Source organism: Salvelinus alpinus, chromosome 1, assembly GCF_045679555.1.
Source record: "Salvelinus alpinus chromosome 1, SLU_Salpinus.1, whole genome shotgun sequence".
Taxonomy (NCBI): domain Eukaryota; kingdom Metazoa; phylum Chordata; class Actinopteri; order Salmoniformes; family Salmonidae; genus Salvelinus; species Salvelinus alpinus.
In genome coordinates this window covers 68,144,333-68,216,421 of record NC_092086.1, presented here as the reverse complement: position 1 = coordinate 68,216,421, position 72,089 = coordinate 68,144,333, and positions in this window count along the sequence as shown.

Sequence of the window (72,089 nt, the reverse complement as noted above, 5' to 3'; positions counted from 1 at the left end):
CTTCTTTATGGTAGGGGGCAGCATTCAGAATTTTGGATGAAAAGCATGCCCAAATTAAACTGCCAGCTACACATCCCCAGAAGATAAGATATGCATATTATCAGTAGATTTGGATAGAAAACACTCTGACATTTCTAAAACTGTTTGAATCATGCCTGTGAGTATAACAGAACTTATTTAGCAGGCGAAACCCTGAGGACAAACCATTCAGATTACTTTTTTTTTGAGGTCACTCTCTTTTCAATGAGTTTTCATTGGGAAACCAAAAGACATGCTTGCAGTTCCTACCGCTTCCACTGGATGTCAACAGTCTTGAGAAATTGGTTGAGGTTATTCCTTTGTGTAATGAAGAAGTACGGCCATCTTGAACGAGAGTCACTCGACGTGTCCTGTTTGTTAGAGGCGCGAGACCAGAAAGCATGCTACAGTTGGTTTTAATCCTGTATTGAACACAGATCATCCCGTCTTCAATTGTAAATTGTTATTAACGTTAAAAAATACCTAAAGTTGTATTACAAAAGTAGTTTGACATTTTTTGGCAAAGTTTACAGGTAACCTTTGAGATATTTTCTAGTCACGTTTGAGCAAATTGGAACCGGTGTTTTTCTGGATCAAACGCGCCAAATAAATGGACATGTATCGACGGAATTAATCGAACAAAAGGACCATTTGTGATGTTTATGGGACATATTGGAGTCCCAACAACAGAAGCTCGTCAAAGGTAAGGCATGAATTATATTTTTATTTCTGCGTTTTGTGTCGCGCCTGCAGGGTTGAAATATGCTTATCTCTCTTTGTTTACAATGGTGCTCTCATCAGATAATATCATTGTTTGCTTTCCCCGAAAAGCCTATTTGAATTCTGACATTTTGGCTGGATTCACAACCAGTGTAGCTTTAATTTGGTATCGTTCATGTGTGATTTAATGAAAGTTAGATTTTTATAGTAATTTTTATAGTAATTAATTTGAATTTGGCGCTCTGCATTTTCTCAGGCTTTTTGCCAAGTGAGACAGTAGCATCCCGCCTAAACTCAGATTTTTGGATATAAATATGAACTTTACCGAACAAAACATACATGTATTGTGTAACATGAAGTCCTATGAGTGTCATCTGATGAAGATCATCAAAGGTTAGTGATTAATTTGATCTCTATTTCTGCTTTTTGTTACTCCTCTCTTTGGCTGGAAAAATGGCTGTCTTTTTCTGTGACTTGGCTCATACCTAACAATCGTTTGGTGTGCTTTCGTCGTAAAACCTTTTTGAAATCAGACACTTTGGCTGGATTTACAACAAGTGTATCTTTAAAATGCTGTAAAATACTTGTATGTTTGAGGAATTTAAATTATGGGATTTCTGTTGTTTTGAATTTGGCGCCATGCAGTTTCACTGGCTGTTGACGAGGTGGGACACTACCGTCCCACATATCCTAGAGAAGTTAAGCTACGGACAATGAACACAATTGCATTTTATCTATGGTAATTTGAATGCACAAAGATCCTGAGGCCCATTCTCATGCCATTCATCCGCCGCCATCACCTCATGTTTCAGCATGATAATGTCACAAGGATTTGTACACAATTTCTCAGAACTGAAAATGTTCCACTTCTTCCATGCTCTGAATACTCACCAGACATGTCACCCGTTGAGCATGTTTGGGATGCTCTGGATCGATGTGTACAACAATGTGTTCTAGTTCCCACCAATATCCAGCAACTTCGCACAGCATTGAAGGGGAGTGGGACAACCTTCCACAGGTCACAATCAACAGCCTGATCAACTCTATGCGAAGGAGATGTGTCGCGCTGCATGAGGCAAATGGTGGTCACACCAGTTACTGACTGATTTTCACATGCATGCCCCTACTTTTTTTTTTATAGGTATTTGTAATCAACAGATGCATATCTCTATTCCCAGTCATGTGATTGATTAGATTAGGGCCTCATTTATTTATTTCAATTAAGTGATTTCTTATACGAACTGTAAACCAGTAAAATCTTTGAAATTGTTGCATGTTTTATTTACTTTTGTAAATAAAATAAATGATTTATTATGAGACATGACGTAGTATTTTCATATTCATTTGAAATTCCCGTTTTTTTCCGAAGATGTCTAAACTAAATGTCAACAGAAAAACTGAACATTATTATTAACATTATTAACTTTTATTTTCAAAGGCTTTTTACATTTAATTCAGCTCATGTCATGTATATTTATATTATATTATTTTTGCGACCTGTGTGAACAACTTAGACGACTACCACAAAATGTAAAATCCTCAAAAGTTGTTACGAGAAACTTTTTGGCTATAATGTTAATGTTAGAAAGACCCCACTGAACGATTCAGAACGTGACAATCATATTTGTCTTGGTAAAATGTATTTTACAACACATGGAAGTGAAATTTCATCACTAAAGTGCATTTTCACCAACCCTGGACAGAGTGGGTGGACATCCTACATATTGATCATTTGTGGCAGCCGCTGAGGAGGACGTTTTGCCGCCGACCTACAGAAAGGCGAGATGACGTCAGAACATCTGAGCAACTTACTGTCAACACAAATGAGGAGTCATGCCCATAGGGGGACACAAGGGCATGTGCCCCCTCAGATTTGTCCTGTTTTTTTATTTTTCAGATGGTAAATGAATTACTAAACTTCATTTTTAAGCCCATGTTTTTTCAGAGTTATTAATTAACTTTGCAACCCTAGGAAGGACACTAGTTTCTCTAGTCTATTGCATGCAGACAGTATGGTCAGTGGAGGAGGAGAGTGTCAGGTGACACACACAGCGTTTGATTTGATTTAGCTGCCAGTGATGGGCTGGATTTGCAGGAGGTATATTTGTAAATTAAATTGATCAAGCTATAGAGCCTATTGATTCCTTCTTGATGAATAAATCAAATTAACATATTTTGTTGTTTCTGTAATACTAGCCACATAGCAATTTTATGAAGTTGGCTTTAGCTAGCCAGCTAGATAGGTTCCCAACCTCATAACTACCTCCAAACTATTTTAGGCAATCAATCAAGTTGGAGTAGCTTGGCTAGCTATCTTAGATTTTTTTTTAATTGCTGTAATTTTTGGGTTATGATATTATATACCAGTGTGGCAGTTGTACTTAAATCAAATCAATTTGATTGGTCACATGCAGATGTTAATGCGAGCGTAGCGAAATGCTTGTGCTTCTAGTTCTGACAGTGCAGTAATATTTAACAAGAAATCTAACAATTCCACAACAACTACCTAATACACACAAATCCAAAGGGATGGAATATGTACATATAAATATATGGATGAGCGATGGCCGAGCGGCATAGGCAAGATGTAATAAAATACAGTATATACATACTTAACACCTACAGGTAAAGAGAACTGCTTAGATAACATATGCAGAAAAATAAAAACATTTTACATGATGATTATGGCTCTAGATTGCAGGAGAAAGCTGTTTCATGTGTTTGAAAAATGCTAAATTCGAAGACTTTCAGGGGGAGGCCCCCTTCCGGAGCGACCCCACTTCATTCTCACGCACTTTGTGTCCCCTCTAAAATAATAGGTGCATGACACCACTGAACCAAATCAAACACTACATTACAAAGTTGATCTGCCACTACCATTTAACGGTGATGGGAAGGACAAGGAGACTGAGTTTTACTCTATAGAGGGGAAAAAATGTTTTGAATCAGGCTAGTTGCGAAAGCCTGTGCTGATACAACAGAGTGAATTGGACAAAATTCTTCTAAACGAACTCAGTGGTGATGAATTGACCACCCCTCTCTCTTATAGCAGGACTAACTAAATCTGCACACAATTCAAACAGCAAACATTGATCAAATGGGGTTTTCCATATATCTGATCCATGATCGTTTTGTACTTCTGAGATTTCGTCACTGCACATGCAGACAACATAAAATCCAGGCAATGTACTTGAGTGTTAATTTATTCATTTACAAGGGGATTACATTTTTTCTTTCACCTTGGCGACTGACAACTCCCTGAGAGCTGTGATCTTTTATAAGAGCGAGAGCTCCAGCAATAGAAAGAAGGCTGTAACGTCTGCTTCCAACTCACACTCTCAAACACATAGATCCCCTGAACGCAGCTCACTCTCCAGATCCCAATCAACGGAATTCTGATCACCTGTTCACACACCTGTATGTCATTTACACACACTATTTAGTTCAGTTCTTTGCACCCCAGCATTGTGAGGTATTGTTTGTTTTAAGACACATTTCTATTCGGAGCTCAGTTCCCCCCCTGAAACCAGCACTCTGTCTCCCATCGTATTCATTACAAAGGGCTATGGTAATCACACCCTGGGGCTAGAGCATGCAGCACTTACCTACTGGAGCCTACATAGCAAATGACAAAAAATATGGATTAATTTCTTCCTAACGTGGCTGGTGATATACATTCCATACAAGTCAACATCTAGATAGCAATTAGAGACTGAAAAAATAAACTGTTTCCACTGGTAAATGGGCATGAGGGACATGTCGTCACGTCATGTTTCTCTGCGCTCACATTTACTCAACATTTTCACCGTTTTATTATTATTATTATTTATTATTAGACATGAACATCGATTGGAGGAATGAATAGCAGGCGTGTTGGGGCGTGCGGAGGAGTGGGATTTTCACACTGTTATAATCATGCAAAGCAGCTTGTCCGGTTGCCTGTCAGAAAGACAATGCACGAGGCATGCAGGAGTTATTGTGGAAGAGAGAGATGACGCACACCCTGAAGAGGATATTTGTTCCAAACAGGGTCAATCATCCGGTAGGGGAGAAAGAGATGTGTTGAGGTCTGTCACATAGTTTGACATACACTACATGACCAAAAGTATGTTGACACCTGCTCGTCGAACATCTCATTCCAAAATCTTGGGCATTAATATGGAGTTGGTCCACCTTTTGCTGATACAACAGCCTCCACTCTTCTGGGAAGGGTTTCCACTAGATGTTCGAACATTGCTGCGGGTCTTGCTTCCATTCAGCCACAAGAGCATTAGTGAGGTTGGGCGATTAGGCCTGGCTCGCAGTGGGGATTCCAATTGATCCCAAAGGCATTCGATGGGGTTGAGGTCAGGGCTCTGTGCAGGCCAGTCAAGTTCTTCCACACTGATCTTGACAAACCATTTCTGTATGGACCTCGCTTTGTGCACAGGGCATTGTCATACTGATGCCACAAAGTTGGGAGCACAGTATAGTCTAGAATGTCATTGTAAACTGTATTCTGTAGCGTTAAGATTTCCGCAAACTGGAACTAAGAGGTCTGGCCCGAACAATGAAAAACAACCCCAGACCATTATTCCTCCTCCACCAAACTTTGCAGTTGGCACTATGCATTCGGGCTGGTGATGTTGTCCTGGCATCCTCCAAACACAGATTTGTTCGTCAGACTGCCAGATGGTGAAGCGTGATTCATCACTCCAGAGTCCAATGGCGGCGAGCTTTACACCACTCCAGCCGACGATTGGCATTACGCATGGTGATCTTAAGCTTGTGTGCGGCTGCTCTGCCTTGGAAACCCACTCCATGAAGCTCCCGACGAACAGTCATTGTGCTGACGTTGCTTCCAGAGGCAGTTTGAAACTCGGTAGTGAGTGTTGCAACTGAGGACAGACGATTTTTACGCGCTGCACGCTTCAGCACTCGGCTGTCCCATTCTGTGAGCTTGTGTGGCCTACCACTTCGCAGACTTAACACTTCACAATAACAGCACTTACAGTTGACCGAGGCAGCTCTAGCAGTGCAGAAATGTGATTAACTGTGTTGTTGGAAAGGTGGCATCCTATGACGGTGCCACGTTAAAAGTTACTGAGCTCTTCAGTAAGGCCATTCTACTGCCAATATTAGGCTATGGAGATTGCATGGCTGTGTGCTCTATTTTATGCATCTGTCAGCAACGGGTGCAGCTGAAATAGCCAAATCCACTAATTTGAAGGGGTGTCCAAATACTTTTGTATATGTAGTGTACATCTAGCTATTTCAGCAACGATTTCAGCTATACGATTCACTGACACAAGACCTCTCAATACATTTCCATTGGATCTGCAACCTGTCCATGAAATTTCAGCAATATGTTTCAAACGACACAAATTAACAGTTTGCAGATCCAATGAAAAGGTATTGAGAGCTCTTGTGACATCGAATTGTATCGCTGAAATCTGAAAAAGAAGGGTGGGACTTACTAACACATCAGAAATTAGATGATCTGCTCATGGAAAACCAAAAATAGCAACAGAAAAGAACATGGATAATAACGTTAGAAAGTTAGGAAGCAGTCAAACGAAACAATTGTTAACCAGAGGAAAATAGGGGATGGTCATGCTTTTTCAATTTCAGTCGGGGAGGGTTTTGTATTTCTTTATTTAGTCCAGGGGAGGGTCATGTAATTTGAAATCAAATGATAAATATCATATTGCTCTGTTTTAGAATTAGTTGCTTATTATATCTCGATGTGTGCCAGATTCTGCCCTTCATCCCTGATTTTCTGCTGGGTGCACAATATCAAGTGCACCTAGTGTGGTCTCAATCAAATGATCCATAGCCTATACTATAGGCCTAGGCTATAAAACGAGCATGCTCGGACAAGCACAGGGCAAAGTTATATTTCTAAGAAAATGTACTTCCTTCCCGAGATTTTGCGCTGCTTGCATAGGCTACACTGCATTATGCCACTGCAATGGATAGGTGTTCCCAATCATGAGCCCCAGCCTGCCCTGCTCTTGCTGATGTAAACCTTTTTGTGCTGCCAACCAATGGCTGCTCTGTGTACGGTGATACTTCAGGAGGCAAGTCAAAGGCTTCTTCCCAAAATATTTTTGTATTTGCCCCCCAAAAATTCAATATCTGTGCGTGCAGACTAGGCACGCACAGTGTCCTGTTCAGTTTGAGAGGGAGAGAGCGAAGATGGGGACCAGAGGGAAGTTTGCTACTACTATAATTGATCTGAATAAAAACAATGTTTCACTGCCCATAAAAGCTATTTATCAGAGTTATTGAACTCACAATAAGCCATATTCAAGCAATTTACATAACTATGAAATGACAGCCGCGGAGATGGACAGAGCATGGGTGCTGAAATTAGGCTAACTCAAGAAGGCCTATTTTATTTAAACTAGTCTTCATTTTAATTTGACTTCAGGCTACGAACAAGAGGGCTTTGTGTTGGAGCCTATTTCTTGCTATTCAAGAAATCAGAGGTAGGCCTACCTGTTTGGCAGACGAAATTATAGTCTACTATCCATGCCAGCCATTTCCTTCAGTCACCAGGCAATCCTTAAATATCTCAGTGTCAGTGAATGGGCTTAGTTTGTTGAATTAAAACCAGAGCTTGAATCTAGTTGCTATGTGAGGGTATGTGAAGATATTGTGTTAAAGAAAATATGTCTAAAGGTATAGGCCTACCCTTATTAGCTTAAGATTTTTTTTTAAAGACCCGATTTATATAAAGTGATCTATAATAACACTTTGGTCCGGAATGCTTTATGCTAGAAACGAGCTGTAAAATGCCGGGGAAAGTTTGTCTCTATGACATTCAGAGGTAGGGCTACAACATTCTATAACCAAGGAGACAAAAAATTTACTTTGCTTGGGAAGTAATTTGTGATTCTGTCACTTTCAATTGATGTTAAACAACATACTAGCAAGCAAGGTAGCCCAAGAAGGAACATAAATGATTTAGGCTGTTATTATTATTCCAAGGCTATAGCTTGCCATTTAAGAAATCATTTGGGAAGCAATTGTGACACACAGAATTTGAACAGCAGCACTTCAACAGCATGCCTATACATTTAGCATTAGGCTTTATAAAATGAAATGAATAAAAAAGAATTACATATTAATGAAACAAAAATCCTTATTAGGCTACAGTGCATTTTGAATTCACTTTTAGAAACATGAGTTTGGCCAGGCTTTGTTTTGAGCTATGGAAGCTCAGTTTGTTAATTTAGCCTAGCAGATTCTCTTATATTTCCATGCCATAATCACAGTAAAAATTGATATATTTGGTAACCACAATATCATGGAATGAAATACATTGGAAAATTATAGTTTCCCAAATGATAAAAAAGCTACAATTGCATATAGGCTTACCTGATTTGATTTGTTAAAAAACAATGGCTTTTTCTCAAATTCATTGATGATCAGATACTTCGGTTGTAACTGGTTCTGTTGCGACAACTTTTGGACTGTTCGAAACTTAGACTGTCCTCTCTTTGATCAGCCTGCAGGCGCCCGGTCCGCCACAAGGAGTCGCTAGAGCGCGATGAGCCAAGTAAAGCCCCCCCCAGCCCAACAATCCCCTTAACCCGGACGACGTTAGGCCAATTGTGCACCGCCTTATGGGACTCCAGGTCACGGCCGGTAATGACACAGCCTGGAATCGAACCCCAGGCTGTAGTGACACCACAACACTTCGATGCAGTGCCTTAGGAGGCCCTCATGCATTACTTTTATTAGAATAAAGATCTTTTCACCCCCACCCTTGTCTGTTGTGGTCTACTTTGCCATGTAATGTTTACAAAACAAAGAACAGTTTCTAAAACCGCACGTCTAAGGATCTGGTCTGTCCTAGGAGTGAGGATAAACAGTAGGCATGTTCTCTGCTATCCACTTATTTTTTTGTGTATTCAGGAAGGGTCGGGTAAAAAATATATTTTACTGAAGGGAGGGCCATCCATTTTCATTTCAGAGAGGTCAGATTTTTTCCAGGTGTCCCTCATTATAAATAATGTAAACAACGTGTATTAAGATTAAAAAGTAATTATGTTTAAAGTGTACGTGATCGAGAATGCATTGTGTGATGTGCTGCAAAGTAAGCTTTACAATTCGGAATTCCTCCTGTGGTTCTTCTTTCAAAAGTTGATTCATACTGCAGCACAGCTGGCGGGGTGCTGCAGAATGGTATGGCATGTTGGAGTGCATGATATAATAGTATTTCTGACCCGATTCAGGAAACTAGGAGTGTGTGGCAAGTCACCACTTCACAGGAGAGCTGTTCGAACCTACATTTAAAAAAAAAATCAAAACGCGTTTTTTGGCTTCCCGCTAGCCATGGATGGCTGAGATAATGAGTGGGCTGGACATGCCGAGAGATGAGTTTGGATTGGTCTGCCATATAGCACGCGTCTGTCTATTTGAGCTGGTCAGTATGTCTAGGTAGTCGTGTCAAACGTGGCTTTCTTTTTTTATTGCGTAGTAAAACTGCATAAACTTTGAAAGACTCTGAGCTCTTCAGTAAGGCCGTTCTACTGCCAATGTTTGTCGAGATTGCGTGGCTGTGTGCTCAATTGTATACACCTGTCAGCGACGGGTGTGGCTGAAATAGCCAAATCCACCAATTTGAAGGGGTGTCCACACCCTTTTGTTTATATAGTGTAGCTACTGTAATAAGTTAAAGCAGTGTGCTGGAAAACCTTGGTAGAGCATGGGCGGAATAGGCATTGTGGTGCTCATGCCAATTTCCTTGCTTTTTCGGCTTCAGACCAATGCCTTTTCTCACTTAAAACAACGTTTTTGTTTTTCATTCCCACGGTCTTTACACCAGAATGTGCTTATGCTACGTTATTATACATTATAATACAGCTTAACACATGCTCCCCTTGTGAACCCTCACAATGTCTTGCGTTTTATTTATTGATAAGATCCCAGCTCATAACCGAAATGATCATTGCTCAAAGCAAATTGTCGAGAGCAAGGAAACAAATGGAAAAAAGACTGAAGAAAATATTTACTGTGTGATTACACAATGTATGGATGAGCTGTTCAATGGAAGGGTTTGCCTAGGCGAGGTGTGAATATATCATAGTCATCCACCTCGGTGGTAACGACTTGGGACACACAAATGGGACAGCCCTGGTGCATCAAATGAGAGCTGATTTGAAGGTTGTCATCCGAATGTTCCCTAGGACAAAGGTGGTCTACTCTGACATCAAACAGTGGAGGAGGACATCAAGCGCATAGAGATAGCCCAGTGCTCTGTCAACCAGCTGGTGTTTGCATTTCTCCGTGACTACAATCAGCCTCTCTCCCATAAAGCACTGGGTCCCTGGGCGGTACCGTAGGGATGGCGTGCATCTCACGGATGAGGGCAACGACCTCTTCCTTCACAGCCTGAGAGCTGGGCCCTTATTCACAAAGCGTCTCAGAGTAGACAATTGGTCATAAGTGCTGAGCATAGAGACAATTTACTTGTACTCTTATGGGTAAAAATAAAAACATGACTCTTTAACCATAAGAGTCACACGTAGTCTACATACATTTGGGACACCTCATGAGCTGTCCTAACCAGTTAACTTCTTTGGGATAGGGGGCGGTATTTTGACGTCCAGATGAAAAGCGTGCCCAAAGTAAACTGCCTGCTACTCAGGCCCAGAAGCTAGGATATGCATATAATTAGTAGATTTGAATAGAAAACTCTAAAGTTTCTAAAACTGTTAAAATAATGTCTGTGAGTATAACAGAACTGAAATGGCAGGCGAAACCACGAGGACAAACCATCCCCCCACCCCAAAAATTCATCCTACCACTGATTTCAATGGCTGGCACTTTTATAATTGGGCAAAATCGTCCCCGATTGCAGTTCCTAGGGCTTCCACTAGATGTCAACAGTCCTTAGAAAGAGTTTCAGGCTGGTTTTTGGAAAAAATGAGCCAGAAATTGTAGTTTTTCTAGGTGGCTCCCATTTTGTCTGTAGTGTTTCCAAGCACGTGAATAAGAGTGTGTTCTTTGGTATTTTTCTCCGGTTAAGACAATAATGATTCTCCGTCTTAAATTTGATCGTTTATTTGCGTATTAGGGTACCTAAGGTTTGATTATAAATGTTGATTGACTTGTTTGGATAAGTTTATTGGTAACATTTGGGATTCATTTTGTATGCATTTATGGATAAAAGGACATTATCGAACAAAAGGACCATTTGTAATGTAACTGGCACCTTTTGGAGTGCCAACAGAAGAAGATCTTCAAAGGTAAGGCATATATTATATTGCTATTTCTGACTTTTGTGTCGCAACTCCCTGGTTGAAAATGGTTTGTTATGCATTTGTGTGCTGGGCGCTGTCAGATAATCGCATGGTTTGCTTTCGCCGTAAAGCGTCCCACTGATCCGCAAGAATTAAGACACCAGCAGGTAGAAGAAGGCAGCGAGTCAGTGGTTCCTCCACCATAGACAGGCAATTGCCTGTTTTTGAGTAACAAAAACTGCACAAGACAAGGTAGGCCTTAGTCAATAGACAATGACTGAGAGATGCTTTCAATTGAAAATAATGATCCTTCACCATTGCCTGAGCATGGCATTCCTTGGTCAGCTGTAACGTCGGATTGAACATCCAGTAGTACAATTGTGGCTATAGAGATATCTACAGTCTGTTGAATCAGTACCCAGACAGTGCAACAACACACTGGGGAATCTCAGTTCTGTTTAGGCGTGTCAGCCGAACAGCCTGGCATCCTTATTCCCATGTGCCTCAGCAGCTAATGCAGTGGTATCCAGCGCCAGTTGTTCTGTTCCCACTGAGGTCCATGGGGCCTCCTGTGGATTCTCCTAGGGATCATCAAGTACAAACTGACTTTTAAAGTAGAAACTTAGAGAACAGAGTGCTCCAGTACAGTCTGAATAACAGAAAGTCCTTTTTTTATTAAAAGAGGATGGGGAGAATAATTGTGTTTTTAGGCAGCTGAGAGCAAGAATACCTTCATAGAGTTGTTAATAACAGATGCAGCCCCCTGTCCACCGCCCGGCAGTCACACTGATGCATTAGGCACATGCACCTGGAGGATTGGACCATGCACCTGGAGGATTGGACCAACATTTACACATGCTGCACAAAGACCAATACAACAAAAACATTTTTTGTTTAAGCTTAGCAATAGTTATGTTCACCCACACAGTCTCTATTGCTAGGTCATCAATCCCCACAGGGCTTTGAATAACTGTTTATTTGATGTTTTTTTTATTTTTTACATAATACACCATTGTTAATACAACAACTGACGCAGATACACAGATAAACTCACTCACACAGCGACTGCTCGTGTATTGTCACTCATGCTTTATGTGAAAAGGCTGTGTTGGCTTATAATAAGAATTCCCAAGAGAAAGTATCCCTCAAATATTTTGGGGGTTTCTTAAAGGGCCATTCCCCCAAAATGGTACAATATAATATTTTGTTACTTTACCTAAGATTTTTTTTAGAGAAAGTTGAGTTGTTGGCAATCAGCATGTCAAATATACCTTCCTTGGATCGTTGGAGTGATGTAGACCAAGCCTACACGAAGTGGTCATGCAAACTGCAACGCCGTCTCTATGGGTCGTTTATATTGACCTGTCTTTAGTCAAAGAGGAGAGAGTGTTGCTGTGTCGCCTGGGGCCCAACCTTGAAGGTATTGGTCTGTTTTGTCACAACAGTAGAGGAAGAGGACAGAGCAATTCCTTCTGAGACAACACATTCCCTGTATTCAGAGAGCGATGCAGAGAGACCAAAAAAACATATAAGAGGTTGACCTACAACTCAGAGCAGTACCTTCACAAGCTGCATACTGGATGGACCCTAGTCCAACTAAAGCTGCTTCCTGTGCTTGGCCTTCCTATGTTGAACATAATAAACGTCTCTCTATCCACCGGATGTGTACCAAACTCTCTAAAAGTGGCAGTAATAAAGCGTCTCTTGAAAAAGCCAAACCTTGACGCAGGAAATATAAACTATCGGCCTATATCAAATCTCCCATTCCTCTCAACAATTTTTGAAAAAGCTGTTGCTAGGCAACTCACTGCCTTCCTGAAGACAAACAACGTATACGAAACGCTTCAGTCTTGCTTTAGACCCCATCATAGCACTGAGACTGCACTTGTGAAGGTGGGAAAATGATCTTTTAATGGCGTCAGACCGAGGCTCTGCATCTGTCCTCGTGCTCCTAGACCTTAGTGCTGCTTTATATACCATCGATCACCACATTCTTTTGGATAGATTGGAAACCCAAATTGGTCTACACGGACAAGTTCTGGCCTGGTTGAGATATCAGTTTTTCTCTGTGGATGGTTTGTCCTCTGACAAATCAACTGTAAATTTCGGTGTTCCTCAAGTCTCCGTTTTAGGACCACTATTGTTTTCACTATATATTTTACCTCTTGGTGATGTCATTCGGAAACATAATGTTAACTTTCACTGCTATGCGGATGACACACAGCTGTACATTTCGGTGAAACATGGTGAAGCCCCAAAATTGCCCTCGCTGGAATTCTGTGTTTCAGACATAAGGAAGTGGATGGCCTCAAATGTTCTACTTTTAAACTCAGACAAAACAGAAATGCTTGTTCTATGTCCAAAGAGATCTTCTGTTGAATCTGACAATTAATCTTGATGGTTGTACAGTCATCTCAAATAAAACTGAAGGACCTCGGCATTACTCTGGACGCTGATCTCTTTTGACAAACATATCAAGACTGTTTCAAGGACAGCTTTTTTCCATCTACGTAACATTGCAAAAATCTGAAACTTTCTGTCCAAAAATGATACAGAAAAATGTATCCATGCTTTTGTCACTTCTAGGTTAGATTACTGCAATTCTCTACTTTCCGCCTACCCGGATAAAGCACTAAATAAACTTCAGTTAGTGCTAAACATGGCTGCTAGAATCTTGACTAGAAACCCAAAAATCTATCATAATACTCCAGTGCTAGCCTCTCTACACTGGCTTCCTGTTAAGGCAAGGGCTGGTTTCAAGGTTTTACTGCTAACCTACAAAGCATTACATGGGCTTGCTCCTACCTATCTTTCCGATTTGGTCCTGCCATACATACCTACACATCATACGCTACGATCACAAGATGCAGGCCGCCTTACTGTCCCTAGAAATTCTAAGCAAACAGCTGGAGGCAGTGCTTTCTCCTATTGAGCTCCATTTTTATGGAATGGTCTGCCTACCCATGTGAGAGACGCAGACTCGGTCTCAACCTTTAAGTCTTTATTGAAGACTCATCTCTTCAGTAGGTCCTATGATTGAGTGTAGTCTGGCCCAGGAGTGTGAAGGTGAACGGAAAGGCACTGGAGCAACGAACCACCCTTGCTGTCTCTGCCTGGCCGGTTCCCCTCTCTCCACTGGGATTCTCTGCCTCTAACCCTATTACAGGGGCTGAGTCACTGGCTTACTGGTGCTTTTCCATGCCATCCCTAGGAGGGGTGCGTCACTTGAGTGGGTTGAGTCATTGACGTGATCTTCCTGTCCGGGTTGGCGCCCCCCCTTGGGTTGTGCCATGACGGAGATCTTTGTGGGCTATACTCGGCCTTGTCTCAGGATGGTAAGTTGGTGGTTGAAGATATCCCTCTAGTGGTGTGGGGGCTGTGCTTTGGCAAAGTGGGGTTATATCCTGCCTGTTTGGCCCTGTCCGGGGCCACAGTGTCTCCTGACCCCTCTTGTCTCAGCATCTAGTATTTATGCTGCAGTAGTTTGTGTCGGGGGGCTAGGGTAAGTCTGTTATATCTGGAGTATTTCTCCTGTCTTATCCAGTGTCCTGTGTGAATTTAAGTATGCTCTCTCTTTCTCTCTCGGAGGACCTGAGCCATAGGACCATGCCTCAGGACTACCTGGCCTAATGCCTCCTTGCTGTCCCCAGTCCACCTGGCCGTGCTGCTGCTCCAGTTTCAACTGTTCTGCCTGCGGCTATGGAACCCTGACCTGTTCACCGGACGTGCTACCTGTCCCAGACCTGCTGTTTTCAACTCTCTAGAGACAGCAGGAGCGGTAGAGATACTCGGTAGAGACATCAGCTGATGTAAGAAGAGCTTTATAAATACATTTGATTTATTGATTTCAGGTCATGAAGTCAGTCAGTGCGGTGTATATCAGCATAGTTGAAAGTCCTTATTGGTTATATTCCTACAGACAAATTAATATAGGCCGATTAAATCCATGAACGATAATACAAATCTATAAAACTCATGCCAATGTTGAACAATAAACAGTACTTAATTTTAATCAGACAAGGTTTAGCGAACATTAGGTAAATTAATACAAACCACTATCACTGTGTAACACCACCAGCCCTAGGTCGTAAGCTGAAAATAATGTTTTTCCCTTTCCATAGCTGATAACAGCACACATCAACAATTGATACTGCTGAGCATGAGACACCTGCCCATGTCTCACAACTGTCTCCTCACATCTCTCCGTATTCACTTGTGATTTTTTATCTTCTTCAGCACAAGATGGTCAGTGTGTGAGGAGGTCTCCCATCTGGACGTATGGAAGATAAACAAACCATCCTTAAATTTATTTAAACTTTAGATTTACCTCTATGTGATTTGACATGCTGTTCAAAAAGTGATGTTTGGAAGATAATGTCTGCAGTGTACTACTTAAAAGAACAGCTGCAGAAACTAGAGTATTCAAAGCAATGTTTTTTAGGCCACAGAATTCAATCAAATATCTGGACGAACAAGTCTTACTGTTTCTCTGTGTGTGCATGTGTGTAATATACTCATATACACTACCAAGGTTTTTCTTTATTTTTACTATTTTCTGAATTGTAGAATAATAGTGAAGACATCAAAACTATGAAATCATGTAGTATTTTTTTTTTTTTTTACAAATCAAATATACACTGCTCAAAAAAATAAAGGGAACACTTAAACAATGTAACTCCAAGTCAATCACACTTCTGTGAAATCAAACTGTCCACTTCGGAAGCAACACTGATTGACAATACATTTCACATGCTGTTGTGCAAATGGAATAGACACAAGGTGGAAATTATAGGCAATTAGCAAGACACCCCCAATAAAGGAGTGGTTCTGCAGGTGGTGACCACAGACCACTTCTCAGTTCCTATGCTTCCTGGCTGATGTTTTGGTCACTTTTGAATGCTGGCGGTGCTTTCACTCTAGTGGTAGCATGAGACGGAGTCTACAACCCACACAAGTGGCTCAGGTAGTGCAGCTCATCCAGGATGGCACATCAATGCGAGCTGTGCCAAGAAGGTTTGCTGTGTCTGTCAGCGTAGTGTCCAGAGCATGGCGGCGCTACCAGGAGACAGGCCAGTACATCAGGAGACGTGGAGGAGGCCGTAGGAGGGCAACAACCCAGCAGCAGGACCGCTACCTCCGCCTTTGTGCAAGGAGGAGCAGGAGAAGCACTGCCAGAGCCCTGGAAAATGACCTCCAGCAGGCCACAAATGTCTGCTCAAACGGTCAGAAACAGACTCCATGAGGGTGGTATGAGGGCCCGACGTCCACAGGTGGGGGTTGTGCTTACAGCCCAACACCATGCAGGACGTTTGGCATTTGCCAGAGAACACCAAGAGTGGCAAATTCGCCCCTGGCGCCCTGTGCTCTTCACAGATGAAAGCAGGTTCACATGTGACAGACGTGACAGAGTCTGGAGACGCCGTGGAGAACGTTCTGCTGCCTGCAACATCCTCCAGCATGACCGGTTTGGCGGTGGGTCAGTCATGGTGTGGGGTGGCATTTCTTTGGGGGGCCGCACAGCCCTCCATGTGCTCACCAGAGGTAGCCTGACTGCCATTAGGTACCGAGATGAGATCCTCAGACCCCTTGTGAGACCATATGCTGGTGCGGTTGGCCCTGGGTTCCTCCTAATGCAAGACAATGCTAGACCTCATGTGGCTGGAGTGTGTCAGCAGTTCCTGCAAGAGGAAGGCATTGATGCTATGGACTGGCCCGCCCGTTCCCCAGACCTGAATCCAATTGAGCACATCTGGGACATCATGTCTCGCTCCATCCACCAACGCCACGTTGCACCACAGACTCTCCAGGAGTTGGCGGATGCTTTAGTCCAGGTCTGGGAGGAGATCCCTCAGGAGACCATCCGCCACCTCAGCAGGAGCATGCCCAGGCATTGTAGGGAGGTCATACAGGCACGTGGAGGCCACACACACTACTGAGCCTCATTTTGACTTGTTTTAAGGACATTACATCAAAGTTGGATCAGCCTGTAGTGTGGTTTTCCACTTTAATTTTGAGTGTGACTCCAAATCCAGACCTCCATGGGTTGATAAATTTGATTTCCATTGATAATTTTTGTGTGATTTTGTTGACAGCACATTCAACTATGTAAAGAAAAAAGTATTTAATAAGAATATTTCATTCATTCAGATCTAGGATGTGTTATTTTAGTGTTCCCTTTATTTTTTTGAGCAGTGTATATAAAAAACTTTTCAACACAAGAATAGCAAGCACATTAGTCACTATGTTACATGCTAGCTAGCTGGTTTGCACCGCACACTCACCATGTTAAAATAGCAATTTGGTTAAATTAAGAAAGAAAATCTGATATTTGAATACGTTTGGCAAATAGTATTTTACTATATCGGATTACTTGTGTTATTCTGCTACGTGTACTGTAGTATAATTGGAGCTCAGCTTGCTGTTATCGTGCACCACTCTAGCTAGCAGCACACATGGCGCCAACTTACAGACATGCTGACTAACTTGTAATTTGTTTGATAACCTGTATAACAGTAGCTAGCTACAAAAGCCAACTGTTGCTACTGTAGCTATGCTTGTGGTTCATTGCTATTAGATTGGGTGGTAATGAGCTGTTATCAGTTTATTTTACTATTGTGGTTGTATTCGGTGACTTGCTAGCCAAACATCAGATATAGGCATGTGTAGCTAAGTACATTCTCCAGGGTATGTTGTGGCATTTAGCTAGCATCACGCTATCTAGCATGTTGTTAGTTTGGACCATTAGGACACGTGGTCGGAATTGCACATGTGCTAATAAAAGCTGCTTGTTGGAAATAGTTTGCTAGCCATGCTTCTAATTAGTATGGGTTTGAAACCCTTATTTTTCCCCAAAATATTTGATTTAAAAACCTAAGAATATTCTCATGATTAATTAGCCTAATCTTGCAAGTAGTAATGTTATTTTACAATTGTTAGTTTGGGTGTAATGAGATTGTTATACAAACCATGTTCTAAAAATGAACATTGCCGTTAATAAACAGATTTACCTAGACAGCACTTATATCTCAAATTTCTTTGGATCAATTTCAAAATAATTTGTTAATAAACTAAAGTGAATAAAAAAATGTTTATGTAAACATTCTTATTTAGCTTCTTGGAAATCCAAAAGCATTATTCTTTCAATGGATGACACATCAAATCAACTCATCCTTATTAGACATTACAAATTGAAGCATGGACATTATGCAAGAACCTGTCCATTACCTCTCCATGACCATGTATCCATCAAGACCGTCTGTGCACCGTTACAACAGAAATAGCTCTCAAGAAGCATTTGACTCAACACCGAAGAAATGTTCATGAAACAGGTACTGCATGTGTGACATGTCATTTTTTTTGCCCTGTAATGTTAAGCAATACTTTTTTCATTTGAGAAGTCATTTCAACAATAAGGATTATATGCAAGAAGAGATTCAGAAAAGAAGTCCTGACTGGGTAACTGTTGATACAGCGATGATGACTACTTTCTCATTAAGAAGAAAGGAAATTGTGGAAGATGAGCCCCGTGTGATGGACATCAAATCTAGATTGCCAGCGCTGTCCACAGACAGACAAGTGCTTATTTAAAATCTGCAAAAGGTCTAATAAGATTTTCTGTGATTGTTGAAATTGATACTATACACAGTTTCTCATACTTCAGGAGCTTGTCTCCCTTCAGACCTTTGTGCATTTTGAGATGAAGGTGATTAGAGGACACAAGGAACTACAAAGGTTATTAATGTAATACGCTTTCAAGAAATGTATTCCTTTTATCTGTAGTGCTCTTAGGCTGGGTGTAAAAACTCTGACTGTTTATACGTCACACAAATGCAGGGCTCTATACAGTGTAAGCGTTTCACTCACATTTATGGCTATAAACCATTGGCTATTAACCATTTGTTGTTTTCAAATTATTTCTGCCATTTAGTTTCATAGCTTGACTCTGAATCCATTAACTTTATTTAACAATGAGCGCAGTGGCAGTCACAGGCTGTCATAGATACATTTTAAATTATCCCAACTGAGACTTAGCTAGTTTCCTAGCTATGTATATTTGAATCACATGCTTCTGGGTGTTTCAGTATAAGTACTGTAGCTCCATTACCATGGTAACCATTTGGTCTGAAATTGGCAGCGGATCATTTTAATCACTATCCTACATTTAAATGCTTATAGGGTTTTTAACAAGTGTTTTTTGTTGTTGTTTTGTAGCAATGTAATTGGCTATTTTGCTTGATTGCCGATTGTTTTGGTCCTCTGGCAGATTAGACACCCCCTTTATTTAACTAGGCAAGTCCGTTAAGGCAAAGTGGCTTTGTCCCTAAAATTCCTTTCCTGGTATGTTATGCTCTTCAAACAGGTTGCTCTGGAGTTCATGAGACTTGAGTCTGTGGACCTCAAGAATAGATTTCATGAAGGCCTGGACAGTCGTCTTTCCAAGCTCCTTGAATTCTACCGGGCCAAGAGTGGTGGAGCTAAAACACCTCATGGACAGTCTTGACCAAGACGTATGTTCGATTATGTTGATATTAAAGTCTTCTCTACAGTTACCTACATTTTGCTGCTTTTTTAAAAATACACATCAATATTGGGGATGAGACCTTAACATTGACAACGTCGTCAAACAGTCAATTGTGCTTTTGTTGTTCAAGATCCAATCAAAGTAATAAAGACATTATTACTGAAGACGTGAGGTATTACAACCCTACAACAAAACCTGATGCTTTCTCCCAGGAGAGACATTTCCTATGAATCATGATGCACTGTAACATTCAATGGAGTCAAGTTGAATGTCTGTCGCTATCTGAAGTGAATATAACACAGGCCAAATCAAATGTGAACCGACTACAGTATATAAGGACATCTCTTTTAGCAATGTTTTACATTTTCTCAACCTTTCTCCCTTGCCAGACATTCAGTTGAATAGTGATTTAGCATGCTTTTTGTCCAGAAGAAACTACATCTTTATCTTGGACTGCAAAGCAATAATCAGGACCATACATTAAAAAACAATACGTATCACACATCCCTGGTGTATGGCAGCACACAAAACTGCAGTACCCTTAATGATACATTTGATGTCAGAAGTTTACATACTTAGGTTGGAGTCATTTAAAGCTAATTTTCAACCACTCCACAAATTTCTTGTTAGCAAACTATAGTTTTGCCAAGTCGGTTAGAACATCTACTTTGTGCATGACACAAGTAATTTATCCAACAATTGTTTACAGACAGATTAATTCACTGTATCACAATTCCAGTGGGTCATAAGTATGCATACATCAAGTTGACGGTGCCTTTAAACAGCTTGAAAAATTCCAGAAAATGATGTCATGGCTTTAAAAGCTTCTGATAGGCTAATTGGAGGTGTACCTGTGGATGTATTTCAAGGCCCTTCAAACTCAGAGCCTCTTTGCTTGACATCATGGGAAAATCAAGAGAAAAAAAATTGTAGACCTCCACAAGTTTGGTTCATCCTTGGGAGCAATTTCCAAACGCCTGAAGGTACCATGTTCATCTGTACAAACAATAACATGCAAGTATAAACACCATGGGACCACGCAGCCGTCATACCGCTCAGGAAGGAGACGCGTTCTGTCTCCTAGAGATGAACGTACTTTGGTGCGAAAAGTGCAAATCATTCCCAGAACAACAGCAAAGGACCTTGTGAAGATGCTTGAGGAAACAGGTACAAAAGTATCTATATCCACAGTAAAACGAGTCCTATATCGACATAACCTGAATGTCCGCTCAGCAAGGAAGAAGCCACTGCTCCAAAACCGCCATAAAAAAAGCGAGACTACGGTTTGCAACTGCACATGGGGACAAAGATCGTACTTTTTGGAGAAATATCCTCTGGTCTGATGAAACAAAAATAGAACTGTTTGGCCATAATGACCATCGTTATGTTTGGAGGAAAAAGGGGGAGGCTTGCAAGCCGAAGAACACCATCCCAACCGTGAAGCACGGGGGTGGCAGCATCATGTTGTGGGCGTGCTTTGCTGCAGGAGGGACTGGTGCACTTCACAAAATAGATAACTTCATGAGAAAGGAAAATGATGTGGATATATTGAAGCAACAGCTCAAGACATCAATCGGGAAGTTAAAGCTTGGTCGCAAATGCGTCTTCCAAGTGGACAATGACCCCAAGCATACTTCCAAAGTTGTGGCAAAATGGCTTAAGGACAACAAAGTCAAGGTATTGGAGTGGCCATCACAAAGCCCTGACCTCAATCCTATAGAACTATTATGGGCAGAACTGAAAAAGTGTGTGCGAGCAAGGAGGCCTACAAACCTGACTAAGTTACACCAGCTTTGTCAGGAGGAATGGGCCAAAATTCACACAACTTTTTGTGGGAAGCTTGTGGAAGGCTACTCTAAACATTTGACCCAAGTTAAACAATTTAAAGACAATGCTACCAAATACTAATTGAGTGTATGTTAACTTCTGACCCACTGGGAGTGTGATGAAAGAAATCATTCTCTATACTATTATTCTGACATTTTCACATTCTTAAAATTAAGTGGGGATCCTAACTGACCTAAGACAGGGAATTTTTACTAGTATTAAATGTCAGGAATTGTGAAAACCTGAGTATAAAATGTATTTGGCTAAGGTGTATGTAAACTTCCGACTTCAACTGTATGTAAACTTCCAACTTCAACTGTATGTCAAATTCCCTACTGTTAGACATTTAACAGAATTAAAGTGGCACTGTGAGGAATTCCAAATTATATACAAAAGCTGTAAAAACAATATTTCTTGTTATTTCAAAAGTATAAAAGGCGATTTTGATAGGACAGTTAATCCCTACACCACGGCAGTGCTGATTTTGCCATTTGAACAGGATTTGCGATCAGTTTTGCTTCAACATCGTTCGTCAGTGGGCTCACGCCGGTCCTTCTTCAATATTAACTTAGCATTTTAGGCTGTGATTTTGTGTAACAAATTAATTGCTTATTGTCGTGAATCATTGTCCTATCTAAAGTATTTATATATTTTTTTAATATATCGTTTTTTACGGCTTTTGTAAGCTGGTCATTTAAAAAGAAAGTAGAGGCGAAATTCTACACAGTGCACCTTTAACATAATGAATGTTTTAGAAAGAGCTGATTGCCAAAACAGCACTGAATGATAGATGAGGCTTTACAGGGTTTTCCCCCTCATTTCCAGTGTTGGATGACCATGGGCCTTTGCAGCGCTATAGCAGACAATCAATCGTTTTTTTGCAAATAGGAAAAGAACAGACATGTTTTACTTCAGCTAAGAACACATTCTATCTAGACCAGTTTTTTTGTTGTTCTGTTTTTCAGAAGACAACTGATTCAGAGGAAGTCACCCGCGGAGTGAAAATCGGTATCCTTGTCGTTGTGGATGGAGCTGCAGCAGATGATAAAATGCTAGCTGACAATGTGGACGTTGCCCTTGTGATAGAAGAGCAGGTGATCATACATGAGCTACACAATGTCCCAAATGCCTTTGCCACTTTGATTGGACTTCTTTATTGTCTGAACATGGATTACCCCAATTTTTGAGGTAGTTCAGAAAATATTCTTGAAGATTGGTGCAGAAAACTGTACAGCAAAGGTGCATGGGCTGAAGAACCATCTTCTTCGTTAAGAAAACTAATTGGTGTGTTTTTGTTTTACTCGCAGTAGTTTAGTTAATTCCTCGGACAACGATGCTGTTATCTGCCTAAATCTTACATCTCAGTTTTGGGAAGACTTAAGTTACCCTATTTTTACGTGTGACCTTCAGTCTACAAACGTATTTTGTTAGAGACCATTGATTTGCTATCATCTCTTCCCATTAACTACAGTGCATTCTGAAAATGTTTACAGCGTGTTAGAATTTTCTTTCACACTCAACACCAACTTGTCTTAACCATTCTGAAGGTTGTCTTTTCTCAGTGTTGGAATCTTTATTAACCGGGCCATAAAACAATGTTTGTGGTGCCATATACAAATCTGTATGGGTTTATTGAATAGTGGAATAAAAAAAAAATTGTTTGACAAAACATGTATCTTTAGAAATAAATGTCTTAGCTGATATTGGTTAAAAGGCCAATTAGTGACAGCAGAATTTAGCTGCCTGTTTAAATGCACCCAGAAGGCAGAGAAACTTAAATCAGTTATACCAAATTTACATCAACATGTTAAATGTGCAACCAGAGGGAAAAAAATTGTAGATCACCTGTACTCCACACACAGAGACACATACAAAGCTCTCCCTCGCCCTCTATTTGGTAAAGCCGACCACAACTCTATCCTCCTGATTCCTGCTTACAAGCAAAGATTAAAGCAGGAAGCACCAGTGACTCGGTCTATAAAAAAGTGGTCAGATGAAGCAGATGCTAAACTACAGGACACTTTTGCTATCACAGACTGGAACATGTTCCGGGATTCTTCCGATGGCAATGAGGAGTACACCACATCAGTCACTGGCTTTATCAATAAGTGCATCGAGGACGTCATCCCCACAGTGACCGTATGTACATACCCCAACCAGAAGCCATGGATTACAGACAACATTCGCACTGAGCTAAAGGGTAGAGCTGCCGCTTTCAAGGTGTGGGACTCTAACCTGGAAGCTTACAAGAAATCCTTCTATGCCTGCGACGAACCATCAAACAGGCAAAGCGTCAATACAGGGCTAAGATTGAATCACACTACACCGGCTCTGACGCTCGTCTTATGTGGCAGGGCTTGCAAACTATTACAGACTACAAAGGGAAGCACAGGCACAGCCACGAGCTGCCCAGTGACACGAGCCTACCAGACGAGCTAAATCACTTCTATGCTCGCTTCGAGGCAAGCAACACTGAGGCATGCATGAGAGCATCAGCTGTTCCGGACGACTGTGTGATCACGCTCTCCGTAGCCGACGTGAGTAAGACCTTTAAACAGGTCAACATACACAAGGCTGCGGGCCCAGACGGATTACCAGGACGTGTGCTCCGGGCATGTGCTGATCAACTGGCAGGTGTCTTCACTGACATTTTCAACATGTCCCTGATTGAGTCTGTAATACCAACATGTGTCAAGCAGACCACCATAGTCCCTGTGCCCAAGGAAACAAAGGCAACCTGCCTAAATGACTACAGCCCCGTAGCACTCACGTCCGTAGCCATGAAGTGCTTTGAAAGGTTGGTAATGGCTCACATCAACACCATTATCCCAGAAACCCTAGACCCACTCCAGTTTGCATACCGCCCATACAGATCCACAGATGATGCAATCTCTATTGCACTCCACACTGCCCTTTCCCACCACTTACGTGAGAATGCTATTCATTGTCTACAGCTCAGCGTTCAACACCATAGCACCCTCAAAGCTAATCACTAAGCTACGGATCCTGGGACTAAACACTAAACACTAAACTCCCTCTCCAAGTGGATCCTGGACTTCCTGACGGGCCGCCCCCAGGTAGTGAGGGTAGGTAGCAACACATCTGCCATGCTGATCCTCAACACTGGAGCTCCCCAGGGGTGCGTGCTCAGTCCCCTCCTGTATTCCTTGTTCACCCACGACTGCATGGCCAGGCACGACTCCAACACCATCATTAAGTTTGCAGACGACGCTTCAGTGGTAGGCCTGATCACCGACAACGACGAGACAGCCTATAGAGAGGAGGTCAGAGACCTGGCCGGGTGGTGCCAGAATAACAACCTATCCCTCAACGTAACCAAGACTAAGGAGATGATTGTGGACTACAGGAAAAGGAGGACCGAGCATGCCCCCATTCTCATCGACGGGGCTGTAGTGGAGCAGGTTGAGAGCTTCAAGTTCCTTGGTTTCCACATCAACAACAAACTAGAGTGGTCCAAACACACCAAGACAGTCGTGAAGAGGGCACGACAAAGCCTATTCCCCCTCAGGAAACTAAAAAGATTTGGCATGGGTCCTGAGATCCTCAAAAGGTTCTACAGCTGCAACATTGAGAGCATCCTGACTGGTTGCATCACTGCCTAGTACGGTAATTGCTCGGCCTCTGACCGCAAGGCATTACAGAGGGTAATGCGTACAGCCCAGTACATCACTGGGGCTAAGCTGCCTGCCATCCAGGACCTCTACACCAGGCGGTGTCAGAGGAAGGCCCCTAAAAATTGTCAAAGACCCCAGCCACCCCAGTCATAGACTGTTCTCTCTACTACCGCATGGCAAGTGGTACCGGATAGCCAAGTCTAGAACAAAAAGGCTTCTCAACAGTTTTTATCCCTAAGCCATAAGACTCCTGAACAGGTAATCAACTGGCTACCTGGACTATTTGCATTGTGTGCCCCCCCCCCCCAACCCCTCTTTTACGCTGCTGCTACTCTCTGTTTATTCTATATGCATAGTCACTTTAACTATACATTCATGTACATACTACCTCAATTGGGATGACCAACCAGTGCTCCCACACATTGGCTAACCGGGCTATCTGCATTGTGTCCCATCACCTGCCAACCCCTCTTTTACGCTACTGCTACTCTCTGTTCATCATATCTGCATGTACATACTACCTCAATCAACCTGACTAACCGGTGTCTGTATATAGCCTGTCTTTTTACTGTTGTTTTATTTCTTTACTTACCTATTGTTCACCTACTACCTTTTTTGTACTATTGGTTAGAGCATGTAAGTAAGCATTTCACTGTAAGGTCTACACCTGTTGTATTCGGCGCACGTGACAAACTTTGATTTGATTTGAAAGACATGCATCTAAAAAATATGCATTGTTAGATTTTTTTTAATGACAATCAAAATGCATTCTAGGGAACAATACATTGTTGCAAATATATTTGTTTGTCAATAAATGTCTTGAAATACACGAAAGGACTATTTTGTTGTCATTTACAAGATAGATGGAGTTAATTGATTTCAATGTAAGTTGAATCGATCAATGTACTCTTGATAATAAATCAATCATTGTAAATGTAAAGTCATTTTAAAATGGAGATAAGCTTTACTAAGTCTGCACTTTTTAACTGTACATACTGGGTTATATTACGTTTACATGGTTTATTAGTCAAAGTAATTTTGTTGAGAATAGAAAAGCAGCCTGTGGCAAGCTTGTCTGTTATGCTATTAATAGTATAGTTCTTTTTTTGTGTGGCCTGCTTGACTTGCTCGTAGCCACAGTGTAGCACCACCAGCCAAACAGGTTGAGAACTCTGTTACAATAACTCAATATGAAGTAGGCTTGACTTAAGTGCATGTTGATTGAACAAGGATTGTAAATGGTTAACTCTTTTAAATGTGCCTTTAGATCAGATAACTCACACTTTAATGTTGTTTCAACTTGTTATTTCCAGTCATCTAGTTGCGTGGCCTTTTAAGCTCAGAACACATAACATGTCATGTTATCCTTGCATAGACCATTTTGTTATGATAACTGTAATACTAATTCAAATAACTTAATTGAAAGTTGACTTAACAAAATGTGAAATTAATTCAACAAAAAATGGTTGGTTATACTGACATGATGATGTGGACTTAAAGGTTTTTTATTTGTCAACATAAATATTGCTTTAGCTATGATAACTCAAGTTGATTCAAATGAGGATAGTAAGTTACACTGAAAAATGAAGCAGTGGACTTAACTCTTTTATTTGTCAACAATAATGTAGCTTTAATTATTAGAACTTCACATTTATTGTAATAACAATTAACAAACATCAAATTAAACATTTATTGTTAGTCAAAATAAATGTAATAAAAGCTAGGATAATGTGAAGTATGAAGTACACTGAGCTTGAAAAAGACCATGCAACTAGATAACTGAAAATAATAAGTTGAAACAAATAATTTTTTACAGTGGTCAATACGGAAAGTTTCTAGAACTCATCTCTAGAAGTTTCTTCAAGTGCAGTCGCAAAAACCATCAATCGCTATGAGGAAACTGGCTCTCATGAGGACCGCCACAGGAACGGAAGAGCCAGAGTTACCTCTGCTGCAGAGGATAAGTTCATTAGAGTTACCAGCCTCAGAAATTACAGCCCAAATAAATGCTTCACAAGAGTTCAAGTAACAGACATCAACGTCAACTGTTTAGTGGACACTGAGTGAATCAGGCCTTCGTGGTCGAATTGCTGCAAAGAAACCACACCAATAGGATGAAGAGACTTGCTTGGGCCAAGAAACATGAGGCAATGGACATTAGACCGGTGGAAATTTGTCCTTTGGTCTGGAGTCCAAATTTGAGATACGCCATCCCATCTGGTTTGGGCTTAGTTTGTTTTTCAACAGGACAATGGCCCAACATACCTCCAGGCTGCGTAAGGGCTGTTTTACCAAGAAGGAGCGTGATGGAGTGCTGCATCAGATAACCTGGCCTCCACAATCCCCCGACCTCAACCCAATTGAGATGGTTTGGGATGAGTTTGACCTGAAGAGTGAAGGAAAGCAGCCAACAAGTGCTCAGCATATGTGGGAACTCCGTCAAGACAGTTGGGAAAGTATTCCAGGTGAAACTGGTTGAGAGAATTCCAAGAGTGTGCAAAGCTGTCATGAAGGCAAAGGGTGGCTACTTGAAGAATCTAAAATCTATTTTGATTTGTATAACACTTTTTTGGTTACTACATGATTCCATGTGTTATTTCATAGTTTTGATGTCTTCACTATTATTCCACAATGCAGAAAATAGCTACTCATTCAAGGGTTTTTCTTTATTTTTACTATGTCCAAACTTTTGACCAACGTGGGAATTGAACCCACAGCCCTGGCATTGCAAGCTCCATGCTCTACCAACCGAGCCACATTCTTCTTACAAATGGCACTGTCAGTCCGTAAAACTGTTCCATAACATTGATTATATTCTTCGTTCCTTGATTATATTCCTCACCCCTCATTCCACCTATACCTTGTAAAGATGTAAAACTCATGGCAATGTAAAAAATAGTTGGATTAATTTAGACCCCTTCAGACGTGAACCTGCCATGTGAGGTGAAGACCTGTGCTGCCTGCCGAGCTGGTAAACCTTGTGCTGCTCGTGTCCTCTGGTAGACAGACAAGTGAGATTCTGACACTGACAGCCATGTATTAGCTGGTAATGAGGGCCCTCTACAATAGAGGAGGCTCAACCTGCAGCACAGGAATGCAAAGGTCACAGAGATCTGTCACAAACTTGTTAAAAGGTCAATGGTGATGTGAGGCATTCTTCAGCTCTAAATGTCTCTGGATTGTTGGATTAAGAAATGGCTAAATATGTGATTGAAGAAAGAACACATTGTACAAGAACACTTGGTTAATCAGGACACTGTCAAAAGGGATAATAAAATTCAAGATTAAGTTTTTTTACACTTTTCTTAGGGAATACTTGATGAGTTTGCCTTCTCTATTTAATGTTCTCGAATGGCAACATATGCAGTATGCCTCCTTGCAGGGCAGGAAGAAAGGTTTTTGCAAAAAATATGTAAACACACCTTGCCAATTTGTGATGAATCATATCCCAGGTTTGTAAGGCACCTGTAATAATAGGATGTCAAACCTCAACACCTGTGGGATATGTCATATGGCAAATAATTTGCAAGAGCTGTCCTCCTCCCTGCATGTCAGTGTCAACTCTGAAGCACATGGTTCTTATTAGCAGTCTGGGAAGAACAGTTCATTTCCAAGAATGAGGCTGACACAATGCTCCCAATTCACCCCTTGTCAGACCCACTCAAACAGGTGGAAGCTGGCTGAGTAAAAACCATTGGTACCCCAGCCGGCAGGTCTTTCATGGATTTTCCAACCTTACTCACCAGCTTGATGAATTCAATATAATAAATAATAGTGCACCACTCTTATTTTGAGTTATGTGATGAAAAAGTAATATACAGTAGCTGGTGCTGAATTATTTTTGGGGGGGAATTGCAGAGAAGAGGGGACATGTACATTGTCACATAATGGTGCAATATCAATTACTGTTGAGTGTTTGACTGAGCTCACAGTTTTACAGAATGCCAACCACTTCATGGGAAGACATGTCTATTGTGGTTCCTTTACAGCCACCTGAGAGCTTTTATGTGCTGTTGTCAACATTTAAACAGCTACTTATTAATATGTAATGAATAGCTGCACTGGACAGAGGAGGCTGAAGAAAAGAGTCGGGAATAATGTTACTAAGCTAATGGCTTCCTAGGTTGAGTTTTTCCACTTACAAAACTCACTTAATCCAGACACACGGACCTGTCCTGGGGCTATAGATGGAACTCAATCCAAGCTGAAATAGCTATGTTTCTCTGTGTCATTTCAACTCCTTTAGCCAGACAGAGATGGTCGTCTCGCTTCACGTCCTTAGGAAACTATGCAGTAATTTGTTTATGTATTATTTCTTACATTGTTAGCCCACAAAATCTTAAGTGTTATTACATACAGCCAAGAAGAATTACTGGATATAAGAGCGACGCCAACTTACCAACATTACGACCAGGAATATGACTTTCCCGAAGCGGATCCTTTTTCGGACCTCCACCCTGGACATTGGTTCTAATACCAGAGGCCGACCCAAAACAACTCCGTCGCCGCAGGAGAGGCAGACGGAGCGGCCTCCTGGTGAGACTTAGAAGGCGAGCACACCGTCCAGTCTAGACAACAAGGTGGACGAAATTAGGGCACGAGTTGCCTTCCAGAGAGTCATCAGTGATTGTAACATTCTCTGATTCATGAAAACATTACTCACTCAAGAAATGTTGTCAGCCCTGAAAGAACTTCACTGGACTCTATGTAAACTGGAAAGCATATACACTGAGGCTGCATTTATTGTTGCTGGGGATTTTACCAGCACATTGTTGTTGCACCCGCTCGAGCAAAACATTGGACCACTGCTACTCTATCTTCCGCAATGCATACAAGGCCCTCCCCTGCTCTCCCTTCGGCAAATCTTACCATGACTCCATATTGTTGCTCCCCTCCTAAAGACAGAAACTAAAATAGGTTTCGCCCGTGCTTAGGTCTATCCAACGCTGGTCTGACCAATCGGATTCCACACTTCAAGATTTCTTCGATCACGCGGACTGGGATATGTTCCGGGTAGCCTCAGACAATAACATCGACTTATACGCTGACTGAGTGAGTGAGTTTATTAGGAAGTGCATTGGAGATGTTGTACCCACTGTGACTATTAATAACACCTTCCCTAACCAGAAACCGTGGATTGATGGCAGCATTCGCGCAAAACTGAAAGTGCGAACCACCGCATTTAATCATAGCAAGGCAACTGGAAAAATTGACCGAATACAAAACAGTGTAGCTATTCCTTCCGCAAGGCAATCAAACAAGCAAAGCGTCAGTATAGAGATAAAGTAGAGTCGCAATTAAAAAGCTCAAACACGAGACGCATGTGGCAGGTTCTACAGACTATCACAGATTACAAAAAGAAAACCAGCCCCATCGCGGACATTGACGTCTCGCTACCAGACAAATTAAACGTTCTTTGAGGACAATACAGTGCCACTGACACTGGCCGCTACCAAAGACTGTAGGCTCTCCTTCAACGTGGTCGACGTGAGTTAACCCTCGCAAGGCTGCCGGCCCAGAAGGCATCCCTAACCGTGTCTTCAGAGCATGCGCAGACCAGCTGGCTGGTGTGTTTACGGACATATTCAATCAATCCCTATCCCAGTCTGCTGTCCCCACATGCTTCAAGATGGCCACCTTTTTTCCTGTTCCCAAGAAAGCTAAGGTAACTGAACTAAATGACTATCGCCCTGTATCACTCACTTCTGTCATCATGAAGTGCTTTGAGAGACTAGTCAAGGAGCATATCACCTCCACCCTAACTGATAGCCTAGACCCGCCTCAATAAGTCCACAGACGATGCAATCGCCATCACACTGCACACTGCCCTATCCCATCTGGACAAGAGGAATTCCTATGTAAGAATGCTGTTCATTGACTACAGCTTAGCAGTCAACACCATAGTACCCTCCAAACTCGTCATCAAGGTCGAGAATCGAGAGCATCTTGTCGGGCTGTATCACTGCCTGGTACGGCAACTACACCACCCTCAACCGCAAGGCTCCTCAGAGGGTAGTCCCATCTGCACAACGCATCACCGGGGGCAAACTACCTGCCCTCCAGGGCACCTACAGTACCCAATGTCACAGGAAGGCCAAAAAGATCATCAAGGACAACAACCACCCGAGCCACGGCCTGTTCACCCCGCTATCATCCAGAAGGCGAGGTCAGTACAGGTTAGAGGTCGACCGATTATGATTTATCAATGCCGATACCGATACCGATTATTGGAGGACAAAAAAGCCGATACCGATTAATCGGCCGATTTATTATAAAAAATAAATAAATAAATATATATATATATATATATCATACCCACACACACACACATTTTTGTAATATTGACAATTGCAACAATACTGAATGAACAATGAGACTGTTGCATATACCCTGACTCTGCGTGCAATGAACGCAAGAGAAATGACACAATTTCACCTGGTTAATATTGCCTGCTAACCTGGATTTCTTTTAGCTAAATATGCAGGTTTAAAAATATATACTTGTGTATTGATTTTAAGAAAGGCATTGATGTTTATGGTTAAGTACACATTGGAGCAATGACAGTCATTGATTGATTGTTTTTTATAAGATAAGTTTAATGCTAGCTAGCAACTTACCTTAGCTTACTGCATTCGCTAACAGGCAGGCTCCTCGTGGAGTGCAATGTAATCAATGCAAGATTGGATCCCCCGAGCTGACAAGGTTAAAAATCTGTCGTTCTGCCTCGTTTAGGGGCTGAACGACAGATTTTCCTAGGCCGTCATTGAAAATAAGAATGTGTTCTTAATTGACTTGCCTAGTTAAATAAAGATTAAATAAAGGTGTAAAAAAAAAAAAATATAAAAAAAAAATAAAAAAAAAAATCGGCAAATCGGCGCCCAAAAATACCGATTTAATCGGTCAACCTCTAGTACAGGTGCATCAAAGCTGGGACCGAGAGACTGAAACACAGCTTCTATCTCAAGGCCATCAGAATGTTAAACAGCCATCACTAACATAGAGAGGCTGCTGCCAACACAGACTCAAATCACTGGCCTCTTTAATAAATTGATTTAACAATGGTATCACTAATAATGCCACTTTAATGTTTACATATCCTACATTACTCATCTCTTATGTATATACTGTATTTTATCTTATGGATAGGGGGCAGTGTTCGGAAGTTTGGTTGAATGAGGTGCCCAAAGTAAACTGCCTGTTACTCAGGCCCAGAAGCAAGGATATTCATATAATTTGTAGTATTGGATGGAAAACACTGAAGTGTTTGACTTGTTTGGATGAAGTTTATTGGTAACTTTCGGGATTCATTTGCATGCATTTTGAATGAGGGAAACTGGTGGATTAATGAGTCAAGCACCACAACTAAACTGACTTTTTTGGGATATAAAGAAGGACTAACGAACAAATGATCATTTGTTATGTATCTGGGACCCTTGTGATTGCCACCAGAGGAAGATCTTCAAAGGTAAGTTATTTACTTTATCACTATTTCTGACTTTCGTGACGCCTCTGCTTGTTTGGAATATGTATGTAATGCTTTTGTATGCAGGGCGCTATCCTCAGATAATCGCATGGTGTGCTTTCGCCGTAAAGACTTTTTGAAATCGGACAAAGCGGCTGGATTAACAAGAAGTTAACTTCTTATGGCTGCAGGGGCAGTATTGAGTAGCTTGGATGAAAGGTGCACATAGTAAACTGGCTGCTCCTCAGTCCCAGTTGCTAATATATGCATATTAATATTCATATTGGATAGAAAACACTCTGAAGTTTCTAAAACTGTTTGAATTATGTCTGTGAGTATAACAGAACTCATATGGCAGGCAAAAACCTGAGAAGTTCCACTTCCTGTTTGAATTGTTTCTGAGGTGGCAGATTTTCAACCAAGCTCTCATTGAAATTACAGCGAGATATTGATGAGTTTTCACTTCCTACGGCTTCCACCAGATGTCAACAGTCAATAGAACTTTGTCTGATGACTCTAATGTGAAGGGGGGCCGAAGGAGACAGGAATGAGTAATCACTGCCACGAGCTGACCATGCTTTCACATGAGGAGGACCTCCGTTCCACCGCTCTTCTGAAGTCAATCTAATTCTCCGGTTGGAACGTTATTCAAGATGTATGTTAACAACATTCTAAAGATTGATTCAGTACATCGTTTGACATGTTTCTACTGACTGTTATGGAACTTTTGGACATTGTCACGTTATAGTGGATGCGCTTTGTGACTTTGGAATTGTTTACCGCTAACGCGCTAACCAAAGTAGCTAATTGGACATAAATAACGGACATTATCGGACAAATCAAGCATTTATTGTGGACCTGGGATTCCTAGGACTGCATTCTGATGAAGTTCATCAAAGGTAAGGAAACATTTATCATGTATTTTCTGGTTTCTGTTGACCCCAACATGGCGGCTAATTTGGCTATTGTTCTGAGCTCCGTCTCAGATTATTGCATGATTTGCTTTTTCCGTAATTTTTTTTTTAAATCTGACACAGCGGTTGCATTAAGGAGAGGTGTATATATGTAATATCATCTACATTTATGAGTATTTCTGTTGAAACGATGTGGCTATGCAAAGTCACTTGATGTTTTTGCAACTAGTGAATCTAACGCCTCAATGTGAACTCAGATTTTTTGTTATAAATATGAACTTTATCAAACAAAACATGCATGTATTGTGTAACACTAAGTCCTATGAGTGTCATCTGATGAAGATAATCAAAGGTTAGTGATTAATTTTATCTCTATTTCTGCTTTTTGTGAAAGCTATCTTTCGCTGGAAAAATGGCTGTGCTTATTGTGGTTTGGTGGTGACCTAACATAATCGTTTGTAGTGCTTTCGCTGAAATCGGACACTTTGGTGGGATTAACAACAAGATTACCTTTAAAATGATATAAGACACATGTATGTTTGAGGAATTTTAATTATGAGATTTCTGTTGTTTGAATTTGGCGCCCTGCACTTTCACTGGCTGCTGTCATATCGATCCCGGTAGCGGGATGCAGCCTAAGAAGTTAAGCTTTTAAACGATGTAAGACACTTGTATTTTCATGAATGTTTAATATTACGAATTTTCTATTTTGAATTTCGCGCTCTGCAATTTCAACGGATGTTGGCGAGGTGGGGCGCTAGCGGCACGCCTATCCCATTAAACCATCAATTGCATCTTGCCTATGCCGCACGGCCATCCATATAATTATTTGTACATATTCTTATTCCATCCCCTTGCATTGTATGTATAAGGTAGTCATTGTGAATTTGTTAGATTACTTGTTAGATATATTACTGCACTGTCGGACTAGAAGCACAAGCGTTTGGCTAAACCCGCATTAAGTCTGCTAACCATGTGTATGTGACCAATAACATTTGATGATGATTTGAATCCTGGTTTACATGCTAAATACCATTCACCCCAAAAGTTCTCCAAATCTACAACCACAGCTATTTTCCTGCAGTGTTGAGATCACTGCCAGCACATGAGACAAGGGGAAGATGCGAAGAGGGGATTGGGATTCTGAAAAGTAGTGGATTCTTGATTTGAGGAGGCAAGATGATGCTTGAGAATTGACTGAACAAGAGGGTGGTCCCTTACACATGTAGTCACTGCTGTATCCCGCTGAGAATTAATTGAGAACATTCATCACAATGACTAGGTCAATTTACCTGTTGAGGAGGCTGCTCAACCCCCTCATACAGTAATAAGTGATTTCAGCCCACCTATCCTCCTATACCCTTTGAGAGTCCAGGAGAAGGTGAGGGAGGAAAAGACACCGGGAGAGTGATGAGAGCAGTCCCATTAGAAAGCGGGAAAATGTCGCTCTAATTTTAAATCCAATTATCAGATGATTAATGCTTTAGGTTATTTAAGTGGTCCTCAGTAACTTACCTTGTGTAATAATCAACGTCCTGCCAAAACAATCAAGAACAGATTCACTGTTCCAGAGAGCTCTTCTATGTGCTAATGTTCTCGGAATAGAGGGGGAATCAGGAGGATTATAATTACATTGTTATTCAGATTGCTGATGGGTGGGACTGAGTGTGTGGGTGCATGCTAAAACCTAGCACTTCCCCTTCTCATCCCATTCCATCACCACTAGTGGTTATTGAAAGACTCAATGTGGATGGCACTTAGAGATTACCCCTAGCTGCCACACAAAATATGTTCTCCATTTGATTGCACATGTTTATTATACAGGGACGTGTTTTCACAGAGATAATGGCACACTCTGAAGTAGGTACCTCACTCTTTGAATATTCAGTCCAAATTACAGGCTATGCGTAGCCCAATAAGACAATTAAGCTTTTGTACCATTTACAATGTTTTGTGAAGCATCTTATTAGTATTGTATTTCATTTGGCCAATCTGAGATAAAAAAAAAAAGTGTATTCATGCATTGATAGTACGTCATTGTCTTGTACACAACAACAAACACATCTAGAGATCATTTGTGAAAATAGATAAATGGTAAAACACAGTCCACTACTTACAAAGCAGTGATCGTTCCGTAAACACTTAGACCTTGTGTTCTATAGCTTTGTCCATTTTGTGTTTACTCACCTCTGATTTACCTCTTGATGCCACCCAGCCTAGGAAAGATGTAATTTGAATAGTTTTAATCTGATAAATGTTATTGTCTATAGGTGGTATAGAGAACTAAGGTTAGGTCTCTGTATTTCTCACTTTAATCCAAAGTTACATTTTAGATTTTTAAAAACATAGGCATAAATCAAGGTATATCCCTCCAAAGCGTCGTTCTAGTTACCCCAAGAGACCTGGATTCACAATGGTTGGTCTTCATTGTGGCTGTGGTTAGCAATTAGAAAAAAGGAACCAATATGTACTTCTCTTTACAGTTTCTCGGTGTCAGTATAGCTGATGAGTTGTAAATTAAAGTTAGTTGACAAGAGAGAAAAAGCAATACTTATCAAATGAAGCAGAAAAGATAAATCAAATGAAGGAGAAATAAATGGATTGGTGCTGTTCTTTATTACCAACAAAATAACTCCTGATGTTTAGGCTAATTCAAAACTATTTGCTAACTGAATTTTATCTCTGGTTTAAGTTTGATACATTGTATGGCTTTGCCAGTGACAAGCGTGTAGATTTAGCCATGAGAAAGGTTGTCTAGTAAAAGCGTGCTTTTGTCCAACCTTTTAGCCAGCTGCATACCATCCTGCATCCCACTGCTGTCTTGCCTTTGAAGTTAAGCAGGGTCGGTCCCTGGATGGGAGACCAGATGCTGCTGGAGGGCCAGTAAGAGGCACACTTTCCTTTGGTAAAAAAAACAACAAAATATCGCAATGCTCCTTGGCAGTGATTAGGGACATTGCCCTGTGTAGGTTGGCAACTTTCAGATGGGACGTTAATCGGGTGTCCTGACTCTCTGTGGTCACTAAAGATCCCATGGCACTTATCGTAAGAGTAGTGGTGTCCTGGCTAAATTCCCAATCTGGCTCTCATATCATTATAGCCACCAAATCATCCCCAGCTTCCAATTGGCTCATTCCTCCTCTCCCCTGTAACTATTCCCCAGGTCGTTGCTGTAAATGAGAATATGTTCTCAGTCAACTTACCTGGTAAGGGTAAAAAAACACACAATAAAAAACAATTCTTAGCCACAGTGCAAGAGAAGGCATCTGTCAGCATAAACCCACTTATCACCCAGGCAGGAAGTGGATGGACTGTAAGGACCTTTATTCTAATTCAATCTAGTTTCACTCTGAAGTGTGTACCTCTGAACATTCAGTCATAACTACAGGCTGTGTAGACCAAAATGGTTCCTATCACTCAAACCTCCTGAGGTACCATATACAGTTTTCAGCTGATCAGTTGATTAGTTGATCAAAATTGAGGTATAGTCCAAAATACAGCATGGCTACTGTGGAAAAGGAACCTTTCCCCCCTAGATTGGTCTTTCGAGCTGGATTAGGGTAAGTTAAAATTGGTACAAAGAATGGGTGAAAATGTAACACAGTACATCTTGTTTTTGGACAGAACCATCGAGCGCTCTAGTTTTTGACAACTCAGTTGAAGTGAGGCATCCCTTTAGGACCATGTTGTACCAGCACAGGTGTTGTTACAAAGAAGGTCCTCTGGGCTGCATTGCAGATATGAAATTCATTTTCTGTGGCTGAAGCTTGATCTTCCTCTCCACGCATAAGCCTGAACAGAATGTATTAATGATAAATGAAGACCCGTCTTTTGACTACCCAGTTAATCTCTCTCAAACGTACGACTACAAACTGCCATATCTGAGGTCATGATGTAATTCTGGGATCATACAAAAAAATAGCTCTTTGGATCTCTCATATCTAATTAGGGTCCAAGGACAGTTTAGCAGGATAATAACTGCCTGTTTTAACCGTTTGTTCTTGTTGTATAATGAACAACAATATTAATATACCACTATCTACCTAGGGAAAATGTATGAATTGTGTTATCATGTTTCAGCTGGTTTAACCTCTTATATCACAACAATATTTAGAATTCTAAGTAGACTTTGGCCTACAGGAACGGTGGACATTTTTTGCAACACTGCCACATTTATGCAAAGGTGAAAAAGTGGTGAGCCGGAGAGTGCTCTTTGAGTTATGGCTAGGTCTGAAGGCCGTGTGGAGTTCAACAAGCTGCTGCATTTGTGGATTTTCATTCTGAACGGAGCAGCAGACAGAGGCAGGGAAGCAAAGGGACCCGCATGAGGCTCCATTGGAGTGCACCTTCACGTTCGCCCAGATAAGGCAATATTGGAGAACAAAGCAGAAGTGGAATGCTAAGATTATTCTCTCTCTCTCTCCTCAGTCCTTTTATGAAGTCCTCTAGCTCTCCATGCCATTGAGTGGCTTAATGCATTTGCCCTATGATTACCCCTGCCCTAAAACCTGTAATGGTCTCGTAAAACTGTAATTGTGCTAATTATATCTATACTTCTCTATCGACACAGATTAAGTCACTCGCTGACAACATTTGTAATCAAATTCTCAGTTAGAAATATTGGCAATGATATCCTTCAGTTAGGAATATTGGCAAGGTATAGTAAAATCATCATAATTGAATCTCAGCCAGTCGGGTGTTGTCAGTCATGCAAGTGTACACGTTCCAATGAGTGTGCAGTACACAGCATAAGCGCCAACACAACAATGTTTAATTGTTCTCCAAAGACAACATCCCAAAGCGCTTTTTAATAATATACTTCACTGAGCTGTTATTGGCCATTTCATCAACGTTGATGTATAATTTCACTTAGACCTGTTCTTACACTCCCTCAGGATGAATGCGAGGCAGCTACTTGGGTGATACTTAAACTATCCATATCTGCAGATGTTAATCGTTGAGTGCGCAGGGATGTGGCAGGAAGTCCACCAAGCAGATTGGGAGGTGTGTCATCCATATCATTGATGATGATTAGCGAGAGTGAAATACCATGTGTATCGACAAAGTTCACGTTTTCCTCCAATCCGTTCTCTACCCATTAATAGCAGGGGATCGCATAGGTAGATGGCTCTAAACCACAGATTGGGCATGTGTGAAACCATATACTATATAGGATATAAAATTACCATTTGTGCTCCAATACCATCTTCCCTGTGAAGTGCAGTCATGTGAGTATGCCATTCCGTTGAGTCTGGTAGTCTTTCTCTACCACAGGGAATAAATGTTCTTTGAATTTCTTGGTAAGTAGTCTTCATTACTGCCAGGTTTAGAACAGATGGCCATTCCATAACCTTAGTGTAGGTGTTCCCTGTGAACAGAGTGGATGCAGCAGATCGTAGATGGATTTCTGGCATGTCGCATAACATGGGACTAGAGGACCATGTGCCAATGTGTCCACTGACACAGTCCCATTTTATGATCATCTGTGGGCCAACGTATCTCACGGACTTGTTTGCTATACCATTCCCACATGTCTGGCAGAGTCTGAAGAGCTGCAGCAACTTCCAGTCATACACTAAACACTTTGTTCCCTTCCAGACCACACTCACAAAATTGGACTATCATCATATTGACAGGTGATGTCCGAGGTAGACGTACTGGCTCTTCCTGGAAAGAGAGAGAGGTTAATAATAGTACAAGAGACAGTACAGGCTTTGACGTAGTCCCACGGTGTGTCACTACCCTGGCCCTGTTTCCTCTGCCCCAAATAGACCAGGAATAACACATTTGAGAGGTTTTTCTATTGGTTTGTAAGAATTTAAAAGTATTCTGCAGGTTGATATGGAGAATTCATGATACTTACAGGGCCTTTAGAAAGTATTCACACCCATTTACTTTTTCCACATTTTGTTGTGTTATAAAGTGGGATTTAAATAGATTTTTTTGTCAACGATCTACCCAAAATACTCTCATGTGAAAGTGAAAAGACATTGACATTTGTAAAAAATGATATAATACAAAAAATAAAACAAATATCTTCATTAGATAAATATTCAACCCCCTGAGTCAATACATGTTCGAAATCACCTTGGAAGCAATTATAGCTGAGTGTTTTTCTGGTTAAGCTTCTAAGAGCTTTGTACACCCGGATTGTACAATATTTGCACATTATTCTTTTTAAAATTCTTCATCTTTCAAGTTGGTTGTTGATCATTGCTAGACAGCCATTTTTAAGTTTTACCATGGATTTTCAAGCCAATTTTAAGTCAAAACTGTAACTAGGCCAGGAGCATTCAATGTCACCTTGGTTAGCAACTCCAGTATATTGTGTTTTAGGTTATTATTCTGCTGAAAGGTGAATTTGTCTCCAAGTGTCTGTTGGAAAGCAGACTGAATGAGGTTTACGCTGGCTCATTCCATCCACTGAAAGCTGCTACTGTCCTGATGGTGAGCGCACGCTCAGCAGCCATCTGATTCCCCTGCTGTAGCTCACCTCCCTCTGTGCCCTCCGTGGGAGGTTCGAAAATGCATTTAAAAACAGAGCCATGAGCCCCTCAAGAATCTAGCTCCTCCTCTGCTCTCTCCCAGACGGCGTAGCCCATTCCCACCACCTCTCGGTGGTGGGGGCTCCCAACTGGTGTGAAAAATAGAGGGAGCACTGAAGGAGGAAGTCACGACATTTGGATGGTGTACCATCGTATTTATCTGGGAGGAATAGACGGGCATCAATGGGTCATTGTGCTGGCTCGTTGGGTAGACTGGCTCTAGAGTATCCTCCGATGCTGGGCGTCTCTCGGGGGTGTTCGAGACGCTGCAGACTACTGAGAACCCCTTCCATGGCCGTCCCCAGTTGAGCCAGCTGGTCATGGTGTTGGCGTAGAAGGTACCCTTGTTCGCCGAACATCTGAGAGATTTCCTGCTGCTTCCATAGTTTGAATTGGTATTCTGTAATAACGGAGCTGTGAGTCCGGTGCAGGTGAAACATTTAATAAAACAACAAAACCAGTAACGAGACAATTCCATAAGGCTACACGCCGGTAAACAAGAACAATACCAAACTGGTGAGAAAACATAAGGGAGTGACATATAAAGGGGAGGAAATGATAAAGGTAATGAAGTCCAGGTGTGAATCATAATGATTAACAGGTGTGCGTAATGATGAATCCCAGCACCGATGGTTAGTATTTTGGTGACGTCGTACGTCGGAGGGGCGGAGCAGGAGAAGTGTCACGTTCGTCGTATGGAGGAAGAGAGGAGGACCAAGGCGCAGCGTGATATGAATACATCTTCTATTTATTATAACGAAGAACACCTAACCAAACTTTACAAAACAACAAAACGAACATGACGCTATATAGAAAATAGTGCTGAACACAAAACACTACACATAGACAATAACCCACGAAATACCCAACGGAATATGGCTGCCTAAATATGGTTCCCAATCAGAGACAACAATAAACAGCTGCCTCTAATTGAGAACCAATCTAGGCAACCATAAACATACAAACACCTAGACAAGTTAATAAACACCCCATAAACATACAAAACCACTTGACAAGGCAAAAACACATACATCCCCCATGTCACACCCTGACCTAACCAAAATAATAAAGAAAACAAAGATAACTAAGGTCAGGGCGTGACAAGAAGACGTGACAGCAGGCATGGTTCCCTTGTGCGCACAGAATACATTGAATTAAACCGCTGAAAACCATCCCACTTGTGGCCAACATTTCTTTGTGGCGTTGTCATTCAATAGGGTTTTCAGTACATTTATCTAAAGCCATCCCTTTAAACGTAGTGTACCTTTTAATTTGAATTCTTTCGACAGACTCAGTAGAATATATGGTGAGAACATTTCAGAATATTAGGGATTAATGTAAGAAAGCCATGTCAATACACACATAGGCCTATTCATCATAGGCCTAAACATACTCTGATCCTGTATTTTATTTAGGGTTAGGAAAATATTTATGAATAATAAAAAATAAAATAAAAGGTTTGGAGAGCCTTTACGAATCAAAATTGTACAACAAGGGTTGAACAGTAGTCTATAAATCCACTTTAATAATCCTCACTAATCATGGAATTGTGATGACAACGGTCCAATCCTCGTCAACTGTGTGCCAGGCTCCAGGTTTAAACTGCTCTGTGTGGTCTGCCTTCCATAACGATTCAAATAGGCTACATGTCCCAAATTATTGCACAACTTGTAATACGTCAGCCTAATATGATCCACTTTTGCTAGCGATCCTCAGGAACAACAACACAAACGTCAGTGAGGAAAGAAAGGTAAACTAACGATGTAATGGAATGATGCAAAATGTAAGGAAACTAACACTAAAGTCAGTGACAGTTATAAATGTGGGTATAGCTTAGGGTGGCTACCGATAGTGGCTAATATTTAACATGATACAAATTGTAAAAAATTGTGGAAAGTCTGGCCATATAATTAAAACATTCTAGAAATCATGAATCAACTCGGTAGGGTTGGCTCTATACTGTCATTTCCACATGGCTACAGAAGCCTATAGAGTATCCAAACTTCATCCCAAGTTATAAGGTCAGTATTTCATGAACTTCACTGTTGAGAAGCTGATACGGTACGTTGATGCAGTTTGCCGCCAAATGACTGGATTCACATTTGTCTCCAGCGATCAGAAGGTCAAAAATATCTAAAACAATTGCAATTTATCTTTACTTATCCAAATGGCTTACTTATTCACCGGGCTCTCATCAATAGCTTTGATCAATTTGTAAATTACAGTGCATGAAGAAACTAAATGTTGTTCCATAAGGAACTGACAGGTTGCTTGAACTTATTCATGCTTGAACTTATCATGTGTAAAGGTGTTGGAATTATGAGGGAATTCAGTCAAGGTCAGAATATGGCGTATCTGTAGACACACCTCGGCCACACCTTCATTTATTTGATCTCCACCCCCAATGAATAGCGGGTGAATAGCATGCTATTCTCATGCTTAAATTCAAGGTCAGAATACATGTAGATGTAAAAAGAGAATTAAGTTCCATTTACGCATGCTAAACTTGGGTCGGAATTCCCCCCATGTACAGTATGTAAATCATATACCGTAGAGATATATAACGCTACTTTGTGAAAAACCTGGGGGGAAATCATCACGCTACTAACTGAGTAATGCAATGGAATTCTGTCCTGAGCCATCAGAGTCAATACAACCGTTTACCATTGTCATTTAATTTCATGTTCTTTTTTCTTTTCAAACTAAACCCAGACCAACATCAATGCCTTGTCAGCCCAACACACCCAATCCTTCTACATTCCATATCCTGTTTAATTCTCTGCCAATGCTTCTATTGATCTAATGGATAAGGCAATAACGATTCATGCTAATGCCTTCCCATGGATTAACACAAACCGCTGCAGTGAGGGTTTTGACCATACCTTTTAGGGATATAGAATTCATAGAGGTTCTAAAGGTTTATTGATGCATGCAGCTTTCATAACTGGTTAGCATATGCAAAAATTATTAACTGTATATGCAACAGTAGGAAAGCACAGCTGATCATTAAAACCATCGCAGTGCTGCCATGACATGCACCTTTGCGCAGTGGAGTGACTCATTGAATGTGTGATTATATTGAATTGCTTCTCAATGAGCAATACTTTTAAATCCATCCCACCTTTTTCCTTATCTGCAGGGCTGTGAATTATTCATTGTTTTGAAGAAAAGGCGCCATTGGTTTTGTCACCTCCAAAGAATAATAGTAATGATTTGGAGTGTGTGTGTGGCGGGGGGAATGTAGCTCGAGTGATTCTGTTTAAGCTTCACGGTATGCAGAACACTGGGTTATCATTCGGCTGCTGCATAAATGCAACATTATGGTGTGGTATCCATTTCCTGTCTAAATGACTTGGGAAACTGTATCACAACAATGAGATTGCACAAAGCATAATAAAATGCAGATTGCATATTCAATGACATCTTGAGATGCTTTCCCAGGTTGAGAACAAATCATTTCCCACCAGACCAGCAGAATAGAATACATTGTGCCTACAACTATGCTGAACAAAAATATAAATGCAACATGCAACAATTTCAACGATTTTAATGAGTTACAGTTTACATAAGGAAATCAGTCATTTGAAATAAATTCATTAGGCCCTAATCTATGGATTTCACATGACTGAGCAGGGGCGCAGCCATTGGTGGAGGTCATAGGCCCACTCACTTGGGAGCAAGGCCCAGCCAATCAGAATGTGTTTTTCCCCAAGAAGTGCTTTATTACAGACATAAATACTCCTCAGGTTCATAAGCTGTGGCTGTTCTAAGACTATACCGCAGGTGAAGAAGCCGGATGTGAAGGTCCTGGGCTGGTGTGGTTACACGTGGTCTGTGGGGCCGGTTGGAGGCCGGTTGGACGTACTGCCAAATTCTCTTAAACGACGTTGGAGACGGCTTATGAACATTCAATTCTCTGGCAAAAGCTCTGGGGGACATTTCTGCAGTCAGCATGCATCTTGCACACTCCCTCAACTTGAGACACCCCTGGCGTTGTGTTGTGTGACACAACTGCACATTTTAGAATGGCCTTTTATTGTCCTGTGTAGTATTTGTTAATATACCCTGATGAAGACAGCTTGTCAATTATTGCATCTGATCTCCTAGAGTGTGAAGCTCATCTTTTCTTTTTCAAGTGTTCTACTTTGCGAGCCTGTACCTCGCCTAAACAGGTGTTCGTTTCATTCGCCTCCAGATGCACCTGTGTATTGATCATGCTGTTTAATCAGCTTCTTGATATGCCACACCTGTCAGGTGGAGGAATTATCTTGGCAAAGGAGAAATGCTCACTAACAGGGATGTAAACAAATGTGTGTACAACATTGGAGAGAAATAAGCTTTTTTGTGTGTATGGAATATTTCTGGGATCTTTTATTTCAGCTCATGAAACATGGTACCAACACTTTACATGTTGTGTTTATATTTGTGGTAAATGTAAGATATAAGTTTGGATTCTAATGACAATTAATTAAACATTATGGTCTTTAAAACCTTGAGATTGGATGCCTATATTTTCATAACTGAAAATAAAACAGTTTGGCAAGATTTTTTCCAGGCGTGACAAAATGCCCTCTTTATTTTTGATGACTTCATTGTTTGTGTAGGATGCTAAAAATGATCTACAATAATAAGAAGCATAAAGAAAGATTCAGTATAATTTCAGCAGTTGTTGGTGGCACATGTAACCAGGGGCCATAGCTACATATGAGGACACCTCTGTTTTTATTTTAACTATAAAAAATGACATTCAGAATTGACTGACGATGTCTTAAAGAAATGATGGACTGTCGTTTCTCTTTGCTTATTTGAGCTGTTCATGCCATAATGTGTACTTGGTCTTTTACCAAATAGGGCTATCATCTGTATACCAACCCTACCTTGTCACAACACAACTGATTGTGTAACGTTCTTCGTCGGGCGAAAGAGAGGAGGACCAAGATGCAGCGTGGTGAGTATTCATTTTAATAAGAATACTTAAACAACGAACAAAACAATAAACCGACAAATGAACGAAAACGTAACAGTCCCGTATAGTAAACACAGGAACACGAACAATCACCCACAACCCACAAAGACAAAACAGGCTACCTAAATATGGCTCCCAATCAGAGACAACGACTAACACCTGCCTCTGATTGAGAACCATATCAGGCCAAACACATAGAAACAGACAAACTAGACATACAACATAGAGTGCCCACTCAGATCACACCCTGACCAAACAAAACATAGAAATATACAACGCAAACTATGATCAGGGCGTGACAGATTGGCTCAAATGCATCAAGAAGGAAAGAAATTCCACAAATTAACCTATAACGAGGCTCTCTCCCGGATCCGGGATCCTCCTCATCAAAAAAGCTGACTAGCATAGCCTAGCCTAACGCGACAGGGATATCATATAATATAATTTCATGAAATCACAAGTCCAATACAGCAAATGAAAGATAAACATCTTGTGAATCCAGCCATCATTTTCGATTTTTAAAATGTTTTACAGCGAAAACACAATATATATTTATATTAGCTCACCACAATAGCCAAACACACAACGCCATGTTTTCACCATGTTTCCACCACATAGGTAGCTTTCACAAAACCCACAAATAGAGATAAAATGAATCACTAACCTTTGGACAACTTCATCAGTCTTATAACATCATGTTATACAATACATTTATGTTTTGTTTGAAAATGTGCATATTTAGAGCTACAAATCCTGGTTTTACATTGTGAATACGTAGCCATAATGCACCAAATTGTCCGGAGATATTTTGGACAGTCACGTTATCTAACCAAAAAACTCATCATAAACTTTACTAAAAAATACATGTTGTGCAGCAAATGAACACTGGTTCTTAATGCAACCGCTGTGTTAGATTTTTTTTTCATTACTTTAGTGCAACATACAGCATGCAATATTGTGAGACAGCGCTCACATATTCTCCGCCTTGTTGGAGCCAACATATACCACAAACATACGAAATAACATCATAAATATTCTCTTTCTTTTGATGATCTTCCATCAGAATGTTGTGCAAGGAGTACTTGTTCCAGAATAAATCGTTGTTTGGTTTTAGAATGTCCATTTCTTCTGTCGAATTAGCAACTTTGGCTAGCCATGTGGAGGGCACATGTCCAAGAAATCGTTGCGCCTGGAACGAAAAATTCCAAAAGTCCCAATAAACGTCGAATAAACTGGTCAAACTCGGTTGAAAATCCTACTTTATGATGTTTTTCTCATATGTATCCAATAAAATCAGAGCCGGAGCATTTCGTCGTGTATACGTAACGCATTTCAGAAGACAATGTGGAGTTCCCCTGTGCGCAGTTGAAAACTGACAAAAGAGCGGACCTGTCACTCCAAAAGCTCTCATTCGGCCTCACATCAAGCTAGACACCCCATTCAACCTTCTACTGCCTGTTGACATCTAGTGGAAGGCGTATGAAGTGCATACAGATCCATAAATATAAGCCAGTTGAATAGGCAGGCCCTGACACAGAGCCCCGTTTTCAGAATTTTCACTTCCTGTTTGGAAGTTTGCTGCCAAATGAGTTCTGTTTTACTCACAGATATAATTCAAACAGTTTTAGAAACTTCAGTGTTTTATATCCACTAGTAATAATATGCATATTGTATGATCTAGAACAGAGTACGAGGCCGTTTAATTTGGGCACGATTTTTTCCCAAAGTGAAAACAGCGCCCCCTACTAAGAAGAAGTTAACTTTGTGACTACCTCATGAAGCTGGTTGAGAGAATGCCAAGAGTGTGCAAAGCTGTCATCAAGGCTACTTTGAAGAATCTCAAATATAAAATATATTTTGATTTGTTTAGTACTTTTTTGGTTACTACATGATTCTGTGTTATTTCAGTTTTGATGTCTTAACTATTATTCTACAATGTACAAAATAATAAAAAATAAAGACAAACCCTTGAATGAGTATCTCCAAACTTTCGACTTGTACTGTATATACAGTGGGGAGAACAAGTATTTGATACACTGACAATTTTGCAGGTTTTCCTACTTACAAAGCATGTAGAGGTCTGTAATTTTTATCATAGGTACACTTCAACTGTGAGAGAAGGAATCTAAAACAAAAATCCAGAAAATCACATTGTATGATTTTTAAGTAATTAATTTGCATTTTATTGCATGACATAAGTATTTGATACATCAGAAAAGCAGAACTGAATATTTGGTACAGAAACCTTAGTTTGCAATTACAGAGATCATACGTTTCCTGTAGTTCTTGACCAGGTTTGCACACACTGCAGCAGGGATTTTGGCCCACTCCTCCATACAGACCTTCTCCAGATCCTTCAGGTTTCGGGGCTGTCGCTGGGCAATACGGACTTTCGGCTCCCTCCAAAGATTTTCTATTGGGTTCAGGTCTGGAGACTGGCTAGGCCACTCCAGGACCTTGAGATGCTTCTTACGGAGCCACTCCTTAGTTGCCCTGGCTGTGTGTTTCGGGTCGTTGTCATGCTGGAAGACCCAGCCACGACCCATCTTCAATGCTCTTACTGAGGGAAGGAGGTTGTTGGTCAAGATCTCGCGATACATGGCCCCATCCATCCTCCCCTCAATACGGTGCAGTCGTCCTGTCCCCTTTGCAGAAAAGCATCCCCAAAGAATGATGTTTCCACCTCCATGCTTCACGGTTGGGATGGTGTTCTTGGGGTTGTACTCATCCTTCTATTCCTCCAAACACGGCGAGTGGAGTTTAGAGCAAAAAGCTCTATTTTTGTCTCATCAGACCACATGACCTTCTCCCATTCCTCCTCTGGATCATCCAGATGGTCATTGGCAAACTTCAGACGGGCCTGGACATGCGCTGGCTTGAGCAGGGGGACCTTGCGTGCGCTGCAGGATTTTAATCCATGACGGCGTAGTGTGTTACTAATGGTTTTCTTTGAGACTGTGGTCCCAGCTCTCTTCAGGTCATTGACCAGGTCCTTCCGTGTAGTTCTGGGCTGATCCCTCACATTCCTCATGATCATTGATGCCCCACGAGGTGAGATCTTGCATGGAGCCCCAGACCGAGGATGATATCCCGTCATCTTGAACTTCTTCCATTTTCTAATAATTGTGCCAACAGTTGTTGCCTTCTCACCAAGCTGCTTGGCTATTGTCCTGTAGCCCATCCCAGCCTTGTACAGGTCTACAATTTATCCCTGATGTCCTTACACAGCTCTCTGGTCTTGGCCATTGTGGAGAGGTTGGAGTCTGTTTGATTGAGTGTGTGGACAGGTGTCTTTTATACAGGTAACGAGTTCAAACAGGTGCAGTTAATACAGGTAATGAGTGGAGAACAGGAGGGCTTCTTAAAGAAAAACTAACAGGTCTGTGAGACCCGGAATTCTTACTGGTTGGTAGGTGATCAAATACTTATGTCATGCAATAAAATGCAAATTAATTACTTAAAAATCATACAATGTGATTTTATGGATTTTTGTTTTAGATTCCGTCTCTCACAGTTGAAGTGTACCTATGATAAAAATTACAGACCTCTACATGCTTTTTAAGTAGGAAAATCTGCAAAATCGGCAGTGTATCAAATACTTGTTCTCCCCACTGTATACATAAAAAAATATTTAAGAACTCAGTCGGTGGTCTCAACTTACGGTTGAGAGATACACAAGGTGCAATTTCGAAACTTGTTTGTACATCAGCAGTTTTCCTCGTCATATGTCACTCACTGACAGTCACTGAATTTGCTCATGCCTGTATTTTTTTGGGGGGGAATGGTAAATGAGTCTAGTTAATTTTGCCAGCTATCTAAACCTGTAGTAATCATGGCCGAATCACTGACCGGGCATTTAGAGCACATGCCCTGACCTCCAGGGGGCATGCATTGATTTTGTTAGTCATTCTCTGTAACGACTCTCCTCTTCGTCTGATGATGAGGAATAGGAATCATCGGACCAACACGCAGCGTGGTAAGTGCTCATAGTAAATTTAATCAAATAAACTGAACACTGAATGACAAAAAAACAACAACGAGAGTGAACGACACGAAACAGTCCTGTAAGGTGAAAAAAAACACAAAACAGGAAACAACTACCCACAAACACAGGTGGGAACAGGCTACCTAAGTATGGTTCTCAATCAGAGACAACGATAGACAGCTGCCTCTGATTGAGAACCACACACTGCCAAACACAAAGAAATAGACAGCATAGAACACCAGAAATAGAATGCCCACCCCAACTCACGCCCTGACCAACCAAAATAGAGACATAAAAAATGAACTAAGGTCAGGGCGTGACATATTGTTTACCTTTCGATAATTAAACATTTTTTCTGCTAACAGAAAAAGTTTCTCACCCCACACCATGCATATCACTAATAACTGTTCTCAAAAGTAGGCCTTGCCACATCTGACAGGACCTTGCCAAAGACAAAAGCAGAAGTCAATATTAAGGGGATTGCACTTTGAAAGACTATAGAATTAAGAGTGCATCACTAAAGCAAGCTCTCAATGCTGTGAATTTAAGTTGAAGCATAATGTGTAGTGGGCAAAACACTTTAAGAAAGGTCACTGAAAAGCATGTTGTCAATGGCAATGGTTGATTAAGACCTAAGGCGGCATTGCAAACTTTGTTTCCCCATAGTGTCATTCAAAGGGCGCACTACCAACCCTTTGACGATAACGTTACGGTATACTTTGCTTCCAAAGAAGTCATGAACCCTAGCAGGAACTACTCAGAAGTTCTATCCATGAAGACCTTTCCAAAAGTGAAAATTGAAACGTATACACACAAGGAATGTTTTCAGTTGAAACTCAGTTGAAATTCTTCAGGTTCCAGTGACAAATGTTGACAGTAATATTAAGAAGAGAAGAGTCCCTGTGAGTGTTTGTAGCCTTCACAAAGCTCCTTGAGCTCCAAAGATAATTAATGAGTTGTTGAAAAAAGCACATAAAAGGAAACATCATAGTTACAGATAATGAACAAGAATACAGCATACAAATAATACAGCCATTCCAAAAGGTCAAAAATGCACTATAAATGTTGAGATAGAAAGGTTGTGAATTATATTCATGAGGTTCTGACTAAGCACAATATGACCTTTCATAGTCAAACATTTTAAACCTAAAGACAGAGAAATGTCATCAGGATTTGCTATCATAACATAGGACTGCTAAATACAAGAAAACTTCAAACAATTTTTTTTTTTTACAAAATGTTGATCTAAAAGAAATACAGAATAACAAAAATGTCCTTTTGCAGAACTACCCACTCTAGAACCATAGGCACAGGGGTAAGCAACTCGAGACCATACGATTTCTCTGGATCATGACTTCAATCTGGTCAACATCAGGCAAGGCTAGAGCAGCACTAGCACCTCTTGCTAATATAATACCTGCGCTCATTACACCATATCTGGTGCAATGAGGAAGTTAGAGAGAGTGACGCCAGAGTTACCAGCACAGAACATTAAGCTTAGTTAGCGCACTGCATGCCATGACATAAGGCCGTATTTTGATAATGGCAAAGAAAAGCAGAACTGGTCAAATGAAACCGTGATACCCAAGAAAAAAGGTCATCTTAACTAATACTCCTAGAAACAGAGGTGTATTTTGTGAACTCTATTGACAGAAGAACCTCTTGTTACTCTAAGTGTCCTAAGTTACCTCAGATCAAGTTCAACACCACCCTCTCATGCTCCTCGAACAAAAGTGGATCGAGAGCTTTAGATAGCATCGTCAAGATGCTGGTGGATTGAGAGCTGTAGCTAGCATCGTCAAGACGCCGGGGCAAAAAGTACCCATGATGCTATTATTACATTCATCAAGGAGAAGTACACACTAATTATTCATACAGCACAATTTATGCACGCCCAAACCGCCTCTCCACCACCTGACAAGAGAGTTCTGGCTCTAGTCGAGTGGGAAAAAGCACTGTTTCCTTCTTTCCTTCTGCACCTACTGTAAGTTTTCTATATGAGCGTGTACCCTTACCGGCAGTTACTGCATTTGTAAAATCTCCAGTATATTTACATAAAGAGTACATACATAAGTTCCGGTGGGCAATATCTAAAGTAACATATGTTTGTACGACATCACAATATGGTCTGCTTGCTCATTAAAAAAAAACAAAACAGAGTGGGGAGGAGGGAAACAAGTTAGAGATACAACCAACTGATTGATTCTTCACAAAATCTTTCCAAGTGGTGTAATCATAGTTAGTTTAGAGAGAGAGAGTGAGGTGTGTCTGTGTTCGTGTGTTCGTGTGTGTGTGTGTGTGTGTGTGTGCATGCATGTGCACGTCTCTGTGTGTGTGTTTGTACTTTTCCCTGGAGTGCAGCAACAATGACTGTCTCAGACACACCCGAGAAAGGGATGTCAACTGAGACCTTTACATTGTCACAGACACTTTAAAAAATGTTTTACTTAAGGGGGCAGATCAGTGCAGTGAATTCGGAAAGTATGCAGACCCCTTAACTTTTCCCAAATTTTGTTACAGCCTTATTCTAAAATGGCTTCAATTAATTTTTTTCCTCAGCAATCTTAAAAAAATAAAATGAAATTCCTTATTTACATAAGTATTCAAACCCTATGCTATGAGACTCAAAATTGAGCTCCGGTGCATTCTGTTTCCATTGATCATCCTTGATGTTTCTATAACTTGATTGGAGTCCACTTGTGGTAAATTCAATTGATTGGACATGATTTGGAAAGGCACACACCTGTCTATATAAGGTCCCACAGTTGACAGTACATGTCAGAGCAAAAACTAAGGTCGAAGGAATTGTACGTAGAGCTCCAAGACAGGATTATGTCGAGGCACAGATCTGGGGAAGGTTACCAAAAATGTCTGCAGCATTGAAGGTGCCGTAGAACACAGTGGCCTCCATCATTCTTAAATGGAAGAAGTTTGCAACCACCAACACACTTACTAGAGTTGGCGGAGAAGGGCCTTGGTCAGAGAGGTCACCAAGAACACGATAGTCACTCTGACGAGCTCCAGAGTTCCTCTGTGGAGATGGGAGAACCTTCCAGAAGGACAACCATCCCTGCAGCACTCCATCAATCCAGCCTTTATGGTAGAGTGGCCAGATGGAAGCCATTCCTCAGTAAAAGGAACAGACAGCCCACTTGGAGTTTGGACTGAAACACAACCATGCCAAGTCGCACTGCTTTTTGACACACTGCTCATTTCAGCCGGAAGCCAGCCACAATGTGTCGGAGGAAACACCGTACAACTGGCAACTGTGTCTGCATGCACTGCGCCCGGCCCACCATAGGAGTCGCTAGAGCACGATGGGACAAGGACATCCCGGCCGGTCAAACCCTCCCCTTACCCGGACGACGCTGGGCCAATTGTGCGCCGCCTCATGCGTCTCCCGGTCGCGGCCGGCTGTGACACAGCCCAGAATCTAACCCAGGTCTGTAGTGATGCCTCAAGCACTGCGATGCAGTGTCTTAGACCGCTGTGCCACTCGGTAGGCCCGCCTCTTCCATTTTTGTTGTAATGCTGCAATTAGTTGGTTGTAATTGTGGGTAGAGCAGACATTTGCATATATTTTTGTTAGCTGCATGTGTGACGTAACTCCACCAGTCCTATTTATGATATAATTTACAAAGATTATACCGTAGGAAAAAAAAGTATATATATTTGAGTTTAACCATAATATTTGTTGTATTATTTGTTCTGTATTTTCTGGTGGATTAAACAGAAATTTCTATGGCTTGAATTAAAAATATTTTGATTATTATTTAATTTTCAAATAACCAAAAGTAAGAGGTTGTAATCTGAATTAAGGCCATTCTTGAACATGGGGTGAGACATTCTTACTAATCTGCTAGAGAATCAGTTCGGATTTAAGTACAACTTTTGTATGACTGAAGCCTTTAGTGAGAGGTCTAATTCTTTAATATTGAATCATTTCTGCCCCCCGAATTAATTTATATATTATATAAATAGGCCTGTTTAATTTTTTCTGGCTTGCCATTCCAAATAAAATTGAATATTTTTTGCTCATATAATTAAAAAAACTATATTTTTGTTATGCAGGTGAATGAGGACCCAAAAGCGACTTAATAGAAACAGAGTCTTTATTCCAGTCTTAAACAAAAAAGATACTCCTGGATCTTATCTTAGGTAAATCCAAAACAGGAAAACTGAAATCCTCTCGTCAGTAGAGAGGAACGACTGGAGACGCGACCACAGACTGCAGGTCGCTTCGGGAAGGCACAGGCCGTAGCTGACATAGACACCTGCTCACACGCAGCATCTGAAGAAGGCAAAAACACGACAGGGCGGAACAAGGACACAGAACAGCAAACATCAAACAAGGATCCGACAAGGACAGAAGCGGAAAACAGAGGGAGAAATAGGGACTCTAATCAGAGGGCAAAATAGGGGACAGGTGTGAAAGATTAAATGAGGTAGTTAGGAGAATGAGGAACAGCTGGGAGCAGGAACGGAACGATAGAGAGAGAGAGCGAGAGAGGGAGAGAGGGGGGGAGAGAGAGGGATAGAAAGAGGGAAAGAACCTAATAAGACCAGCAGAGGGAAACGAATAGAAGGGAAGCACAGGGACAAGACATGATAATCAATGACAAAACATGACAGTACCCCCCCACTCACCGAGCGCCTCCTGGCGCACTCGAGGAGGAACCCTGGCGGCAACGGAGGAAATCATCAATCAACGAACGGTCCAGCACGTCCCGAGATGGAACCCAACTCCTCTCCTCAGGACCGTAACCCTCCCAATCCACTAAGTACTGGTGACCACGTCCCCGAGAACGCATGTCCATGATCTTCCGTACCTTGTAAATAGGTGCGCCCTCGACAAGGACGGGGGGGGGGGAGGGAAGACGAACGGGGGCGCGAAGAAAAGGCTTGACACAGGAGACATGGAAGACAGGGTGGACGCGACGAAGATGTCGCGGAAGAAGCAGTCGCACAGCGACAGGATTGACGACCTGAGAGACACGGAACGGACCAATGAACCGCGGAGTCAGCTTGCGAGAAGCTGTCGTAAGGGGAAGGTTACGAGTGGAAAGCCACACTCTCTGACCGCGACAATACTTAGGACTCTTAATCCTACGTTTATTGGCGGCTCTCACAGTCTGCGCCCTGTAACGGCAAAGTGCAGACCTGACCCTCCTCCAGGTGCGCTCACAACGTTGGACAAAAGCCTGAGCGGAGGGAACGCTGGACTCGGCGAGCTGGGACGAGAACAGAGGAGGCTGGTACCCAAGACTACTCTGAAACGGAGATAGCCCGGTAGCAGACGAAGGAAGCGAGTTGTGAGCGTATTCTGCCCAGGGGAGCTGTTCTGCCCAAGACGCAGGGTTTCGAAAAGAAAGGCTGCGTAATATGCGACCAATCGACTGATTGGCCCTTTCTGCTTGACCGTTAGACTGGGGATGAAACCCGGAAGAGAGACTGACGGAAGCACCAATCAAACGACAGAACTCCCTCCAAAACTGTGACGTGAATTGCGGGCCTCTGTCTGAAACGGCGTCTAACGGGAGGCCATGAATTCTGAACACATTCTCAATGATGATTTGTGCCGTCTCCTTAGCGGAAGGAAGCTTAGCGAGGGGAATGAAATGTGCCGCCTTAGAGAACCTATCGACAACCGTAAGAATCACAGTCTTCCCCGCAGACGAAGGCAGACCGGTAATAAAGTCTAAGGCGATGTGAGACCATGGTCGAGAAGGAATGGGAAGCGGTCTGAGACGACCGGCAGGAGGAGAGTTACCTGACTTAGTCTGCGCGCAGTCCGAACAAGCAGCCACGAAACGGCGCGTGTCACGCTCCTGAGTAGGCCACCAAAACCGCTGGCGAATAGAAGCAAGCGTACCCCGAATGCCGGGGTGGCCAGCTAACTTGGCAGAGTGAGCCCACTGAAGAACAGCCAGACGAGTAGAGACAGGAACGAACAGAAGGTTACTAGGACAAGCGCGCGGCGACGCAGTGTGAGTGAGTGCTTGCTTTACCTGTCTCTCAATTCCCCAGACAGTCAACCCGACAACACGCCCTTCAGGGAGAATCCCCTCGGGGTCGGTAGAAGCCACAGAAGAACTAAAGAGACGGGATAAGGCATCAGGCTTGGTGTTCTTATTTCCCGGGCGATAAGAAATCACGAACTCGAAACGAGCGAAAAACAACGCCCAACGAGCTTGACGTGCATTAAGTCGTTTGGCAGAACGGATGTACTCAAGGTTCTTATGGTCAGTCCAAACGACAAAAGGGACGGTCGCCCCCTCCAACCACTGTCGCCATTCGCCTATGGCTAAGCGGATGGCGAGCAGTTCGCGGTTACCCACATCATAGTTGCGTTCCGATGGCGACAGGCGATGAGAAAAATAAGCGCAAGGATGGACCTTATCGTCAGAATGGAAGCGCTGGGACAGAATGGCTCCCACGCCCACCTCTGAAGCGTCAACCTCGACAATGAATTGTTTAGTGACGTCAGGAGTAACAAGGATAGGAGCGGATGTAAAACGCTTCTTGAGGAGATCAAAAGCTCCCTGGGCGGAACCGGACCACTTAAAGCACGTCTTGACAGAAGTCAGAGCTGTGAGAGGGGCAGCCACTTGACCGAAATTACGAATGAAACGCCGATAGAAATTTGCGAAACCGAGAAAGCGCTGCAACTCGACACGTGACTTAGGAACGGGCCAATCGCTGACAGCCTGGACCTTAGCAGGATCCATCTGAATGCCTTCAGCGGAAATAACAGAACCGAGAAATGTGACAGAGGAGACATGAAAGGCGCACTTCTCAGCCTTCACGTAGAGACAATTCTCTAAAAGGCGCTGGAGTACACGTCGAACGTGCTGAACATGAATCTCGAGTGACGGTGAAAAAATCAGGATATCGTCAAGGTAAACGAAAACAAAGATGTTCAGCATGTCTCTCAGTACATCATTAACTAATGCCTGAAAGACAGCTGGAGCATTAGCGAGACCGAACGGCAGAACCCGGTATTCAAAATGCCCTAACGGAGTGTTAAACGCCGTTTTCCACTCGTCCCCCTCTCTGATGCGCACGAGATGGTAAGCGTTACGAAGGTCCAACTTAGTAAAGAACCTGGCTCCCTGCAGAATCTCGAAGGCTGACGACATAAGGGGAAGCGGATAACGATTCTTAACCGTTTTGTCATTCAGCCCTCGATAATCCACGCAGGGGCGCAGAGTACCGTCCTTCTTCTTAACAAAAAAAACCCCCGCTCCGGCGGGAGAGGAAGAAGGCACCACGGTACCGGCGTCGAGAGAAACAGACAGATAATCCTCGAGAGCCTTACGTTCGGGAGCCGACAGAGAGTATAGTCTACCCCGAGGGGGAGTGGTCCCCGGAAGGAGATCAATACAACAATCATACGACCGGTGAGGAGGAAGAGAGTTGGCTCTGGACCGACTGAAGACCGTGCGCAGATCATGATATTCCTCCGGCACTCCTGTCAAATCACCAGGTTCCTCCTGAGAAGAGGGGACAGAAGAAACAGGAGGGATAGCAGACATTAAACACTTCACATGACAAGAAACGTTCCAGGATAGGATAGAATTACTAGACCAATTAATAGAAGGATTATGACATACTAGCCAGGGATGACCCAAAACAACAGGTGTAAAAGGTGAACGAAAAATCAAAAAGGAAATGGTCTCACTGTGGTTACCAGATACTGTGAGGGTTAAAGGTAGTGTCTCACATCTGATACTGGGGAGAAGACTACCATCTAAGGCGAACATGGGCGTGGGCTTCCCTAACTGTCTGAGAGGAATGTCATGTTTCCGAGCCCATGCTTCGTCCATAAAACAACCCTCAGCCCCAGAGTCTATCAAGGCACTGCAGGAAGCAGCCGAACCGGTCCAGCGTAGATGGACCGACAAGGTAGTACAGGATCTTGATGGAGAGACCTGAGTAGTAGCGCTCACCAGTAGCCCTCCGCTTACTGATGAGCTCTGGCTTTTACTGGACATGACATGACAAAATGTCCAGCAGAACCGCAATAGAGGCAATGGCGGTTGGTGATTCTCCGTTCCCTCTCCTTAGTCGAGATGCGAATACCTCCCAGCTGCATGGGCTCAGTCTCTGAGCCGGTGGGAGGAGATGGTTGAGATGCGGAGAGAGGGAACACCGTTAACGCGAGCTCTCTTCCACGAGCTCGGTGACGAAGATCTACTCGTCGTTCAATGCGGATGGCGAGTGCAATCAAGGAGTCCACGCTGGAAGGAACCTCCCGGGAGAGAATCTCATCCTTAACCTCAGCGTGGAGTCCCTCCAGAAAACGAGCGAGCAACGCCGGCTCGTTCCAGTCACTGGAGGCAGCAAGAGTGCGAAACTCTATAGAGTAATCCGTTATGGATCGATCACCTTGACATAGGGAAGCCAGGACCCTGGAAGCCTCCTTCCCAAAAACTGAACGATCAAAAACCCGTATCATCTCCTCTTTAAAGTTCTGATAATCGTTAGAACACTCAGCCCTTGCCTCCCAGATAGCTGTGCCCCACTCCCGAGCCCGACCAGTAAGGAGTGATATGACGTAAGCGATCCGAGCTCTCTCTCTTGAGTATGTGTTGGGCTGGAGAGAGAACACAATATCACACTGGGTGAGAAAGGAGCGACACTCAGTGGGCTGCCCAGAGTAACATGGTGGGTTATTAACCCTAGGTTCCGGAGACTCGGAAGACCAGGAAGTAGCTGGTGGCACGAGACGAAGACTCTGAAACTGTCCTGAGAGGTCGGAGACCTGAGCGGCCAGGGTCTCAACGGCATAACGAGCAGCAGACAATTCCTGCTCGTGTCTGCCGAGCATTGCTCCCTGGAACTCGACGGCAGTGTTGCGAGAATCCGTAGTCGCTGGGTCCATTCTTGGTCGGATCCTTCTGTTATGCAGGTGAATGAGGACCCAAAAGCGACTTAATAGAAACAGAGTCTTTATTCCAGTCTTAAACAAAAAAGATACTCCTGGATCTTATCTTAGGTAAATCCAAAACAGGAAAACTGAAATCCTCTCGTCAGTAGAGAGGAACGACTGGAGACGCGACCACAGACTGCAGGTCGCTTCGGGAAGGCACAGGCCGTAGCTGACATAGACACCTGCTCACACGCAGCATCTGAAGAAGGCAAAAACACGACAGTGCGGAACAAGGACACAGAACAGCAAACATCAAACAAGGATCCGACAAGGACAGAAGCGGAAAACAGAGGGAGAAATAGGGACTCTAATCAGAGGGCAAAATAGGGGACAGGTGTGAAAGATTAAATGAGGTAGTTAGGAGAATGAGGAACAGCTGGGAGCAGGAACGGAACGATAGAGAGAGAGAGCGAGAGAGGGAGAGAGGGAGGGGGTGAGAGAGGGATAGAAAGAGGGAAAGAACCTAATAAGACCAGCAGAGGGAAACGAATAGAAGGGAAGCACAGGGACAAGACATGATAATCAATGACAAAACATGACAATTTTGGATGGCCAGATATGAAGCTGCATATTGTTTGACTCCGTTGCCTTACAAATGTATTGTTTGGTTCTAATTTTGAGTAAATAACCAAGTTTAATTCTTCCCAAAGGGTCGATACAGCTGTAATTCAGACAACTGACATTTCACACAAGCACTGATATTTAACCCTTTCTCCTAGGCTGAGTCTCCTCCACAACTGAACAGCCAATGCATCTCTGTTGCTAGACAGAACCTTAGTGATATCTGTTCTTCCTCACTTCATCTAACCTGACCTCTACACCAAAGTGCTCACCCTTCCCCAACTCAAGGCTGCCATGGTTATGGATACCAGACTGTGTCTCTTCTCCTCCCAGAGGATCCCTGATGGCTAACAATAACATATCTTGACATAATGTAAACGTTATACATCACCCTCTCTTCCTCAGTGACATTGTTAGTTTCTAAGATCTCCACCCGTCTCCCCTTATCAATGCCTGCCACATGTAATCACTTCCCTGCACTCAACACATTCCAAGCTTAGTTGCACACACTATATACCTTCCTCCTATAACCCTTAACGTATGGTGTAGACCCTCTAAACCTTATCACTCCATCAGTGACATGAATAAGTATATTTTCATATTCTCAGAACCCAACAGTATTGTTGTCATTTTTGTACTATTTTGTTTATTTATATAAGGCAGTGTGTATGCATATACAATGAGTATACAAAACATTGAGAACACTTGCTCTTTCCATGACAGACTGACCAGGTGAATCCAGGTGAAAGCTACAGTTTGATCCTTTGTTGATGTTACTTGGAGGTATAAGTTAGTGCACCAATAACAAAGGGAGTTTTCCTTCCTATCTGCTAATAACAGCTAGTTTTCAGGTTACATGTCCCTCCCATTAGGCTCCTCCAATTAGGCCCCTCACTCAGACCACTCCCAGACAGTCGTAGAAAAATTATTCATCAAATCAAATCAAATCAAGTTTATTTTATATAGCCCTTCGTACATCAGCTAATATCTCAAAGTGCTGTACAGAAAACCAGCCTAAAACCCCAAACAGCAAGCAGTGCAGGTGTAGAAGCACGGTGGCTAGGAAAAACTCCCTAGAAAGGCCAAAACCTAGGAAGAAACCTAGAGAGGAACCAGGCTATGAGGGGTGGCCAGTCCTCTTCTGGCTGTGCCGGGTGGAGATTATAACAGAACATGGCCAAGATGTTCAAAATATTCATAAATGACAAGCATGGTCAAATAATAATCAGGAATAAATGTCAGTTGGCTTTTCATAGCCGATCATTAAGAGTTGAAAACAGCAGGTCTGGGACAGGTAGGGGTTCCATAACCGCAGGCAGAACAGTTGAAACTGGAACAGCAGCAAGGCCAGGTGGACTGGGGACAGCAAGGAGTCATCATGCCCGGTAGTCCTGACGTATGGTCCTAGGGCTCAGGTCCTCCGAGAGAGAGAAAGAAAGAGAGAAGGAGAGAATTAGAGAGAGCCAAGATGTTCAAAATGTTCATAAATGACAAGTGTAGTATCCTTAAAGGCTTCTTAGAATTACGACTCATGAGACTTACGTACGGTTTAGTCTTTAATTGTAACTTAGATTTTACATTATCTTATGCACCTGGCTTAAACTACCTGAAGCTTTCTTAATCATAGTTAAATAGGCAGACATAGGAAATAGCTACGGATAGCGGGAAGCAAACCCCCGTCTTGAGTCAATACTGCCATCTATTGGTAAACATAAATATACCAGGTTACTACAACAAGCATGGTCAAATAATAATCAGGAATAAATGTCAGTTGGCTATTCATAGCTGATCATTAAGAGTTGAAAACAGCAGGTCTGGGACAGGTAGGGGTTCCATAACCGCAGGCAGAACAGTTGAAACTGGAACAGCAGCAAGGCCAGGTGGACTGGGGACAGCAAGGAGTCATCATGCCCGGTAGTCCTGACGTATGGTCCTAGGGCTCAGGTGCTCCGAGAGAGAGAAAGAAAGAGAGAAGGAGAGAATTAGAGAAAGCATACTTAAATTCACACAGGACACTGGATAAGACAGGAGAAGTACTCCAGATATAACCAACTGACCCTAGCCCCCCGACACAAACTACTGCAGCATAAATACTGGAGGCTGAGACAGGAGGGGTCAGGAGACACTGTGGCCCCATCCGATGATACCCCAGGACAGGGCCAAACAGGAAGGATATAACCCCACCCACTTTGCCAAAGCACAGCCCCCGCACCACTAGAGGGATATCTTCAACCACCAACTTACAATCCTGAGACAAGGCCGAGTATAGCCCACAAAGATCTCCACCACAGCACAAACCAAGGGGGGGCGCTAACCCAGACAGGAAGATCACGTCAGTAACTCAACCCACTCAAGTGACACACCCCTCCTAGGGACGGCATGAAAGAGCACCAGTAAGCCAGTGACTCAGCCCCTGTAATAGGGTCAGAGGCAGAGAATCCCAGCGGAGAGAGGGGAACCGGCCAGGCAGAGACAGCAAGGGCGGTTCGTTGCTCCAGCCTTTCCGTTCACCTTCACACTCCTGGGCCAGACTACACTCAATCATATGACCTACTGAAGAGATAAGTCTTCAGTAAAGACTTACAGGTTGAGACCGAGTCTGCGTCTCTCAAATGGGTAGGCAGACCATTCCATAAAAATGGAGATCTATAGGAGAAAGCCCTGGCTCCAGCTGTTTGCTTAGAAATTCTAGGGACAATTAGGAGGCCTGCGTCTTGTGACCGTAGCGTACGTGTAGGTATGTACGGCAGGACCAACTCGGAAAGATAGGTAGGAGCAAGCCCATGTAACGCATCATTTTTGGACAGAAAATGTCTGATTTTTGCAATGTTACGTAGATGGAAAAAAGCTGTCCTTGAAACAGTCTTGATAAGTTCGTCAAAAGAGAGATCAGGGTCCAGAGTAACGCCGAGGTCCATCACAGTTTTATTTGAGACGACTTTACAACCAGCAAGATTAATTGTCAGATTAAACATCTCTTTGTTTCTTGGGACCTAGAACAAGCATCTCTGTTTTGTCTGAGTTTAAAAGTAGAACGTTTTCAGCCATCCACTTCCTTATGTCTGAAACACAGGCTTCTAGCGAGGGCAATTTTGGGGCTTCACCATGTTTCATTGAAATGTACAGCTGTGTGTCATCCGCATAGCAGTGAAAGTTAACATTATGTTTTCGAATGACATCCCCAAGAGGTAAAATATATAGTGAAAACAATAGTGGTCCTAAAACGGAACCTTGAGGAACACCGAAATGTACAGTTGATTTGTCAGAGGACAAACCATTCACAGAGACAAACTGATATCTTTCCGACAGATAAGATCTAAACCAGGCCAGAACTTGTCCGTGTAGACCAATTTGGGTTTCCAGTCTCTCCAAAAGAATGTGGTGATCGATGGTGTCAAAGGCAGCACTAAGGTCTAGTAGCACGAGGACAGATGCAGAGCCTCGGTCTGACGCCATTTAAAGGTCATTTACCACCTTCACAAGTGCAGTCTCAATGCTATGATGGGGTCTAAACCCAGACTGAAGCATTTCGTATACATTGTTTGTCTTCAGGAAGGCAGTGAGTTGCTGCACAACAGCTTTTTCAAAAAAAATTGAGAGGAATGGAAGATTCGATATAGGCCGATAGTTTTTTATATTTTCTGGGTCAAGGTTTGGCTTTTTCAAAAGAGGCTTTATTACTGCCACTTTTAGTGAGTTTGGTACACATCCGGTGGATAGAGAGCCGTTTATTATGTTCAACATAGGAGGGCCAAGCACAGGAAGCAGCTCTTTCAGTAGTTTAGTTGGAATAGGATCCAGTATGCAGCTTGAAGGTTTAGAGGCCATGATTATTTTCATCATTGTGTCAAGAGATATAGTACTAAAACACTTAAGTGTCTCTCCAGATCCCAGGCCCTGACAGAGCTGTGCAGATCCAGGACAGCTAAGCCCTAGAGGAATACGCAGATTTAAAGAGGAGTCCGTAATTTGCTTTCTAATGATCATGATCTTTTCCTCAAAGAAGTTCATGAATTTATTACTCTTGGGGAATGCTGCTTTTTAGTTAGCTTTGCAACAGTATCAAAAATAAATTTTGGATTGTTCTTATTTTTCTCAATTAAGTTGGAAAAGTAGGATGATCGAGCAGCAGTGAGGGCTCTTCGATACTGCACGGTACTGTCTTTCCAAGCTAGTCGGAAGACTTCCAGTTTGGTGTGGCGCCATTTCCGTTCCAATTTTCTGGAAGCTTGCTTCAGAGCTCGGGTATTTTCTGTATTCCAGGGAGCTAGTTTCTTATGACAAATGTTTTTCGTTTTTAGGGGTGCAACTGCATCTAGGGTATTGCGCAAGGTTAAATTGAGTTCCTCAGTTAGGTGGTTAACTGATTTTTGTCCTCTGACGTCCTTGGGTAGGCAGAAGGAGTCTGGAAGGGCATCAAGGAATTTTTGTGTTGTCTGAGAATTTATAGCACGACTTTTGATGCTCCTTGGTTGGGGTCTGAGCAGATTATTTGTTGCGATTTCAAACGTAATAAAATGGTGGTCCGATAGTCCAGGATTATGAGGAAAAACATTAAGATCTACAACATTTATTCCATGGGACAAAACTAGGTCCAGAGTATGACTGTGGCAGTGAGTAGGTCCAGAGACATGTTGGACAAAACCCACTGAGTCGATGATGGCTCCGAAAGCCTTTTGGAGTGGGTCTGTGGACTTTTCCATATGAATATTAAAATCACAAAAAATTTGAATATTATCTGATTGATTGAGAACTGTTTATTGCTAGGAAGCTATTATTTATTTGGGACAATTTGTATGAAAAACAATCACAGTAAGGTACTTAATTGTTACCCAGAAATTATTTGAAATTGAGATTTGTTTTAAATGGCTGCATTGGACCTTAACAAATCACTGTGAATGGTGCATATTCTGCATATTCTGCATACTACGTAATTGCTTAACACTTAAACAAGTCCAAAAAAGTATTTCATCACTTAGCTATTGCATCATCAATACAAAGATATATCAGTGTGTGTCCTCCCACAGTTTGAGACAAAATGTTAATTAGATGTCCCAAGGCTGAGAAAAAATGTGCCACAGTTTGCAGAACACTGGAAAATGTAATTCCCCCTTCATCTCTATGCGGCTCAGCATATGAAACAGACTGTCAAGCAAGGCAAGATTAAGAATTTCCATTAACCAAGCCAGAAAAAGATGAACCCACAGACACCTTATTAAAATCCTGTGCGTGTAAAGGAGCTAATTAAAATGAATGCTGTTAATTTAAAACCAATTAAAAAGAAGACATGGCCATAATTATAGCAGTTTGTCCGGAGCATACAATGTCCCTAGGTTACGACTTCAATCTGGCCAACATCGGGCAAGGCTAAAGCAGCAGTAGCACCTCTTGCTGGGAGAATACCTGTGCTCATTGCACCTTATCTGGATTAAACTGTTTAATAAGGGAAAGTGTTGCTATCTTTGACATGTTACTGTAGTTGGCAAAACAGAGTCAGCAAAGGAAGCCTGTACTTTCATCCACAGATGGGTTCATTTTTACTAGTCATTAAGTTCAGGCTTCAACTGTTGCATAGGGATGTCTTGTTGCAATGCTGTGCTGTTTATTAGTGCACTCTGTGGCGACCCGTCATTCAGGGCAGAGCCCCGCCTGTTTTGAGCCCCACATTTTTAACATAAAAAAAGGTGATTCAACTGGAACGAATTGTGGCAGCCAGGATGGTGGTAACAAGCACCCACGGCCTAGGACTGATCCGCACAGCTCTAGACCACTAATACAACTGGAGAGAAGTGCTGTGAAATTCCATCCGCATACCTAACATACCTGATCTTAACCACCTTTGTACAGAAGGCCTCCGTAATCATTTCCCCATCAATACCGTAAAATATGGTTTACCGCCCAGCCCTACTAGTGAGTGCATCGATTTTCATATTTGTCCCGCATGGGAATCAAACCCACAACCCTGGTATTGCAAGCGCCATGCTCTACCAACTGAGCCACATGGAACACATGAAGGGAGTACGGGTGTGTCTCTTTGTTAAGTGATCTCTAATGTTAAGGAAGTCTCGAGTTCGAATATTGTACATGACATTTTCATCCTATCCCTGACCCGGTCTGTAATACCAACTTCTTTCAAGCAGAACAGAATAGTCTCTGTACCCAAGAACGCCATGGTAACCTGCCTAAATGACTATCGCCCCATAGCACTCATCTATAGCCATGAAATTCTTTGAAAGGCTGGCCATGGCTCACATCAACACCATCATCCCAGACGCCCTGGACCCACTCCAATTTGCATACTGACCCAACAGATCCACAGATGAAGCAATCTCTATTGCACTCCACACTGACGAAGGGAATACCTTCCCTCAACTTCAGAAAGACTTAGGTGCTGATCGTGGACTAGAGGAAACGGAGGGACGAGCACGCCCCTGTCCACATCGATGCGACTGTAGTGGAGCAGGTGGAGAGCTTGAAGAAACTCGGTGTCCACAACACTAAGGAATTAACATGGTCCACACACACCCACACAGTTGTGTAGAGGCCGACAGCGCCTTTCCCCCTCAGGAGGCTGAAAAGATTTGGCATGGGCCCTCAGATACTCAACAAGTTGTACATCTGAACCATTGAGAGCATAACCGCTTGGTGTGGCAACTGCTTGACTTCCGACCGCAAGGCGCTACAGAAGGTAATGCGTACAACCCGGTACATCATTAGGGCCGAGCTCCCTTCCATGCAGGACCTCTCTAAAAGGCAGTGTCAGAGGAAGGCCCACAAATGTGTCAGGAACTCCAGCAACCCAAGCCATAGAGCTGTTCTCTCTGCTACCGCATGGAAACAACAGGAACAGCTTCTACCCCCAAGCCATAAGATTGCGAAATAAGACTGCTAAATAGCTAATCAAATGGCTACCCAGACTACCTGCATTGACACTTTTTTTGCACTGATATGCACACACACTGGACTCTACCCACACACTCATAAATACCAACACTGACACCCCGACAACATACACAACCACTATATATGCCCACAAACACATAACATGTGCACACATGCATACTGACGCCACACACACACACACATTTCCACTCACCACATATGCTGCTGCTACTATCTATCCTGTTGCCTAGTCACTTTACCCATACCTACAGGGGAAGTCGGAAGTTTACATACACTTAGGTTGGAGTCAATAAAACTAGTTTTTCAACCACTCCACAAAATTCTTGCTAACAAACTATAGTTTTGGCAAGTCAGTTAGGACATCTACTTTGTGCATGACACAAGTAATTTTTCCAACAATTGTTTACAGACAGATTATTTCACTTATAATTCACTGTATCACAATTCCAGTGGGTCAGAAGTTTACATACACTAAGTTGACTGTGCCTTTAAGCAGCTAGGAGGTGTACCTGTGGATGTATTTCAAGGCCCTTCAAACTCAGAGCCTCTTTGCTTGACATCATTGGAAAATCTAAAGAAATCAGCCAAGACCTCAGAAAAAAAATTGTAGACCTCCACAAGTCTGGTTCATCCTTAGGAGCAATTTCCAAACGCCTGAAGGTACCACGTTCATCTGTACAAACAATAGTGCGCAAGTATAAACACCAAGGGACCACGCAGCCTTCTTACCGCTCAGGAAGGAGACGTGTTCTGTCTCCTAGAGACGGACATACTTTGGTGCAAAAAGTGCAAATCAATCCCAGAACAACAGCAAAGGACCTTGTGAAGATGCTGGGGGAAACGGGTACAAAAGTATCTATATCCACAGTAAAACGGGTCCTATATCGATATAACCTGAAAGGCCGCTCACAAAGGAAGAAGCCACTGCTCCAAAACCGCCATAAAAAAAAGCCAAACTACGGTTTGCAACTGCACATGGGGACAAGGATCATACTTTTTGGAGAAATACCCTCTGGTCTGATGAAACAAAAATAGAACTGTTTGGCCATAATGACCATCGTTATGTTTGGAGGAAAAAGGGGGAGGTTTGCAAGCCAAAGAACACCATCCCAACCGTGAAGCACAGGGGTGGCAGCATCATTTTGTGGGGGTGCTTTGCTGCAGGAGGGACTGGTGCTCTTCACAAAATAGATGGCATCATGTGGCAGGAAAATTATGTGGATATATTGAAGCAACATCTCAAGAAATCAGTTAGGAAGTTAAAGCTTGGTCGCAAATGGGTCTTCCAAATGGACAATGACCCCAAGCATACTTCCAAAGTTGTGGCAATGGCTTAAGTACAACAAAGTCAAGGTATTGGAGTGGCCATCACAAAGCCCTGACCTCAATCCCATAGGACATTTGTGGGCAGAACTGAAAAAGCGTGTTCGAGCAAAGAGGCTTACGAACCTGACTCAGTTACACCAGCTCTGTCAGGAGGAATGGGCCAACATTCACCAAACTTATTGTGGGAAGCTTGAGGAAGGCTACCCAAAACGTTTGACCCAAGTTAAACCATTTAAAGGCAATGCTACCGAACAGTCAATTAGTATATGTAAACTTCTGACCTACTGGGAATGTGATGAAAGAAATAAAAGCTGAAATAAATAATTCTCTCTACTATTATTCTGACATTTCATATTCTTAAAATAAAGTGGTGATCCTAACTGACCTAAGACAGGGAATTTCTACTAGGATTAAATATCAGGAATTGTGAAAAACTGAGTTTACAATGTATTTGGCTAAGCTGTATGTAAACTTCCGACTTCAACTGTATATGTACTGCACATCTCAATTACCTTGTACCCCTACACATGTACTGGTACTGGTACTGGTACTCCCCGTTGAGAGCATGTTGTGTTTACTCGTTATTGTTATCAGTCCATCACTGTGTGTTTATTCCTTGTGTTACTATTTTTATTTTTTGTTTATCTTTAGCATTGTCGAAAAAGGTTACACCTGTTGTTTACGAAGTACGTGACAAAAACGTATTTTATTTGATATGCAGGGACTTGACTGACCTCAGTGATGACTGACCTCAGTGATGACTGACCTCCCTTGCAGTTGTACATCTGCTGTTCCTCTTTCAATGTTCTCTTATTCTCTGTCTGCCTCTATCTCACTCACCAACCATGATCACACATTCAGAACATTAACTTATGGCTGCAGGGGCAGTATTGAGTAGCTTGGATGAAAGGTGCACAGAGTAAACAGTCTGCTCCTCAGTCATAGTTGCTAATATATGCATATTATTATTAGTATTGGATAGAAAACACTCTGAAGTTTCTAAAACTGTTTGAATTATGTCTGTGAGTATAACATAACTCATATGGCAGGCAAAAACCTGAGATAAAATCCAAACAGGAAGTGGGAATTCTGAGGCTGGTCGATTTTCAACTAAGATCCTATTGAAATCACAGTGAGATATGGATGAGTTTGCACTTCCTACTGCTTCCACTCGATGTCAACAGTCTGTATAATCTTGTCTGATGCCTCTACTGTGAAGGGGGGCCGAATGAGAGGGGAATTAGTCAGGTCTGCCATGACCTGACCATGCGCGTTCACATGAGAGGGTTCCATCGCTCATCTGAAGTCAATGTAATTCTCCGGTTGGAACGTTATTCAAGATTTATGTTAAAAACATTCTAAAGATTGATTCAATACATTGTTTGACATGTTTCTACTGACTGTTACAGAACTTTTGGACATTTCGTCAGCTTTTAGTGAACGCGCTTCCTGACGTTGGATTTCTTTACCAAACACGCTACAAAAAATAGCTATTTGGACATAAATGATGGACATTACCGAACAAAACGAACATTTATTGTGGAAGTGGGAGTCCTGGGAGTGCATTCCCACGGAGATCAGCAAAGGTAAGTGAAGATTTATAATGCTTTTTATGAGTTTTGTTGACTGCACAATTTGGCGGGTAACTGTATGGCTTGTTTTTGTGGCTGAACGCTGTTTTCAGATTATTGAATATTGTGTTTTGCCGTAAAGCTTTTTGAAATCTGACACAGCGGTTGCATTAAGAACAAGTGTATCTTTAATTCTATGTAAAACATGTATCTTTCATCAAAGTTTATGATGAGTATTTCTGTTATTTGACGTGGCTCTCTGCAATTTCTCCGGATATTTTGGAGGCATTTCTGAACATGGCGCCAATGTAAACTGAGGTTTTTGGATATAAATATGAACTTAATCGAACAAGACATATATGTATTGTGTAACATGAAGTCCTATGAGTATCATCTGATGAAGATCATCAAAGGTTAGTGATTAATTTTATCTCTATTTGTGCTTTTTGTGACTTCTCTCTTTGGCTGGAAAAATGGCTGTCTTTTTCTGTGTGTTGGTGGGGACCTAACATAATCGTTTGTGGTGCTTTCGCTGAAAAGCCTATTTGAAATCGGACACCTTGGTGGGATTAACAACAAGATTACCTTTAAAATAGTATAAGATGCTTGTATGTTTGAGGAATTTTAATTATGAGATTTCTGTTTGAATTTGGCGCGCTGCACTTTCACTGGCTGTTGTCATATCATCCCGTTAACGGGATTGCAGCCATAAGAAGTTAATTTAGTAATAGTATGCATGATCATGACTTCCGCTCTAATATACATCACTTAAAATCTGTTCATGTGTGCTGGCTGTACATATACTCTGGGATCCACTGGAGACAAAACATGACAGTAGGGGTCGATTAAGACCATGGCATCACTTTGGCATGAGCTACAGTGAGTAGGAGGGAGATCTATGGGGATCCTCTTGGCACAGAATGGCCAGCTGAACATCCATCACCACAATGGGCAGAACCAGCCCTCTGCCTGGACAGCAGGACTGTTCTCTTATGGCTCACAGTTTAAAAGAAGCCACATGCCTGTATGTGAAAGAGAATAAGTTATTGTGTGGCAGGCAGCAAAGGGGATATGAACACAATGAGTGCAGTTGTTATTGGTGGAGAGCAGATGCTCACAGCTACTACATCCAAAGCCAGAGGCATGTCTTGTTTCACATCAGCAATTCAAAAGAAATGAGAGAAAAAACCTCGGCAGCTATGGATAGCATTTAGCTTTACATCACATATATGACTTGGTCTGCCATGTGGCACACTTCTGTCTATATTTTGAGCTGCTTAGTATGTGTAGGTAATGCACTTCAAAACATTCTTTAAAAATATATTATGATTTTTTTTACCCCTTTTTATCATGTGTCGGAGGAAACACTGTACAACTGGCGACCGAAGTCAGCGTGCATGTGCCCGGCCTGCCAGAAGGAGTCGCTAGAGTGCATTGGGACAAGAACATCCTGGCCGGCCAAACCCTCCCATAACCCGGACCATGCTGGACCAATTGTGCTCGCCTCATTGGACTCAGAGTCACGGCAGGCTGCAACACAGCCTGGGAAAAATCTGCGTCTGTAATAACGCCTAGCGCTGCAATGCAGTGCCTTAGACTGCTGTGCCACTCGGGAGGTGGTAACCCTTCCTAATATGGCTTTTTTGAAAGATATGACAAAGAACTGCACAAGTGTTGCTAAGGCTCTCCACTTTCTGGATGACCAAGTTTTTAAATCAGTGAAATGCCTGGTGGAAACAGAGTATGACAGCTAATTCAGGCATATGATATCAAATGCGGAGGGAGTCGAAAAGAAAACACAGATGGCTGTTGTATAAAACACCTGTCTGGATTACATCTTCAAACTAAGGGCAACCATGGCATCCGTGACAGATGCACCAGTTATGCTACCCCCATGCTGCTGATGTCATGCAGCCTGTCGTTTTTTGTGTGTATATATTTTAACAAAATGACAACGAACAAGCATGAGGTCGGACGACATAATGTTCATTACGTCATTGTGACAACTATATACAGACATGTCGATAGAAGTAGAATAAACCAGCCTTTATTCTTGAAATCTTTGGTTTTACACTACCATACTCACTGTTTAGCACATTTGAATCCTTAAAGAGATGGGTGGGGCTAAGGCTTATGAGGTTTTGAATGATGCTGAATAGGTTTCCCAAAATGTTCAAGGGTCATTTTCTCCATAGTGTCATAAGTTTATCAACTTTCAAAGCAGAATTACTTTCTCATTTGTTCCTCAACTGCAGTGTATGATATACCATCTCTACTTTTATCCATTGTTTCCAGTAGTAATCGGGTAAAGATTTTTACTACTTTATACTTTTATGTTGTAAATAAGTCGTTAAAACACTACAGCTTTATAACACAGGCTTTTCACGAAGAAGACAAAACAGGAAGTAGTTGGTTGTTGTTAGCTAGCAACTGTTTTTGACAATCCCGAATGTAATCATCTTCCATCCTGGCGCCATCTGTAAGTTTAACTTTCCTTTTTGTTTTATGGATAGTTTCATGTCGTTGTTTAGTCATTTATATAAAACTTTTTACCAGATTGAAGTCATTGCCAGCCAAAACGGTCTTGTGGTTAACCTAGATGTTTTCTAGCACCATTGGAATGTAGCTATGTAGCATCTGTTTTCATCATGCTAGCTAATAAGAAAGTGTGTCTGTATGCAAATGTGCAGTAGGTTCATATTGGTATACTTACCCTTTCTACTTACCACTTTTGACCTGTTGCCAAGAAGGCCCTCAACATAAGAAGACTGGAGGTCATTGTTGGTCAAATGTTTTTTTTACGTGTTGTTTTATGTGACCTCTGTTAGCAGGTGATTGATGGTCGCTTATAATTGGTTGTCTCTTGTGCTTGTTTTTATTTTCTAAAAGGTTACATGGTGGAGAAATATGGCTGTAACAAAAAAGAGGATCTGAAGATAATTAATTCAAAGCTGAATGAAGACAAGGCCTCGAAGGGATTAACAGAAGTGTAAATATGTAATTTAATTGATTATGTTTGTATAAGCTTATTATTTCTTGCTTGATTGCATAACTACAGTTAGAAACTTCAGTAAATAACATGTGCACTAGTCTAGTAGTCACACAGTGGGGAAACAAGAAGATGTCAGTAGTGGTTTTGAGTAGGCAAACAGTAGTAAATGTGTCAGTTTTCAATAGTAATTCAAAAGGGGTTATGTAGGAAATTAAAAAGGATCAGGAGCAATTCAGTAGTGACACACCACTACACACACAAATGGCATTAGTAATTCAACAGGGCATACAGCATTAGTGTGTGTGCATTATGTAGTAATCCAATACTGAACATGTATGAATTGTGTAGGTATGTGTAGGTTTTAAGTAGTATATACCCAAAAGCCTAGTAGTTACACAATAGTCATTAAGGGAGAATTATGTAGTGCTTTGAGTAGGAAATATGTAGTGAAACGTCCCAATTTATCACTCATTACAGGTTTGCTACACATCTCAATGGCAATCAAGTAGTAAAAACAGTAGGTTTTGCGTAGATATTGTGTTGTAGGGGTGAGTAGTAACTCAGTGGTGTTTTTTCATGAGGGAAGTGTTCAGAGCAATCTGTCCAATTGTTGTATTTCTGTCATCTAGTGTTTGACATAGTGGATAATGATTTACTGTGAGGGGGCGCGGAGATAATGAACAGAAAAACATTGCACTAAACATGAGACAACAAGCTGTGAGCTGGGACAGGATGTGAATATTAACCCATTAAATAGGCTAGCTAATAAATAGTACTATAGCCTATGCTTAAAAAAAAATTACATTACGACCATCCTCTAAAATAAGTAAATAAAATCATCCATGTCAATTGAATTTATATGTGGAAAAAAATAACGTGTGTGCAAGATTTGTTCATGTTCTAAATGGACGTTTTGAGGGAGTGTTATGGGACGCCATCCAATCTCCATCTTCCCAGACAATGAGGTGACACCCATAGT